This window comes from Microcebus murinus, chromosome 15 (genome assembly GCF_040939455.1).
Source record: "Microcebus murinus isolate Inina chromosome 15, M.murinus_Inina_mat1.0, whole genome shotgun sequence".
Taxonomy (NCBI): domain Eukaryota; kingdom Metazoa; phylum Chordata; class Mammalia; order Primates; family Cheirogaleidae; genus Microcebus; species Microcebus murinus.
Window position 1 is genome coordinate 25551020 of NC_134118.1, and position 70061 is coordinate 25621080.

Genomic DNA, 70061 nt, shown 5'->3' on the forward strand with positions numbered 1-70061 from the left:
CTGCCTCGGCCTCCCCTGTAGCTGGGACTACAGGCGCCCGCCACACACCGGCTAATTTTTCTATTTTTAGTAGAGACGGGTCTCGCTCTTGCTGAGGCTGGTCTTGAAATCCCGATCTCAAGGGATCGCCCTCCCTGCATCCCCCACACACCCCGTTTCGGCCTTCCTGGAATCTTAAAGCCAGAGAAACCAACAAATGTGACGACCGCTTCTGTCCAGTCTCGCCCAACCTAGTCCACACCTTTTTTGGTTCTCCTTTTCTTCACCCCCTCCCCAGTCTCCTCTCCCCTCTTTCTCCACGCTCTGCTCTGCTCTTGTCGCCCTAAAGTCTCCTACCTCCCATTTGCAGATTCAACCATTTCTCCACCTACGCTTCGGTCCTTTAATGAAGGTGGAACCACTCACTAGGTTAAGCACTGCCCCGCTCCTCAGTGATACGAGAAGAGCCCACATTTTACCTTATCCTAATCTATTTTCTAATTCCAGATTTTATTTTGAGCTCTATCCTGTTTAACCACTGGCAGTTAAAAGAGTTTCTCGGTCACAGTAGGTCACGATGTGTTACTGCAGAGAATTACTTCTGCGCAGATCCAATGTTGGGGAGGAAAATGTCACCCTAGCAGAGGATGGTTTCGATCCATCGACCTCTGGGTTATGGGCCCAGCACGCTTCCGCTGCGCCACTCTGCTGCGTGAGAAACCGCAGGTCCTTGTTAGTAATTTATACGTCTTTTAACACGGCTGTCTATCTCGGTCTTCCATCCTGAGTCTGCCCCATCTTTCTTTCTCAAAATTGTCGCCTACAAACAATCTCTAAAATATCTGCGTCTTCACAACTTACTCCAGAAAGCCGAAACTCTGAATCCTTTTCTCAGAAACTTGATATTCAACCTGTCAGGGTCTCACACGCTGATTTCTAGGGATGGATTTAGGACTCAGATCCCCTGGGCCCCGCGCCTTTCACACTGCACGTAGTCTGCAGTTGGAAAGCCTTGACTCCTCCGTGTCCTTGGGAAGACTGAGGACAGGGCGGGGGCTTTGTGTGGTCGTGTGGTCTTGTCCTCGGCCAGGCTGGAACCACCAAGGAAAAACTGAAGATATAGCTAGCAGAAGAGAAGAAGGAAAGGCAAACTTCTTAAAAAGCAAAATGAAGGGAGACGTGGAGATTACATGCTGACTCGGGTGGTTCGGTTCTCCATGCCTCTCACCACAATGAAACTTCTTTCACAAAGATTGCAATGGGTTTTCCTATTTACTAGGAAAATACTTGAATACTTGGTCTTTGGACGCTGGATCAGAAAACTGAGGCTCAGATCGCTTTCCAGTTACGACTGTGGACCCGTGTTTGTCAGCGAGGCTTGCTTCTTCCAGTCAAGAAAGCGCGCAAAGCCGTTTTAAAGCTTTTCCGTCTTGTCGTTTCTTAGGTAGCATCCGCTCTCTCTTCTTTCTCCCACTTTCCACGGATGCTCGTAGGCTCATCCTTTAAAAAGCCACTACCCCTTACTCACACGTATTTGAAGCCTCCTCCCATTTCGCATAGGACGGTTAAAGCCCGAGCACAAAGCCCGAGGAGCTACTGAAGAGGTGAAATTTTTACTGGAGTTTTGCAAAGACAGGTTATCAATACTCCAAAATGCTTAAGGAACCAGATTATTTTGTTTTTGAGGGCAGAGAGAATGCCAGTTTCTTGAGATGAATCTGGCCATCAATATTCCTGATCTAGAAGACTGATGATTTTTGATGCATGAAGTCCAAAAGTCCAACTTCTGGATATGTTGACTAATCCTTTTCTTTGTTTTAACACTGTAATCTCACTGTAACTTTGAACTTCTGGACTCTAGCGATCCTCCTGCCACCAGAGTAGCTTAAGTTTTTGTTGTTGTTGTTGTTTTTTCGGTGCGGGAGGGTCTCACTGTATTGCTCAGGCTAGTCTCAAATTCCTGGCCTCCAGCGATTCTCCCGTCTGGGGTTTCCAAAGGGCGCTTGAATTGCAGGGGTGAGGCGTCACTCCCCGGTCTGATCTCTTTTCTGAGCTGTTTTTCCTTCTCAATTTCCCCTCGAATTCTGCAGGCGATGGTACTACGGTTTCTTACCTCTGTTGCAGAAGCTGTAGACTTTGTTTTTACCTCCTAGGACAGAAGTCATGAGCGTCATCAATTCCCCAGCTGGTTTTACTCACAGTATCCTTCCCGCTGCATTAATAGAATAAAATTCCCACATTCCCAAAAGAGAATCGCTAGTCTCTGGTCTCCTAAGTCAGTAACTTTTAGTCCTAAGTGAGTGCTTCCCCCAAAAAACCTTAAGAGAAGCATTTGGAAATGTGATGAGGTACAGTTATGGGCCCCGTCTTTGCGTTATTAGTGGCACTCCATACAATTTCTTAAAACGTCAATGTAAATATTCTTATTCCAGCAAAACTAATCTGAGTCTTGTGGGTTGCTCCCTCCTTGTGGTTAGCTTTGATTTCCAGAGTATATGGCATTCCAGAGGTAATTTCATTTCTATCACTCACTCCTTACTGTCTCATCTTTAGCTTCAAAATTATCTTTCAATTTCTACCCGGCTGCCTAAGAGCTCCTATTTAGAAGCCCCATGTTGCAGTTGCAGTTCAGCCACAGCTTGTAGTTGCTAGAGGAACTGCTGATGACATTTTGCATCATCAGAGGTACCATGCCAGTATGTTCCCACGAGATTCTGAGTATGATTTAAGCTCCCCAACAGGGTAGGCTTTATGGGCCAAAGGTCTATGCAGTCGCACAGCTTACCAAAACCCCACCCCCACACACTCAGAAGGGCCCTGTCTTGGGGTTTAATGTTTGGCCATCGCTCTCTTGTAATCCTTAATAGCTTTATCTTTTAAACTTGTGTTTTGTAAGCGAAGTCCAATGGGACAATAGAGCATGCACAGGCGAGGCATTAGTTGAAGACTTGGCTCCTAAGAGTCAGGCCTCCCCAGTGGGTTTTCAGCAGCCAAATTGCCCTGCCCCTAATGCCCTGCCCCACTCTCCCTGCCACCCTCCGACTCCTCTACCTCACTTGCCTTCAGTAATAATCCCTGGAAAGCTGCAGTCCCCAACTCCCAGGCTGCAGCCCGGTACCTGGCTGTGACCTGTTAGGAATCCCGCCTTACATCACCTCCTGAGCTCCACCTCTCCCCTTCCTGTCACCCACCCCAAGTCATGTGCAAAATTGTCTTCCATGAAACTTGGGAACTAGGCCACAGCAGAGCCTGAGCGATGGTGAGCAGGCAACGTGTCATCTATATTTACAGCCACTCCCCATCATAGTCATCACTTCCTAAGCTCCACTTCCTGTCAGATCAGCGGAGGCATTAGATGCTTACAGGAGCATGAACTCTACTATAAACTGCAAGGGATCTAGGTTGATGGCTCCTTCTGAGAATCTTTGCCTGAGGATCTGAGGTGGAGCTGAGGCAGTGATGCTAGCGCTGGGGAGCGGCAGCAAATACAGATTATCATTAGCAGAGAGATTTGACTGCACAATAAATGAAATGTGCTTGAATCATCCTGAAACCACCCCTCCCACATCCGTGGAAAAATTGTCTTCCATGAAACTGGTCCCTGGTGCCAAAAAGGTTAGGGACCGCTGCTCTAGCCCACACCTATCAGTATATAGCCATAATTTTAAGAGCACTTTCTCCCTGTTTTTTAAACAAGTGCTCTCCCATTTTAATTTTTCACTGGGCCCCACAAATTACATAGCTGGTCCTGCTCCACAGATTCTGTTGGCGTTTGGTTCCCTTTCTTGGGCTCGGCCCTCCACGCACACACATTGTTTACTATGTTGCTCTCACCTTTGAAAAATCAGGCACTGGAATCTCAAAGGTGGAGCTTCGGGTCTTCAAAGGGAGAATTCAGAGCCCTTACTTTGATATCCCAATGCTTAATACTGCTATAAGTTTCTATTTTTACATTATCTAGATTTCATAAAATTCAAGTCAGCAAAGATGCCAATCCATTTAAATTATTAACACATTTACATAACATATCAACTAGGCTCTAATAGCTTCATTAGTTATCAGATTTTTTTTTTTTTGACCAATGACAAAGATTCTCTCCATGACACGACTCTAGTTATGTTCCTCCAAACTGTCTTCCTGAGTAAGCCCTGATTTTTGAGCTAACAAGTTTGTCTCTGCATTGCCCACTTTTAGCAAGAATGATGCTAGGTCAGTTTAGCAAGAATCCCCCTTTCTTTATATCTGATCATCCTAGATATCCAATCAGGTTCCTCATCCTTCACTATGCCCCACTGCGGATGTGATCACCCTGGCCTGCCTTCAAGAATCCTATCAGGTTCCTTTAGCCAGAATCCCCTTACTAGTGATTCCTTTTAGTAATTTTCCATCCATTGATCTCACCCCCACCTTCTCATGTGTAGCTATAAAATCTCACTTTCCCTTGTAGCATTTGGAGTTGAGCCTGCTCTCTGTCACCTATTGCAAAACCCCATTGTAGTATGCCCCCTTCTTGAATAAAGTCTTTCTTACCATCTTTAACAAGTGTCATGAATAATTTTTTCTTAATATCAACCTCACATGTTCTGCTTTCTGAATATGAATGACAGATAATTTAATAAATTTGAACTATGGAAGATGTCAATGAAAATATTCATATTTTTATAAGACCATTTTAAACCACACATTTTGGCAGTCCATAGTGACTACGTCATGTAGAAGAGAAACACAGTTATCTTAATTATTATTATAGGGAAGTGTTAAATATTTATGCTATATGATGATTTATGCTATATAAGATTTTCTTTACACTGTAAAAACTGATTTTGATTTTTTTCTATATCATGAAAAACTGTGAGCATGCAAGTAGCATAATTGGAGTAATCAATGACTCAAAAATGGCCTAGAGCAGTGGTTCTCAAACTTTGTACATTAGAATCACTTGAGGATCTTTACAAATACAGTTGTCCCTTGGTATCCATAGGGTATTGGTTCTAGGACCCCCCACGAATACCAGGGATGCTTAAGTCTCTCATATAAAATGATGTAGTATTTACATAGAACATATATATATATATACATCCTCCCTCATATTTTAAATCATCTCTAGATTACATAGAATACCTAAATATAATGTAAATGCTATATAAATAGTTGGTATACTGTATTGTTTAGGGAATAATAACAAGAAAATCAAAGTCTGTACATGTACAGATGCAACCATCCTTTTTTAAAAAAGACATTTTTGATGGGCAGTTGGGTTAATCAACAAACATGGAAACTGCAGATATGGAGGGCCAACTTACTAATTTTTGTAGGCTACCACCCTTCAGACAATCTGATTCAATTGGTATGGGGTGCCAATGAGCATCAGAGTTTTTAAAAGCTCCCCTGGTAATTCTAATGTGCAGCAAAATTCAGGAACCATTAAGAGCTTTCGATTCCAAGTGTGGTTCTTATATAAGCAACATCTGCATCACCAGAAAGCTTGTTAAAAGTACAGAATCTACAGATATTTCCCAGATCTACTGAAAGAGAATCTGCATTTTAGCAAAATACCCAGGTGATTCTGATGCACTTGAGAGTGTAAGAAGTGCTGGTTTAAAGCAGTATTACTCAAAGGATAGTTTTCTCATTAGCAGTATCAGCAGCACCCAGGAGACAACTAAAACTTCAATTTCTTGGGCCATATCCCAGACCTACTCAATTTGTATGTCTGGGGGGAGCCAGAAATCTGTGCTTTAACAATTGCTACAGGTGATTCTTATGCATGTTAGACATACTAAGAATCTGCATTTCAATCAAACTCCTATGTGATCTATAAGTACATTAAAGTGAGGGAAGCACTGGCCTAGAGAGCTTAAGAACTAAAGGAATGCTAGTGCTTCATAGTGCTTCAAGGAATAGAACTTAGACTTGAAGATACTAATTCCACATTATTTATTTCAGAAAGTACTCTCTTTCCAAGCCAATTTCTAATGACTTTGAGCAAGTAGAAATCACTTACAGAATAATTTTTATTACATTGACCTCTAGCTTATGAGATAATTATGTGACTTTTCTGTAAACAGCTGCCATCACAAACTACCTTCCTTATGTTCTAAGGGGTCTCTGTTCACATGCTCTTAGAACAACTTCTTTCAAGTGCATATATGTAGTTTGTGGAAAATCTATTGTTACTGTTCTCTACCCCAAAAGACATCTTTACAAATGAAAGCTTCAAAAAATTCCCTGAAGAGATTAATACACAGTTAGTTACTTCAATCAAATTATGTAGTCTTTCATGATCTTGGCTATATCTTTGGTGTGCCAGATCTTGATTCTCTCAACTGGCAGGCAAACTGTATTAAAATCAGGCATAAGAAACAAAAATAACATGCCTTCTTCAGACCTTGCTGACTTTTGGAACCCTTCACACTATATACATCTGACAGTTTAAGTAAAGATAATCAAGTAGGGAAGGATAGAAGAAAAATTGAGAACAAAAGTGAAATAATACATTTGTTTTTATTCATGTTGGAAACATAAGAAGAGTCTGTTAGAAAGAATGTAAACCAAGGAAAGCATAAAAGATTTTAAAATGTTTCACCTGACCACAGACTAAAATTAAATATATACAACCCCAATGTTATAAATGGGTACACTGAAGACCAGGGTCAGAACTAATTGACCTCATCCAACTTGACTCCATCTCTGTTAACATCCTCTCAAGTTTCCTTTTAAACAACTTATAAAAGGTATTATTTGTGTCAGGAAAAATTACCAAACACTTAAATATTGACAACATAAATTACTGGCTCTGTTCTTTCAGTGATATGCTGGGCATTGTCTGGCATATCCTCTAAAATTATCAGATTTTGCATGGTTAGACACTTTTAACTGAGTTTCTATTCACTAAACTGTTCTAGAACTCTGTGATAGTAGAAGAAACTTACAGAAAAGTGATAATAAGGCGAATAAATCTTGTCTGTATTGGTGCAAAGAATTTTGCTAAGTTGAGATACAATATCGCCCAATAGAAGAGATAACCCCATCAAGTTTTATTGTCCTATAGGATATAAACCAGTTTCGAATCTGTTAGCAAATTTAGCCTTTTCATTGTGTGTTGTCTGTTCTTCAAACTCACCTTTGAGCAATTTTCTCTGTTTACTCATTAATTGGTGAAACATATGAAGTCTTTGACACTGTATTCATGTTATATTTGTATGAAAGTCAGGTTTTCAGCTTCTCATGTGACTGATAACACCAATATGTTTGGGGAGTTCAAAAGAGGGAGAGAGAAGTCCTAACGGGGATGTTATGAGCTGAATGGTGGGTGGAGCACTCTGAAAGATTATAATTGTCAGGAAAGGACTCAGAATACTTTTTCTAAAGAGTTTGGAAGGTAGAACACCATAGTCCAGAAATAACAGAACAAGGAATTTGGGTTTTCACAAAACCATCCAAATGTCAGAGGCAGTAAATAGGCCTGTGAAGGTGAAAGGTCACTTGAACAACCTCTACTTATCAGGTGATTTGCTGAAAGCAAAGTATCTACATAAATTCTTTATAATCTTAACGAATCTTTAGATAGGATTTTTCCCCCTAAATTTATGAAGAAAATATGAAGGAAAGGTTCAGAGATGGTCAAAATAATATTAAACATCACACATTTCACTTCTGTCAGTGATGGAGTTTAAATTCAAGCACATATATCTGATTCAAGATTTCATGTTTTCTACTATTCTACATTGCCTTTAAAACAGAATTGAAGTTCTCTATTTAAAGACCAAAACAAACAAAACAAAACAAAACAACTCATACCTGATTGCCAGGCACACAAAATAGAATTTTGCAACAGCTATCTGCCAGTGCATGCCCATATGTTTAGATTGTCTTTGCAGGAAAGGAAACATTTCTGAAAGCTGTTAATTGGGAGTAGTGACTGAAAACGTTACCATGGGACAGAATGGAAAGTAAACATTGAATGAATACCTCTCACCTTCACCAAAGCAGAAGGGATTATTATTATTTTCTTTTAACTCAGCAGAGGTTTTTTTTTTTTTTTTTTGAGACAGAGTCTCACTTTGTTGCCCAGGCTAGAGTGAGTGCCGTGGCGTCAGCCTAGCTCACAGCAACCTCAAACTCCTGGGCTCCAGTGATCCTTCTGCCTCAGCCTCCCGGGTAGCTGGGACTACAGGCATGCGCCACCATGCCCGGCTCATTTTTTATATATATATCAGTTGGCCAATTAATTTCTTTCTATTTATAGTAGAGACGGGGTCTTGCTCTTGCTCAGGCTGGTTTTGAACTCCTGACCTTGAGCAATCCGCCCGCCTCGGCTTCCCAAGAACTAGGATTACAGGCGTGAGCCACAGCGCCCGGCCCATATTTCTCTTTTATATGTAGCATCATAATAAACCACGTCCTGTCTTCTTCATTTCACAGCCCGTCTCCCAAGGCCTGCAGGAAGAATTGAAAGAGTTAGATGAGCCAGGGAGAGGAAAAACAAGGAAACATGAGATTATAAGGTGAGAAGAGGGGGTGATAATGGGACCCTAGGGAAGCAAACCGGAGGATTGTGCAATAATAGTCAAGCCTGCCTCATGCCCTTGCAGGAACCGTTAAGATGCTGAATATACTTGTACAGGGAATAGTTAAGTCCCATTCACGGGCCCAGTCTCCACTAATAAAATTTCTTGAGATAAAATGGGGGCGGGAGATACCGTGAACATTAGGAAAAGCTCCTGAAAGACGGTAGTAGGTGCACAGTGGTGCGGATAAAAATCTGCATCCCACGTCCCCTACTCTTCAAGGTCGGTCGCGTAACTTGGTCAGCAGGAGCGGGCTCCGGCGAGGTCGGTAGGAGAAAAAGACCTCAGGCGGGTGGCGTGTGCTCCGGGTCTTCAGAGATATATTCATTCTGTCGCCCAGTGCGACTACCGGCTTCTCAGTAAAGCTCGTCCTTTCCTGCCGTTTGGTTTTGCTGATAGCGCCGAATAATTGCTTATTCTGGCAACTTCTAGAAAGAATTTTTTCTCTTTTTCCTGGATGGCACTGTCTTCAGTCTTTGACATGGTTGTTACCTTTTACAAACCTTGCGGGCAGAGTCAGGATGGTTGTGTAGTTGAAGGAGCCAAATTCAAGCCTTAACCTTCTGGGTTTTGGCTCTGTGGTCTCCGGAGGGGCACGGGTTCCATTCCCACTTGCGGCCTCAGCTACTTTTGTTCCTTCCATTCTCTAGCAAAATGTTCTCCTTGTGGTCTTCTCTAGTCCCCTCAACTCTCCTCCCGCTCTTGCAATTACAATCGCTCGCCCTGGCTCTGGCACTTCGTATTTTGATCCTTTTTGTCCCCCAAACGCCCTCCCACCCAGCCCGGTCCCAACCCTAAACTCGCCAGCGCCGGGAGAGCCTGAACTGCACCACAGCAAACACAGGCGTCTCTCGCACCTTCAACCGGGCACTTGGCAAATGCGAGTTCCCGATTAGAGCTCCTGTGGTGTTACCAGAGCCAACTGGACAAATTTAAATCCCGACGCTGCCATCGGCGACCCCTTCTCCCAGCGAGAGGGCGGCAGTGGGTTTCCATGAGAAGGATGGGCCTTGCTCCCACAGCCTTTGACTATAACGAACCCCGGAAACTTGCCTTAAAAACAAATAAAACAAAACAAAAAGACACACTAACCAGAAAGACACCAGCACCAGCACCACCACCACCACCCCTTTTCGAGGAGAAACCTCCAAGATTGCTGTGGACAGTAAGAAAACACGACGTTGCTGCCTCCCCGTTAGGAAATCAAACGCCAGTGTCTTGCATGACCGGCAGGGACACTTCAAGACTTTCTTTAGTGGTAGCTCACCTGAAGGGGCTTCCTCACATCTGTCCCGGGCTTTTCCAGTGGAGGAATTACTGGGAAATTCATTTCTCAATTGAATTGAAATAAACAAAATGAAAGCAATAACACAATTGCTCAAATAGATTTGCAGGCACTGTATATTTTTGTATTAATGAGAAAGATACACCATAGGAGAAAATACATGCATTTTCTACTTTTGCCTTTACATTAAAAAATGCCTTATGATGCCATCTTCCAAGTTAAGTAAGAAATTAAACAATGAGGACAGTAGCAAATACTCAGATCATTACTTCCTAAGTTTCTACCAAGCTCCATAACAGTTTCCTAGCTAGAGGGATGCTGGGAGCTCAGTACTCAGCTACCGGAGCAGGTACTGGGGGCTTTGTAGAGAGAAACAAACGTCGTAAAATGATTTTTTAAAATTTTACTTTTCAGGTTTACGCACTTAGCCCAAAATATACTCTGCATGCTTTGAAGCAGAAAATAAAGTCGGTAACAGAAAATTGAACAGTCCCGAATCAAAAGAATGGTTGTAAAAGAGGAAAGTAGAAAATGGAGACAAATAATTCAGAATTTTATTTCAAGGGGAATTTAGAGCAAGAAAGAGTGATAGTGCTTATGATGATGTAAGGGTGAAAAGGAGGGTAGAAAAATGGAATTAATCATGGGGGCAGAGAGGAAGGGGAGACTTTGGGTTCAAAGAGGTAAGTTAATCACGTTCAGCTGCCCATGTCTCAGTCTCTCTCTCTCTCTCTCTCTCTCTCTCTCTCTCTCCCTCTCTCCACCCCCCTTGTTACTGTTTCATTGTTTTTCTCTGTCATGCCTGGTACACAGCCCTTTTCTTTCTTCCAACACATATATAGATATCCTCTGTAAAGTATTTAAAATTATTCTTTAGGAAATAAACTATCCTTGAAAAATGTGTTGTTGATTTGTGTGGTTTTAATCTTGAATCTTTTCTTTTTCTTTTACTTAACACGATTTGACAAATCTACCGATCCTGCTACATTTGTACCTGGTTGGTTACTTGTGACTGCTGCATAGTATGAAAATAGCAAGCAGCCACTGCAATACACCTAATGAAGATTGCCTCTAACAATCTTCAACCTCAAAATGCCACAAGGACTGTACCAGTAAGGCCAACCATGGACCGGAGCTGGAATTTCACTGAGGTAGATTCCTAGGAGTGGAACTGCTGGGTAGTAATTTAAAAGCTACACAGGAAGAAAACTCATTTAATGCAAATCCTGCAAAAATCGAAGAGACCTTAAGACCAAGATTTCAGTCTATGTAGAACTTTATAGAATGCTATTTTCACCTCCAAATTAAGAGACAGAAAGGACATCCAAATCTCATAATTCTGAGAAGAAATCTCAGAGGGAGATTTTATTTATTAAAAATATTTTAACAACATGAGCATTTCTTTGCTATTAATGACTCAAATATGTTTTCAGTAGTGTCATAATCTCGAGGGGGCCTTTCCTTCTAGGGTTTAGAGGTAACATAGGAAACTTTTTGATAGAACTTTATAATATATTCTTTTCCATATGCAGAAAAGTAGTGAAAATTGTAGTAATTCCCTCCACAGTAAAAAAGCCAGTACTCGACCTGTGGATGACTGGTCAGTTGAATGACTAAGGATAGAAGAACAGGGTGTTAACAGTTTGTACAGCGGCAGGTGTTCGTGTGGATTGTTGGTTGGATTAATTCCCCTATCAAAGAGACGGATGATATTCAAACAATCAGGAAACTTTCTGAAGGGATTTCTCTGAGAACAGGGACTATTTTCTCGGTCTCTGAGAACGGAGACCTGCCTGCCTTCCTGCCCTTTTCCCCTTTATATCTGTTGGCTCACGGAGCAAGTGATGTAACCTTCTGATGGAAATCTACTGCTTGCTTTCTTCTGAGAGAAAGTGATCCCCGGTGGCGCTGAGGGCTGCGCCTAAACGACACTGAAACTACCCAGGCATTCTCTGAATCAGGAATTTTCGTTCGCCAGCTGGTTTGAGGTGCGAGAGATACCTCTTACCGTTTGTTTCAGGACGGCTAAGTTGTTGGAGTTGGGAAATCTTTGGGGTATAAAAGGCTGGACTATTATGAGTGCTTCGGAAAAAACAAATTATCAGGTTGTGTCAGAAGTGGGATTCGAACCCACGCCTCCATTTGGAGACCAGAAACCCCCAGCAAGGGAAGCCAAAGCTTGAGTCTGGCGCCTTAGACCACTCGGCCATCCTGACACGCACGTCACTGCCCTTGAAAGTGTTTACTGTAGGTTCTAATACATTGCAGATTAGCACTTACCTCAACCTAAACAACAGAAAAAATTATCTCTGGAATTTGACAAATTAAAAGGGAGCTCTGAATTCACAGAATGGAAAGATAGGAGAGCACAAGTGTAAACGCAGAACTGAATAATTCTTGCAGCCCTGGAGACCGGGGTTGCGGTGGGAGAGCAGGGTATTGAGGGACGCTCCCTCCTCGCCTCTCCCCTTCCCCCACCAACTCCAGGCCCAGTGCTTTGCCCTCCGCCCTGTCCTCTCCCTCTAACTCCGGCCTCCCGCCCCGCATAAATCTCGTCCTATGGCCCTGACCCTACCTACCACCCAGACCGGGGTCACTCTGGTCTTTGTTACTTAAGTCCTGATCCAGCAGTTCCAACTCGATGCTGCACCAGGGCCGGTGGAAATTTTCAGTGGCCATTCCTACTGGACAAGAGGTGGTGATAACAGGACAGTGGGGCTGTTCTTTACATGGATTTCTAGGCATTCGCCCTTATTCTCAACCTATCCAGACTTATTTCACCGCCAGAAGTCATTACTTACATCTTTCATTTCACTACATAATTCAGTAGACTTCACTATCTTTTACCCTGTAGCGTCGGTCACATGTGCTCTGTAGCTGTAATCTTGTCTCTCTTCTCTTCTAGAGCTCTCAGATGCTTTTCAGCAAATGTTACCCACCTTGGGTGGTAGTATTTTTTCAGTGGTTTTTCATCTCTGCTGAAAGATAATGTTTACCTTTTATGACTGAAAAATATGTTTCAATGACTGTGAAAATGAAATAGCAAAAAAAGGAAAGAATGAACTTTGTTGTAATGAATATTCTAGGATTAAACTGTTAAGGAGACAAATAATTTAAAATTCTGGTGGAGAGGAGCCCCATTGAGTTTCTATAATTACATTTTAAGGCCCTTAAATGTAAGGGTGAATGTAATTATAGAAACTTAAATTTGGAGTTTCTAAACTTAAATTTAGGAAATTAAATTTGGAGAGTTATCACTTTAAAATCTGTAATTTCTCATCTATTACTCTCAATTTAAATGGGAAACATCTGTTTTTAAAATTAGACTATTTGTAGATTTTATCTTTTTAATGCAACTATATTTTTCTATATACTAACAGTACAATTACAACCATATGCAAAATTAGCAGTGTATATTTTGATATATATTGAACGTTTGCACTAATAACTTCCTATACCTGTTGAAATCTATATTTATGTTTTCTGTAGAAATGAAAACCTCTGAATATGGGTTAAAAATACTTGGGATACCTTAACATGGGCATTATCAAAATGCAATGCGAACATAGAATTGCAACTGAAAAATATCTTAACTCTAGCTTTTATATTATAGATTGGCTCTTTTGGGGCACAGCACACTCAATATTTCATGATTCTGGGTAGTATATTTCCTAGACACTTCCTTAGTATTACTTTATTTTATTTTCTCAAATTTTTCTTTATAAGTTTGGGGGAAATTGGATAAATGGAATCTGAGGTAATAGAGGCTTCTGAGTGGTTAGAATTCAACCACAAAAAATGCCTGTGACAGACAGTATTTTCCAAAGATGGTCACACCAATATATTTTATCACATGTTCTCTTCTTTTAATATAATGTTGACACATTTCCTTCCAGAGGTGAGGGTCTATGTTCCCTCCCCTTGAATTGGCCTGTGATTAGGATGAAAGCCATACTCCAAGACTTCCAATGCTATGTCGTAAAAAGTAACAGAAGCTTCTACCAGTTTTCTCTCAAGACATTTGCCCACAGAATCCAGCCATCATGCTGTGAGGAAGCACAAACTAGGCCACAGGGACAGACCATATGGAGGAGAATTGAGGCCTCTAACTCATAGCCGGCAGCAACTGCCAGGCATGTGAGTTAATGAGTCTTCAGATAAATCAAGAAATTTGTGTGAGTCAATATATAATAATTGTTGTTTAAGTTAAGCCATTACATTTTAGTATGATTTGTTATGCAGGAATAGTTAGATGTGTTTCAGCCTTGGTCCAAACAGAAGAGAAATAACACAGTAATTTGAACAGGGAAAGTTTAATATGAAGCATTATTGTGCTGGGCGTGGTGGCTCACACCTGAAAATCCTAGCACTTTACAAGGCAGAGGCAGGAGGATCACTTAAGGCCAAGAGCTCAAGACCAGCTAGAGCAATATAATGAGACCTGTGTCTCTACAAAAAACCAGAAAAATTAGCTGGGCATGGTGGCACACACCTATAGTCTCAACTACTTGGGAGCCTGAGACAGGAGGATTGCTTGATCCCAGGAGTTTGAAGTTGCAGTGAGCTACAAAGACGCCTCTGCACTCTAGCCTGTGCAACAGAGCAAGACGCTGCCTCAAAAACCAAACAAAATAAACAAAAACAAGAACAAATGAAAGAATAATTAACTAAACAGGGTATTGCAAGAGTAAGGAATTGGCTAGTTAAAAAGTAAAGAGAATTCTAAAGAACACAGAAATAGCAGATATCAGGTGTAAGGAACAGTCACTACCCACGAGGGCTGAGCTAGAACACCAAAGGAAGTGACCTCACCCAGGGCTGATAGGAAGCACTGAAGGAAGAGCCCTCTTCCTCTCACCCCACCCCGATCAACACCCTTGTTGAAGAGGGCATGGCTGTGGCACACTTGGTCTGAATATCAGAAATGGCTGTGGTGTTGTGACAGCAGAACTTGCTTGAAATCTGCCCTGCTAGAACTTGCTGGAATGCTAGAAATCCACCTTCTAGGGTTTCTTGGAGGGGTCTTCATGAGGAGGCCTCTCGCTGAGGGGACTCTACTACAAAACACTCAAGGAAGTTGGCAGGGAAAATTAGTGGCTGCTGGGCTGCCGGAGCCCAATGCAGGGAAAAGCCATAGGCACTGGGGAAGCAGCCGGCCAAGTGATACATGGGAACCAGAAAACAAAACCCACTTCCTCCTGCAATGTCTCCTCAGCACCCTCTACTGACAAAGTTTTAGCGCCAACTAGCAAAAGAAAACCATTTAAGGACTCAGATCCATTTCCACAGAGAAGGCAAAAAGGGTGAATTTGGAGCTGAGAGGCAATAAATCTATAAGGGATACAAGCTAATGCAGATTTTGTTGCCTAAATAAGGATATTGCTGTAATAAATTCTCAATCGTGGCACTTTGGGACTGGGCAGCAGGTGGGAACTGGAAAGTACCTGAGGAGAACATGAGTAAAAAGAACTAAAGATAGTTTCTGCCTGTCACCCAGTCCCAAAGGCAGTGAGGCTTAAAGAAGAGTGTAGAATATGTTACTAGAAGCTGGAGGAGAGTGGACATTTGTTATCTAGTGGCAGGAAGTTTAGCAACACTGTTGCTGTGATAATGAAGAAAGTAGAAAATATACTTAATGAATTTGGTGATTTAGCTAAGGTTATTTTCAGGCAATGTGTTCGCCAGGTTCACCTGGCTTTTACTAGTTGGCTATCATAATCTCTGAGAGAAAAGAGATACACTAAAGAAAGAATAGTTAATTATGAAGGATCCAGAAATTGCTGGATATTAAAAAATAAAACTGTTTCTCATTACTAGCCTCTTGAAATGATGACAATGCTGCAATTAAGAAAAGGTTTCTGGGAAAACATCAGACCCAAGGTATTTTCAGGAAAACATGGTCTAAAGATGGAACCAAGGGCATGACTTTATTGCTCTATTCTGTTGTTCTGTATCTTTTCTTCTGAATGCACTGACAACTTTGGGTTCTGTATTGTTCTTCTGGAGCAGGGTGGGATATAAACCTGGGGTTTAGAGATCTATAGAAAGCAGAGATCTGGGCATACTTTCTTCCACCATAATCTTATGCAGGAGGCTCCATCAGCATTCTCTTTGCATGCTGGTGTACTTTTTTCCTTTTCTTTTCCTAAGTGAGTTATAAAGACAAACTCTTTCCCATAAAAGTGAGTTCCATGGCCTGATGAGTTCCTCAGTTCTGCCTCTTCTTGGAATTGGAATAAAATGGCTCATTTATAGAATCCCTGACATTCTTGCCAATGGAATTCCCTAACCCCTTACTTCTCAAACTCTGTGAGCCCAGTTCCAGTTACTTATGCCTGGCTAGCAATGTGTCTATGCCTTTTCAGCTCCTGCTACCTCCTTCCCATCCTACAAAGGAAGAGAGGCAATAACACTTATTTCATAAAGAATTACCTTTTAGATATTTCAAAGGCCAACATCAGCTAGGATCACAGCAGCCACATTGGGCATTAGCTTTAAGGAAAAATGCTACAAATTCCAGTTGAGCCCTGTTTATCAGGATCTTGTCTGCAAAAGAAAATATTACAAAACCAGAATCTTTTCTTTGCTTTCTATATAAACTTTAGTCCAACAGAACCAGCTAGCTACCTACTGATCCAAGATCATACCAATGTGTGTGGATGCCGTCAGTGGATACTTGGTTTTGGGGTAAATGACTATGAGGACATTAAACTGTGTAGTACACAGCCACTCAACGTGTGGTCTGCAGCCCAGTGCTAATTCCAAATGTTTGTTACAAGTCTGCTCTGTTTCGAAGTCTGGAGCTTGTGCTGAACGCAAATCAACCAAATCACTAACTTTCTTTAGTTCCATTGATTGATTGATTGTAGGAAGAGTTCCTCAGTGAAGGCAGCAGTGCATTTTATTATACTATGGTGCAAACTTCTCTCTTTGTAGGCTGTTTCCTGCCTGGAGACTTTGCACAGCATTAGTATTAGAGGGATATTCCAACACTCATGTATGGTCAGTATTATGTATTTTAAAAAGAGAATTCATTCCACTAGTATAATTAGAAAAGGAGTTATGAAACAGTATTTGTGTAGCTCTAAAGTTCTCAAGAGAAACAGACTGGGTGACCACTCCAGCAGAAATAATGGAGCCCGGAAATACCACGATAGCCTTGGCAGACTGCTTAGCATGAACCTATTGCCTGAAGCCAAAGCTCCATCACATTCTCCCCTGGGCCAGAAGCCTCCTCACACTTTTTTGGCAGAAGGTGTGCTTTCTACATACCAGTCTTACTGAGGTGCATCTGTTGGAAAGTATCTATACTTCACACCTGTGTCCTTGCTTCATAGTAGTTTATGGCAAACCTATTCATAATCCTCCTTGCAATGGCTGTGCTCCCATGTAAGAGAACAAAAAACATCTAGAGGTTTGATGTTATTGTATAGGTTTTTGTCTATGGTTCCTTGCTTATAACTTCCATTGCCCTTGTTAGAGTCTTTTGTTACAATGTTGGCTGCTTTTGGCCTCAGGAAACAGAATCTCTTTGGCCTTCTCCTGCCCTCCTTTCACCTGCCTCAAGGCAGGACTCTAATCTCCCAGGCCTTTCTGTTATGGGTCATAAGACCCTTATTTCAGAGAGAGTCCTGCCCTATGCCCTGAAGGAAGGATTGCTGTCATAATGAAGCTTTCCTAAAAACCCAAGAGGGCTGGGTTCAGGGAGCTTCTGGATAACTGTATTCATGGAGGTTCCTGGAGGGTGGGACACCCAGGGAGGGGATGGAAGCTCCACACTTCTTCCCTCATGTTTTGTTTGCCTTGTGCATTTCTGCATCTGTGTCCTTTGTAATTTCCTTTATATTATAATAAGCCAGTAAATGTAAATAAGTGTTTTTCTGAGTCCTGTGAGCTGTTCTAGCATATTAAGCAAACCCAAAGAGGGGGTTATGGGAACCTCAACTTGAAGCCAGTTGGTCAGAAGTTCCAGAGTCCTGGACTTGCAACTGGTGTCCAAAGAAGGGGGTGCAGTTTGGGGGACTGAGCCCTCAAATATCTCTAGGTATTTGCTCCAGCATTGATTGCTCACTTGGTGGTGGGGAGAAATCCCTCCCTACAACATGTGGTCACAGAAGTCTCCTGTGTTGATGATTATTGTGGGGTATGAAAAACAGTTTGAGTTTTTCTTAAATGAAAGGCAAGTACTATTTCTCATCAGCTCCTCAAGCTCCAACTTATCCTATCATCCTAGGTTGAAACCAGATAGAAATCCATGACGCAACCAATTTCCAGAGAGTATCACCATAATTACAACAATAGCAGTATGTTGATTATTCTCTATTTGCCCTTCCAGGTTTATTCTCTACCCTAATTTTTCCCTGGAAGGCTGCATCATTTGGGCTCCCTGGCCCCTGGCTCCTGTTTGCATTCAGCCAATGGAGGACACTGGTAGGAGACAAGATGGCAGGAAGACAGAGGCAGATGCATATGCAGTATTTCCTCCACTTTCTCCCTGTCAGGCTGTGTGTCTCTCATGGGCACAGCTCCCATGTTGTCATTCCTCTCCCATGGATGGAACTCTTGCCAGGTCCTGGCAACTCTGCCCTTTCCCCTTTTCTTTAATGACTAGGGATGGTAAAGACTCCCACTGTTCTGCTCCCTGAAGGTTTCCTCAAATCTTATTGGTTTCCTTAACTCTATAAAAAGGCCTTCTAATAATCTCTTGCCAATTCATCCTTGGAATGTGCTACCTGCTTCCTGCTGGGACACTGATGAATATACCCAAATTTAGCCAAGTACCACAATGGGGGGAGGTGCTTCAAGGATCAAGCCTACAAAAGCATCAGGGTCCATGGCATGAGCAGTAACTTCCCTACATTTGTGATTTCCCTCTCTTGAACATAACTCTAAACTTGGTGATCAATCCAATGAGTGTTCTGAAAACACTCATTAAAACAGATTACAATTAGACAAAGATTTCCTACAACAGAAGAAGGTAGGAATTAATAGCAATAAAAACAGTAGAAAAATTAATTGCCTAATTTAATGTCACAGATTCAAAGGGACAGACACTACATTTACTGAATCCTGATGAGTTGTTCAGCTTCTCAAATCACATTTATCAGAGGTAAGGTTAAACCAAATACAAAGAAACATTACTCTAACTCTTTAAATTTTTTAAAATTTAAAAAGTATTACAATCCAATTATAAAGGACTTAAAAAACAAATTCAGAAATCAACAATAACCATCAGTATGTTCATTTATTTCTTTCTAAGATTTTTCTATGAAAATATATTCAGAGTAAAATGGTGATCATTTATAAATGTTTGCATTCTGCTTTTTTCACTCAATGATATTTTGTGAAATTTTGTATTATTAAAAGTAAGCTTCAGGCCGGGCGCTGTGGCTCACGCCTGTAATCCTAGCTCTTGGGAGGCCGAGGCGGGCGGATTGCTCAAGGTCAGGAGTTCAAAACCAGCCTGAGCAAGAGCGAGACCCCGTCTCTACTATAAATAGAAAGAAATTAATTGGCCAACTGATATATATATAAAAAATTAGCCGGGCATGGTGGCGCATGCCTGTAGTCCCAGCTACCCGGGAGGCTGAGGCAGAAGGATCACTCAAGCCCAGGAGTTTGAGGTTGCTGTGAGCTAGGCTGACGCCATGGCACTCACTCTAGCCTGGGCAACAAAGCGAGACTCTGTCTCAAAAAAAAAAAAAAAAAAAAAAAGTAAGCTTCTTCTAAAAAATCTACAAGAGCTGCATGCCATTCCATACTCATATGTAGTACCCATATGTATACTATATACTATTAATATATGTACCTATACACACACACACACACACACACATATATATATATATATGCTTAGAGGACCTATATATGTAGTATATAGTATACAGTGTAGTGTTGTAAGTTGAAAGATGAACAATGACCTATTTTCTAAAATCCAGATTCACAACCAGAGACTTGAGTCTGGGAGATGGCAGTGGGGTCAGAGCATCTTGAGGAATATTGCCAACAGATTTGGTGGAGAAAATGTTGGGCATAAGAACAGGCTGCCTATCCACTCCTAATTCTTACCATTCAGTTCTCTCCCTTGCCATCTTCATTTTTTTTCATTCATTTTCCTGTTTTCTCACCACTGCACCCCCCCCCCCCAAATTAAGAGTCTTCTCTAATTCTGAAGGAGCCCAGGTTGAGAAAACTTTGTAAAGGAAGCCTTACCTCATTTTATCAAGAACTGAAGGTCTGTTCTATCTTTTTGCCCCAGACATCTTACATGTAAGTTTTTCAGTGCAAGACTCTGCTGACTTGTGGAGACCCAAGTGGGAAGAAAGAGGTATCAGGGAAGAAAAATAGTAGTCTTCCAGAATTTTTGTTCCTTATAGGCCCTCTCATAGCTGCCAAAGCAATTGTAATATAATTGTGTGTTTGTCGGATAAATATTGTATCATACATGCCTTGAATGCATGCCCTGCTTGCTCTTAACTACTGGGTAGAGAAGTGATGTTCATAGTATCAAGGCCATAATGATTGCTCATGCTTTAGTAAATACCTATATTGAATAAATACGTTTAAGATTAGAAGCCTTAATCTCAGCAGATAGGGGAAGAAAGAGAGCCCACTGAGATAGCTAAGAGCATTAAAGAATAAAACACATATACACAAAATTAGGTTCAAGTGATTCTTCTATGTCTGGCTTCATGATAGACATGTATTTCACTAATGTTATACATTTCTTTAAGTGCTAAAATAACAAGAGGTGAACAACGTACCTAAACGTAGGATGAAATTCTTAAAAACTGCTTTGCACAGGTTTGTTGGGACTTCATAACCCTTCTTGGATCTGTATCTCGCTCTTCTCTGGTACTCGGGTGATGACAAGGAGCTTCAGTAGAAAGTGTCCCTTCTGTCCAGGCAAGTTTAGGATTTTAGAGAATCTGAACAAACGAAACAACTGGTTCCTCCAGGAAGAGGACCTTTAATTCTAAGAAGCTTGGGAAGTGCTAAAATTGACTTTACATTCTTTCCACTCCCCTCACTCTTGGTCACATTAATATGCCCACTTCTTGTTTTGTTTTCCTGTCATTTCCATTTATGGCGCTTCAGGTCACATGGGTATTATTTTGCCTGTATATGACTTTGGTGAAGTCATATACAGGGGTGTGTGTGTGGAATGTGTGATTGTCTACCCTGTGAGACCTTTTCCAGAGCTAGCAGGAAAGAATAGAGATCACAGCCCTTCTGGAAGGTGGGAGAGCTGTATCCCATGGATGGGACAGACACACAGAGCCTGGATTCTCCATTTCCCAACCCAAGGCTCTTATTTTTCTGAGTTGTTTTAAAAGTTGCTTATATTCCTCAGCAATAGAGGATTTTTACTTAAAAATTAAGATCTATTGTTTCTTTATGAGCACAGGACCCCCAACTTGGGCCAGAGCACCTATGATTTGTGGTTTAGTTTTCTTTTTTACCCTGGCCTCCTTACATTACAGTCGTTGCTTGTCTGAGCCGAATGCCAAAATGGCTGTTTTGACGTGCCTTACAGCCCCTTCCTCCTGGGGAAGTTAAGAATTTTCTGATTTCTCTGCCACAACACCCTTAGAGGGAACTCTTCTATTTGGATTACAGTAGAGAATGAGAAACACAGCCTTGGGATTTACTCCTTGGATGGAGGATATGAAATAATTTTTCAACCTTAAAGACTGGGCTACAGCAGGCAGAGCCTCTCTTTGGCTTCTGTCCCCAGGAGATGCTCCATTTCCCCCTTCCAGATAGTCTCATTCTTACCCTCTTCTGTCAGTCTGGCTCTTATGATTTCTCATATAGGGGAATTTAAGACAGATTAAGGCAGTTTTTCCCCAAAGCCCTAAATACCGAAGTTTGGAATATTTGGGTGTTAACTAGTGTGAAAAGTACTGCAGAGCAGACAGTGTGGCTAAAAATCAACAAAAGCCAATTTGAAGAGATGTTAAAACCATGGAAAATGCAGGCATTTGTTTGACTACAGCCCAGAAAGTCGGAAAATGGATGAAAGTGGAACATCAAATTTTCTAGATGCCAATAAAAACAAACAAAAAAACTGAAAAAGAAAGAAATTCTAGGAGGACTTAATAAAGGGTATGTTTAATAAAGGTGTGGGCAGGAGGAGAGGACAAATGAGAGGTTAGTACCCCAGGTTACTGACAATAGAGTGGTCACCACCCCTAGGCCTGAAGAAGAGAGGAAAGAGCCATTACTGGAATTTGAAGGAAAGGTCTCCTTTGATGAATTAGCCAGTCAACCCACAAAAAGGAAGTCAGATAAATAAATACTCCAACTTTTCTGTCCTATGTCATTCTGATCTTGTGCTAGTGTTCCCACTTATGAAATTCAACTTGAAGCCAGAGGGCAGGGGAGCTGACTCCTGTAGTCCATACAGGACAGCCTTCCACTGCACAGTGGGTAGAAATCAGAAGATGGTCATTTTTTTTAAGCATCAACAACTCAAAACATTTAGCTTTCTGTCTACTTCTTTCTCCATGATCACAATTTTATGCTTATAAAGCCTATGTTGTATCACTGACCTGCCTTCCTGATGAAAGTCATTTAATATCCAGTGACATATGTGAGCCTTGTAAGTTTTCATCCCCTTAAGCGCAATAGTTCCTGAGTGTTGGCTCTTCTTACCTCGGCCAGGACTTGAAACACAGCACCATGAATATTGTGATGAGGTTTATGTAAACCACTTAGAACAGTGTCTGACCCATATGTCCTAGTCCATTAGGGCTACTGTAACAAAATGCCATAGACTGGGTAATCTATAAAGAACAGGAATTTCCTCCAGTTCTGGAGGCTGGGAAGTCCAAGATCAAGGCTCCAGCAGATTAGGTGTCCAATGACAGCTGCTCTGCTTCAAAGATGGTACTCATTTGCTGTGTCTTCACTCGGCAGAAAAGATGGGAAAGCCGAGCAGCTCTGAAGCCTCATTAATAAAGGCATTAATTCCATTCAGAAGGGCAGAGCCCTCACAAATTAATCACTTCCCAAAAGGCCCCACCTCTTTATGTCACAATAGGGATTAAGTTTTGATGTGAACTTTGAAGAAACACAAACATTCAAACCATAGCACCAAGGTAACTGTTAGGGGCTATTGTTACTAGATGGAGCAGTCTCCAGAGGTTCAAGCAGAGCCGGATCTCTTGCTCTGGGACTTTGTGGTAGAATATGGGAGATTCTCTGGTGAGGTGGTCCTCTACCAAAGAGCCTGTGTTGCTTCTCACTATTCCCCACTTTAAGGTGTTTTTCAAAACACATATAATGATCCCAAAACAGCAATGCAATAGACATGGAGATATGGAAGCAGTTCCTTCCACCCCTCCAGTGTGTCATGTGGTGTTTTTTTGTTTTTTTGTTTTTTCTTTTAAGCACAGAGAAATTTGGTCACTGGTCTATTACTCTTGGTCCTGTTTGCTAGGTGTTATGTGGTCAGGAATAGGTGGTCTATTCCTTTTACACAATTCTTCTTCTCATTGACAAAAATTATTTTAGAAAAGCCAAAAGACTTCGTATTTTTTGTGTATATGTACTGTGACAACTGTAGTTTTCCGAGACAGAAAACAAGCAAACAAAATTGGCCTTTATAATTAGAGGCCCTCTGGGTGGGCATATATCACAGAGGCAAACTATCTGCAATGAACTGATAAAGAAGGACAAGACAAGGGAAGGAGAGCTGGGGTGCACATCGCCTGTAACGCGCTGCACAAATAAGGAGTGGTTACTCTGTCAGTTTTCCCTGAAGAGGGGCCGGATCAGGTGGCTCTGTGACTTCGAATGGGGTTTTCAGGCAGGTTTGGGGAGGGTTTTAGGGAATGTGGACGGACAGTCCAGAGATGCCGCAATGCGAACGCGGGCGCCCGGAGGGCGAGGCCGGGTGTGTGGCCAGGGTCGCTGCCGGCGTCTGGAGACGCGCGGGGCTCGGCCTCCCAGCGTCCTACGTCTGGTAGTAAGGTCACAGGCCAGCAGGGTGGTGTGCGGTGAAGCCGCGATTCAGCCAAAGAGTTTGCATCGTCCACAAAATCGTTCTCTTTCTGGAGTGAAAGCGAGAAGCCGGAGCCTCTCCCGTTTCTCCTCAGCTTTTTCTCGGAGCCTCTGAAAGGTGCACCGCCACATCCCCGGAAATGCTGGCTTCCGGTGGCAAAGGGTGTGGATTATACACATGCTTCTAGGAGAGATGGAAATATCTTGATGAAAGCGTGTTTTACGCTCTGGGCGAGCCGAAGCGGAGGGCGGCGGGGAAAGTCCCTTGCAGCTCAGCGCGTTCCCGCTGCGGCGCGAGGCAGCGGTGGAAGCACGCGTCGCTCATGGCTCTGTAGAGTGCCTATGGCCGAGCCAGGGAAAGCATGCTCCAGTGGCGCAATCGGTTAGCGCGCGGTACTTATACAGCAGTATATGTGCGGGTGATGCCGAGGTTGTGAGTTCGAGCCTCACCTGGAGCATGTTTTCTTCCCTTTGTGATCTCAAGCTTATTCAGTGGGATGCCTTTTTCCCTTCACCTTAAGGAAAACGCTAAAATGGTTATATTTTCCAGGGTGAAACCACAGAGATTCCTTTGATTAAGGAGGACATTTTGTAGGTTTCAAACATGAGAAGAAAACGACAAACCAGAAGGAGACAAATTGAACTCACTCAGCAGATTCTTTTCTCTTTAATCAGGAGACCTCACAGCCAGGTAGTACAGCTCCAGAGACGCCTTACTTATCCTTCCTCCCAACCCTCCCATCCCTTTTAAAAAACGATTCTTGAGCTCTTTGAGGACTGAGCAAGGAAGCGGAAAAATTGGGTTATGCTCTGCGATTTCGTGCAGCTGTCGCTGGGGTTCAGGGATGTGCAGAAGCTGCTCCCAGGTATCTTAGCATTGACGTCCACAAGATTCGCACCGAGGTTGTTGCACTTCCACCTGTGAAACCTAAATGTGCTCTGAGTGCAGCTCTGCCGCCTACTTTACAAAAACGTGACTAGGAACAAGAAATGCCAATTTTCCTCCAGCAGTGAAACATGGGACATAGATATGTATTTCTTCCTACTTTCCTCAAAAAATAAACAGCCTGGTTTGGAAAAATGCATTCATCCTGACGCTTGTGTTTGAAATAAATGATTCCAGCTTGCTCTGTTTTTATTCAGTCTCTTCTGGATTTCATTTGGTCTTACCGGGCCTTTCGTCTCTTCTGAGATCTTTATACGCCTCCTGTTCCTTAAATATTAATATTCCTCACAGTTCTATCCTCAGTTTTCCTCTTATATAATGATAGTCTGTGATAGTCAGGGTTCTCTAGAGAAACAGAACTAATAGGATGGAGAGAGACAAATAAGAGGTGATTTATTATGAGAATTGGCTGCGATGATTATGGACATGAGAAATCCCATGATACACTATAGGAAAGCTGAAGAACCGGGAAAGCCAGTGGTGTGATTTAGGCCTGAGGAAGGGGTGAAAGGGGAGGAGGACTGCTGCTGATGTAAGTCCCAGATTCTGAAGTACTGAGAGAACCTGAAGCTCTGATATCCCAGGGCAAAGACACCACCTGTGCATTTTTCAAGTCCTTGATGGTGGCACTAATCTCTGTCATCCTTCCAGAAGTGCAATATTGCTTTTTTGAGACAGAGACTCACTCTGTTGCCCTGGGTAGAATGCAGTGGCATCATCATAGCTCACAGCAACCTCAAACTCCTGGGCTCAAGCAATCTTCTTGCCTCAGCCTCCCGAGTAGATGGGACTACAGGCGCTGCGCCACAACACCTGGTTAATTTTTCTATTTTTCATAGAAATGAGGGTCTCACTTTTCCTCGGGCTACAATATTGCTTTTGATTTACTGTTTTTCTAGGTAGAGATAGTTCTAATGGCTTCCATTGGGCCTTTCCCACCTTAATAGCCCTCATTCTATAGGTCAAGGAACCAATGCGAGGATCCTGTCAGATGCTAAGTATGTCTGTTCTAACAGTGCTTTCTGAAACTAGGGAAGTAACCACAGGATGGGTTCAAGCCCCTACTGGACTGCACTGTGAGTCATATGTAAGCTAAAATTTCACTGGTCACCTGACTCCTACAAGCCCCTACTCTGAAGTAACACAATAATGTCTCGGGTTTCCTGGAATTGACATCAATTCAGACCAGTAGTCCCCTCCCAAAGGTCTAATTAGTTCCTTTCTCCCAAAGCACAGTTACTCTGGTAAAAGGTAGTAGGTCCCTTTGAGGAAGGCTAGAAGAACGATTAATAGTATAAATTTCTGGTAGTGTACCAGAGTCCTTCCTCAATGGGACCTTGTTGACACTTCATGCAAAGGGTTCTGGGGCTGTAAACTGGCTCAAGCCTGAGAATTGATTGAGAAGCCATGACTTTGTTTTTATTGTCTGAGTTAGACTTTTGTTCACTTGACATGGAAGTTTTCTGCTTATACGGAGCAAGAAAAAATTTAATAGGCTTCCTATCTATTTTACTTCTGTAAACATCATGATTAACTAGCTGACACTATATGTCTGTGAGAGTCAGACTATTCTGATTGTTGCTTTGACTCTTCAATCTATTAGGGTAACTACAGTGATCTTTCTTTGGTAACTGAGTGTCACCACTTGGTCCCTGCCACCCTGAGATACAATTACTCCCATTGCATTTAAACTTTCTAATTGAGTGGTTGTGGTTTCTGCTGTATAGTCTCACATACAGAGAAGAACAGTCACAGAGTTCTTCATGGATGCTGGGGCTCCCCCCACAAATTTTTTTCTCAAAGTAATGATGAAAGGTATATCCTCTGGACTCTCCAAGTGTAGATAAGTAGGTTTTAAATGACAAATCCATACTGTAACATTCTAATCTCCCTAAAGCCTTTGAATCCTTTCCTCTACATTAAACCAAGGGAGATCCAGCATCTCCAGTTTGCTCACAGTGGACCATCTTTTGATCCATGTTTCAGCCAACCAATCGACCAAGCCATTAAAGCCCTTTCTAATCCCCTAGGGGCAACATTAAATGCAGAATCTCTGCTTAGTAAATCAATGTCAATAAATTCAGCCTGAACCAACTTTATGTTCCTTCCATCATTATTCCTTAATATCTAATCCCACACATGTTCACCAGATTTCTGCTTATATAAATTAGAAAACTCAAGGGATTCTTTAAAAGTTCTTTTGAAGTGTAATATACCTCCTCATGGGTCATAATTTATACCTCATCTCTAGGGGTCTGCTCAGATTTGAGTCTAGTTACAGGTCTAGACGCAAAGAGGTGGTGGGGGCAGGTCTTGAGAAGAATCAGTGTTGTCTTGTATGGAAACTGCCTCAGGGGAGGCCACTACTGCTGCCTCAGGCAGTGCAGAGTTAATCCCCTAAAACAGAGATGGAAAGGCTGACTGATACCACTAAGGTTAGGAAGGCCACTTAGACTATGGTTGGGAGGGAGACCTTTGATGGAGTTTGAGAGACCTCTTTAATTGGTGAAGAAGACTCATCAGAATCTGAGGGCTCAATGTCCCTACCTTCATCAGAGTCTTCCCATACATCCCCATTTCAACTTACAGAATCCCATTTTTTCCCCAATCAATGCCCTCACTTTAACAGGAGATGTCCTATGGGACTGAGTGTTCAAACTTGTGTTGTAATTCAGTGAATCAAAAGATGATTATTTGGGTTTGATTTTCAGCAATTTCAGCACCATCCTCCTCTGCCTCCAGCTATAAGAAATAAGACTCTCCCCCAGGGCACACCTAGAAACTCTTGGGTCCTTTATTGTGGTTCTTGAGCTGAAAATTTGAATCCCTGAGCTCATCCTTTTCTTTCACTATTTTGTCCAGAGACATTAGGAGCAACCAACCAATATCAAAATATTCCTTGTTTTTCCAAAAGTGTTTGAAAGTATAATATCATTCTTATACAGAATTACTGACCTCTTTGTCTCTTATAAGTGGTTAGTTAGGAGTATCCAATGCAGATAGTTGTGTATCTCTATAAATAGTTCACACCTTGGAATATTAGTGCTTTCTTTATAACTGGAAATAGAGTCCTTAGCATCTTTAAGTCTAATCAGATTAGAGAGCCAATTCCAGAAACCCTAAAACCAATTCAGAAAATTTATGCCCTAAAATTCTCTTCCTCTAGAATCACTCTTGGTACCAAAATCTATGCGGGTAATGGTTCTCCAGAGAAACAAACCAATATGATATATATATATATATATATATATATATATATATATATATATATATATAGAGAGAGAGAGAGAGAGAGAGAGAGAGAGAGAGAGAGAGAGAGAGAGATGAGATTTATTATGGGAATTGAATCACATGATTATGGAGGCCAAGAAATCCTATGATATACCATCTACACCATGAAGAACCAGAAAAGCCAGTGGTACAAGTCAGTATGAGTCCAAAGGCCTGAGACAGGAGCGAAGTGGCTGCTGGTGCAAGTCCCAAAGTCCAAAGGCCAGAGAACATGGAGCTCTATTATCTGAAGGCAAGAAAAGATGGATATCCCAGCTCCAGAAGGGAGAGAAAATTTTCCCTTTCCTCTGTCTTTTTGTTTTGTTTGAGGCCTTCAGTAGACTGAAGGATGCCTGCCCACATTGGTGAAGGTGGATCTTCTTTACTTAGTTTACTAATTTAGATGCTAATCTCTTTTGGAAACATCCTCATAGACCTACCCAGAAGTAATGTTTTCCCAGCTATCTGGGCATCCTTGAACCTTGTCAAGGTAACACATAAGATTAACCATCACACATTGTATTATATTTATTCTCTTAATTAGAACAACTTTATAAATACTGATGATTATAACATATTTCTCTTCCCAATGCTCCCATTTGAATACAGAGCCATGCATCCTGCTGACCATTGGACATTTCTGACTAGAAATTCTCACAGGTCTGCAACATCAATACATGGAAATATTATCAATTTCAAATCCACTCTTCTTCTTGTGCTCTTTATCTTAATGTAATCATTCAACAAATATGCAGTGCCTACTTTTTGCCATATCCAATTTAGGTGCTGAAGTTACAGTACTAAAAATAAAAATAGATGAAGCCCTCTGCTCTCTAAAACCTAAGTTAAAGTAGAAAAAGATTTAAAAAATGAGCAACTAAAAATAAATATATAATTAGACAAGGTGGGGATAAGTTCTATAAATAAAAATAAAAATAGGTCAAGAGGTATAGGGGATACCAGGGGATGTGTTGGGGGTCTATTTGATATAGAACTGTTATGTAAGCCCTCTCTAAGCAAGGAACATTTAAGCAGAGGTCTGAAGGAAATAAAGGAGAAAGTCTTGGATATATGTGGGAAAAGATAGGTCCAGGCAGAGGGAAAAGCAAATGCAAAGGCTTGGATGTTGGCATAGCCCCAAAAGCATAGCTGGGAAAAGATGAGAAAAAGAGGTTGCTTCAGAATATTTTCCAACAGAAGAGCCTCTTCAATAACTTTTTTAAAAGCTAATACCTTCCATGATGCTGTATATATTAGTTAAAATAGTGACCAAATGATATTTGAAGACACATTGTCAAAGTAAACTTGCCAGAGGCACAGATAAGTGTCTCCAGTGGTTATTTCTGTTTTTTGTATGCATCTCTGACCAATCAAGGACTATGGTTTTCAACACTAAGGTGCTCACATGAAAAACAAAAATAAAAATAAAAAAAAAAGTTAAAAAAATTATAAAACGAACAAAATAAAAGGACTATGGTTGTCCCTAGGTTCCATGGCTTTATTTAGAACCCTACAATGACTTGGATTATATCAATTTCTGTGTTGTTCAAAACAGAAAGCAGCAATGTGGTTTTCTGATGTTTCTTTTTTTTTCTTCTTCTTCTTCTTTCTTTTTTTTCTTGTTGAGACAGAGTCTCACTCTGTCGCCCTGGTAGAATGCAGCAGTGTCCTCATAGCTCCCTGCAAACTCAAACTCCTGGGCTCAAGGGATCCTCCTGCCTCAGCCTCCCAAGTAGCTGGGGCTATAGACTCAAGCCACCACACTTGGCTAATTTTTCTATTTTTAGTAGAGTGCAGTGGTGTCATCATATCTCACTGCAACCTCAAACTCTTGAGCTCAAGCAATCCTCTGATTCTCCTGCCTTCGCTTCCCTGAGTGTTAGGATTATAGGCATGAGCCACTCCGTCTGGCCTGATGTTTCTTTTTTATCAAGATTTTTATACATGATAAGTAAGATTCACCCATTTTAAGTACATAGTTTGATAAATTTTGGTAATTGTATTAGTTTCCTATTGCTGCTGTAATAAATTAGCAGCAATTTCAGAGCTTAAAAACTACATAAAATTGCCTCCCACTTCCCTCTTCCTCTTCCTCCCTCTCCCCATTCCTCCCTCTTCTCCCTCCAAAAAAAAAAAAAAAAAAGACATAAAATTATTGTCTTCCAGTTTTGCAGGTCAAGAGTCCAAAATGGCTCTCACTGAACTTAAATAAAGGTGTTGGCAGTACTGCATTTCTTCTGAATAGGGAAAAACTCATTTTCTTGCCTTTTTCAGCTTCTAAAGCCTGCCCATGTTTTTTGGCCCATGGCTTCCTTCCACCTTGAAAGCCAGGAACTGCATCACTTTGATCTCTGCTTTTGTTGTCACACCTCATCAGAAGTCCTCTGACTTCTTATGCCTCTCTCTTCCATGTTTTAAGGGTCCTTATGATTATACTGGACCCACCCAGATAATCCAGAGTAATCTCTCTATTTTAAGATTCTTAACTTAATCACATCTGCAAAGTCTCTTTTGCCATGAAAGGCAACATTCACAGGGATTATGCCATGGACATTTTGGGGAGACCCTTATTTTGCCTACCACAGTAATTGTATACCATTGTGTAAACACCAACACGTTCAAGATGTAGAACAGTTTCTTTGTCCTAAAAGGTTTCCTCCTGCTCGTTTGTAGTCCATCATCACCTCTCTCCACTCTAGTCTCTGCCGATCACTGATCTGCTTTCTGTCATTATAGTGTTGCTTTTTCTAGAATTTCATATAAATGAGGTTATACAGTTTATAGGCTTTTATGTCCAACTTCTTTTACTTGGCATAGGGTTGTGCTGATCTCTGTGAAAAGATTCATTTTTGATTCCTGGCTCTCATTATTGGGTCCTCTTGATTCAATTTACCTCCTTAACATCTCCCAATATTTCCCTGCTCCCAGTCCATGTTCCAAAAAGGCCTCTGTACCTTGGCAAATATTCCTCTTTTACTCTGACACTTCTCCTCCTCTTTCTTTGCCTCCATTTCTTCCACTAATGAATAGAAATTATTTATCCTTCATGGCATGGTGGGAGCTCCATCTCCAACAGTTTGGATCAAATGCACTTCTCCAGGCTTATCTGTCCTGTTAGGCACTTGCTACATTATTTCAGTCTTCTCTTTAATTTAACTCTCTTATGTACTGGATCATGAACTCCTTGGGAGAGACAAAGCTTTTGTTTCTTTAGCAGCCAGATCAATTTCTGACTCTGAATAAATTGTTACCTTCAAGCTGGGTGCAGTGGCTCATGCCTACAATCCTAGCACTCTGGGAGGCCAAGGCCACAGGATTGCTCAAGGTCAGGAGTTCAAAACCAGCCTGAGCAAGATTGAGACCCCATCTCTACTAAAAATAGAAAGAAATTAATTGGCCAACTAAAAATATATAGAAAAAATTAGCCGGGCATGGTGGCACATGCCTGTAGTCCCAGCTACTCAGGAGGCTGAGGCAGGAGGATTGCTTGAACCCAGGAGTTTGAAGTTGCTATGAGCTAGGCTGACACCACAGCACTGTAGCTCCGGGGAACAGAGTGAGACTTTGTCTCAAAAAAAAAAAAAAAAATATATATATATATATATAAATATATAATATAAAATAATATAAATATAAATATTTTTAAATATAAAAATATAAATATATATATATTTACCTTCAGTATTCTTTTTCTACCGGTGGTATCTTGGAGGTCTTTGCTCCCTTTACACTCTGTCTTTCCTCACTCTCACCCCTTGGGGTGAGAGTTAATTTTATTTCTTTATTTTAGCAAACTAAAGATTAAACTTAGGTTCTGAGAAATAAACATTAACAGAGAGTTTTCTCTGTCTTGCAAGTTCTCCTTAAAGAACGTGAAGATCAAAGATCAGAGAAGAGGCCAGTGTGGTAGCTCATGCCTTTAAGCCCGGCACTTTGGAAGGCCAAAGTGGAAGTATGGCTTCTGCCCAGAAATATCAGACCAGCCTGAGCAACATAGTGAGACTCCTATGTTTACAAAATATAAAATAGTAATAATTTTTTAAAAGGCCAGAGAAGAGACTTGGCCATGCAGATAAAAAAGTATTAGTTGTCACACACTCTCCAGCTCTTCTCTGAATACTTTTCTTCATCTTATCTACATGAAAGATTTCTACTCATTTTTCATGGCCTAGGGGAAAAACACCTGATGATTTCTTCCTCCTTACTATAACATACTTAATAATACTAAATTCACATTTATCTCATTGTAAGAAATATATATTTATATACACAACTGTCTTTCTGAACTAGTTTGCTTATCAAGGAGAGCTACTATGCATTTGTCTTTAAAATTTTTTTTCAACTAACTGGTCCAATGTATGATACTCAGTATGTTCCACAATTTATCACTACATCAATCAGGCTTCTGTGTACAGTGGATTATAGATAAACCAATTCAAGGCTCAAACTCTAATTAAGAAAGAGATTCTAGGAAAACCCCAAAGACAACAGAAGAGACAAAAACAAGGACAATAGAAGAAACTGTAGGCTCTGACACCTACAGCTACAGCAAATGTAAACACAGCCTAACTTTTAGCCAGATAAACAAAACCTCACAATGAAGACCTACTTATCTTAGTTCTTTTCATCCAATACATCATGTCTGTCTTTCAATAAAAAATTATAAGACATACTAAAAGGTAAGAAACAGTCTAAAGGCAAACCATACATCAGAACCAGACTCAGATATGGCAAAGATATTGAAATCATCACACTGACAAATTAAAATAACTACAATAATAAGCAAAGAGCACTAATGGAGAAAGTGGATAACATCCAAAAACAGAAAATGTCCCACCAATTTGCCGGTGAGTACATGTGGTGCTTGAGAATAAAATTTTTTAAAAAATCAAAAGAAAAATTGATTTATTGTTACTCTCTCTAGCCAAATGTCAGATAAGACTCACACCATTAAATAACTAAAACTTAAAATCATTTTTCTCTTTTTCCTCAATTCCAATAAATTCTACCACGAGCCCCACAAATCCAGTGCATAAAGGCGTCATTGCAACTCCAGGAAGGGTTGAGGACAGGGTTGTGAACCTGTGGCCTTGGGACCACAAGTGGCCTTCTGGATCCTTGAGTGTAGCCTTTTAACTGAATCCAAATTTTACAGAACAAATCCCTTTAATAAAGGATTCAATCCACTGCAGAAGAGCTTTCCAATTAGCACTGGACAGCTCCTGGCAGTGACAGCTCCTAACAGGACCTTATGGCTGGAACTCTGGATCTGACTCCAATACCCAGCCCAGTGGCCCAGAGAGACACAGGCCCACACTGACCCTGAGTAAAAATATGTCTGGAGCAGAAGACATGTAGATCAGCCCATGTAAGAACTAAGTCTCTGGAGGTCTTTGAGGGGATGGGGTTGGAGAGATGTAGGAAACTGAAAGAGAAGGTGGGGAGTGGTGGTCAGGAGTATCAGATTAAGCAGCCACTTCTGCAGGACAGATACTCCTGAATATCCTAAGGGCAGAAACCTTGTCTTACTATCTCCTTCATCTGCAACCCACCCCAAACCACATCTCCACCCCTAGATAAACACAACCTTCACAGAAGGATTTTGAAAAGATTTCTCACAAGAAAATAAAGTTGCCAGAGACTATTAAAGTTTTTTGTCCAGTAGTTGTTGCTGCTGGTTAAAACATACAAGTAAGCAAATTTTGTATTGATATCATAAGTTGTGTTCATTGGTCATTGACATATTCTATTTTGGAAGTGCCTGTTCAGTTCTTTTTCACTTACTCCTAAAAATGAAAGATAAATAATTAAGTTGCTAATGGGAAAAAAAAGCATAGAATATTTCTGTGACCTTGAGGAAACAAAGATTTCTTAGAGAGACATAAAAATAACTAAACATAAATTGGACTTCATGAAAATTAAGAATTTTTATCACAAGACACTATTAAGGTATTTTCTAGACACAAATAGGAAGAAGATATTTGCAATACAAATATCTGGAAAAGAACACTTAAGGTGATATAAAGTCAATAATCAAAAGACAAGGAGCTTAATAAAATGCGTGCCACTGTGATTCAAAGGGAGCTCTTTTTTGTTTCCTAAATCAGGAGAGCTTCACATCTGCCAGATTGTGAAGGGAGGCCAGGCCCACTGGGCAGGTGGGACATGTGCTGCAAATGGCGCCTCAGCCTACTAACCCTGGTCAGAAGCAGCACAGGTATAGAGACCAAAGTTACGGCCCCAGAGTGACACCCTGTTTGGGACAAGTTTCAGCATTGCCACCCTTGACTGTGGTTGAGTTTGGTGAAAAGAGGTAAACTGAGGTGAAGCTGAAGTAGAGAGAAAAGTAAAAACAATATTGACAAGAGGTATATCTGCCCACTTTTAGGCTGAGGGTATGGCAAATGTGAGAAATGTGAGAATCACTACACTATGGAAACTGCCGTGAACTCAAAAGTTATCTCTGAAAATTAAAATAGATGTTTCTTGGATGTCCTATGTTAAGTATTGCGAAATTTGTTTTTTCCTTTAGACCATTTTCATATTTTCAGTATATTTTTCCTTTCCTTATATTTTCCATTTATTAAAACCAACAATATCAAAACTCTGTGACTTAAGACCTAGGAAAGCTTTTGCCCGGTGATTCAAATTTTTCATAAACACTAGGGCAGGAAACTTCAGGCAGAATATGGAGAAAATTGATTTCAAAACTGCTGTAGAGACTATCCTATCAACGCACCCAGACATTCACCTCTTAATTACAAATAACAACGTTTTAGAAACCAATATCACAAAAAAGAACTTGAAGACCACCAGTATTTTGTGGCAGGGAAATGCTTGGCCAGAAGAGACTGTTACAGTGAGGCCAGGCGAGAGGACAGCCAATGATCACTTATCTTCCAGGCCAGCATGAGAGCAGAGAACAACAGCTGTATCCAGCTGTCTTCCAAGAGGTAAGCTTCAGATCACTTGATTCAGCTCCTTATCCTCACACAATTTCCCACGATTCAGTTGTCTTACTCAGTTGGTCATTCAGTTGTCTTACTCATCAGTTTTTTCCATATTTCTGTGTTTTAAATATTCCATATTTTTGCATTTTGATATTGTGCTGTAGATTTCATCTGTTTGTTAGAGTTTACTTGACATTGAAAAATCTACCCATCTTGATACATATGAATCTGCTTCATTAGTTGTGACTGCTGCATAGTATGAAGTTTATAGCCACTGCAGTGCTTAACCATTCCAGTGATAGACATGCAGGTTGCCTAAATTCTTTAATTCAAATTGCTATAATGACTAATCTGGGTGAAGCTACTACAGAGCTAAGCTGGAATTTCACTGAGGAACATTCCTAGAAACAGGATTGCTGTATACTACACAAAAAAGCAATACAGATATAAATAAATACTTGTTCAATGGCCATGCAGCAAGATCTAAGATCTTACCTGTATTCTATGTATAATACAAATGCATACCTATAAAATTTTTACCATGACAAATCAAAACACAGGAAGGACATTTAACTGACATTGGCCTAACAAAAAGTCTCAAGATAAGGTGACCTTTTAGGTATATCTAAAATAATGAGTAAACTTGTAATGAAGAAGGAAAGAAGGCATTTTGAGCAGAGAAAATTTTAAGGTGAATGACTTCTTTGTTATTAATAAATATTTTTTGGCTGGGCAGGTGGCTCACATCTGTAATCCCTGCACTTTGGAAGGCTGAGGCAGGAGGATCCCTTGAGGCCAGGAGTTCAAGACCCTGTCTCTAGTCTCTACCAAAAAAAAAAAAAAAAAAAAGGAGAAGGAGAAAGAAGAAGAAGAAGAAGAAGAAGAAGAAGAAGACGACAACTTACCTAGGCATGGCACCACATGCCTGTAGTCCAGCTATGTGGGAGTATCACACAGGAATAGTGCCTGAGACCAGGAGTTCAAGGCTACAGTGAGCTATTATCTTACCACTGCACTGGCAGCCTAGGCATCAGAGTGAGACCTTGTCTCAAAAAAGAAAACAAAAACCACAAACATTTTTTGCCTTTAATGACATAAAAATATTTTCAACAATGTCGTAACATTTTGTGTTGCTGTCATTTTTAGAGTTTCAGAGTAATGTAGGTAAAGCCATTTTGCATAATCTTATAACAAATTCTTCTGTATGTGCAGAAGATCAGTGAATTTCTCAGTAATTCTCTACCAAGAAAAAACCCAAGACACCAACAGTGGATGTCCCATTAATTGAGACTCTGCTTGTCATCAAGTCTTCCTTGTTAGTGTTAGTACAGTTTTAAATCAGTAGTCTTCTTACTGGTGGGGAATATGTTCTAAATCCCCCCAGTGGATGCCTGAGACCAAAGATATTACTAAACTCCATATATACTGTTTTTTTCCTAAACATCCATACCTATGATAAAGTTTCACTTATAAAATAGGCACAGAAAGTGATTAATGACCATAACTAATAATGAAATAGAACAATTATAACAATATACTGTAATAAAAGTTATGTGAATACCCACCTCCAAATATCTTATTAATATTATTTTCAGACCACAGTTCACTATGGGCAACTGAAACCATACAAAGGGAAAATGCAGATAAGGCAAGAATACTGTATCTTTTGTCTTCTGGGAGATCTGGGTACCTGACATAAGTGCAGAAGAGTCATATTTGCCTTAGGCATATGGCAATCTAGGTTGATCGAAGAGCTTTTTTGTTTGTATAGTGTGATCTTTCGATCCAGTTCATAGATTTTGGTCTGTTAATGGATTATATGCAAGTGATGGCCTTCTGATGAAAATTCAACATTCCAACATCACAAGAATTTCTTGCTGCTCATTCTTCTACCGTCTTCATGGATTGCCTGTTTTTTTTTTTCATAGTTGTAGCAAGGAATCTAGTATTTTGGAATTGTGATATTGAATGTGGCCAAAATCCTGTTCACTTGTGCTTACCTCAAAGAAATAAACTGCTCAGCTCCTACAGAAGGCAATTTGTCAGGACCTATCAACATTGCAAATGCATATATTCCTTGATGTGCATTTTCATAAGAATGCAAAGCATGCCTACACATGCAACAAATTATTATGTTCAAATTATTCACCGCAGCATTATTTGTAATAGAAAGCTTAGGAAAAGGTTATTTATTCTCAAAATACAATTTTGTTAAATTGTGGCACATCTACAAAATGAAATTGTGTAATATAATTAGAAGAACATAATGAGGATTTTTATGTACTTATTGTGCAGCTCTACAAAGATATTGTTAGGGGGAATGGGCATTTATTGAAACCTTAAAATCTATACCCCTATAATATGCTGAAATAAAAAAATTAAAAATAAAAAAATTAAAACAGATATTGTTAGGTGAAAAAAGCAAAGTGCAGAACAAATTGTCTAGGATGTCACCATGGGGGATGGGGTGAGAGAGAATATATATTTATATTAGATTGTATGCACACTTTAAAAAATGTCCAGAAAGAAAGCAGGAAATTCATGACAATAGTGACCTGTTCACAGTCTGATTCTGGCTCTTTAGGGAGCAGCTTTAATTAGCTGCAGGTCTTCCTAAGGGATGTGAAAGAAATTTCTCACCCTAGACATTCTCTGTGTATTATCTGGGCCAAATCTGGAGAAGTGAAACAACAGAAACTTCCTCCTTCAAGTCTAAGAATTCGGTTTTAAATATTGTTGATTTTTTCAGTCAGGGAGCTTGTCTCTCTTTTCATTTAGGCATAGGTACCAGGTGGGAGAGGACTTTTCCCCCTATTTTTCAAAAATATATAAGAATGAGCTCAGGCATTCTTCTTTATACCAAGTTTTCTTTACTCACGCAAAGTTTTTGTTTTTATTCTTTAGTATCATTGTTAAAGCAAGTAATTTACAACCGTTTGGTCAGACAGTTTACTGAAAAAAATGAGTGAGGTGCGACAGGTGGATTATGGAAGCAGATATAGAAAGTGAAAACTGTTTTGTGACAATGTTGGTTTAGCACACACTTAAGTTTAAAAGAGAAAAGAAATGATTAATAGTTTCTTGGTTACTCATCAGTTCAGTAGATTAGTGCATCATGCTAATAATTCAGATATCAAGGCCAGGATCTAATTTTTTTTAAACCCTTGACAGCTTCTAAGTTTTGGTCGACATACTCACATGAGATTGCCATTTACCTAGTTTGTGAGAATTTCTCTCTGTGCTTAGGAGTAAAGGTAAGACAATAGAATGTCCAGTTCCCCAGGGGGCTCAAAGCGGAACTCTATTCCCTCTCAGAAATCCCTGAAGAAACTCTTTTTGTGGAAAACCCATACATCTGGCTCTTAACGTTTCAAGGAAGCCAATCTTACCTGCGCGGCACAGGAAGGAACCTGCACCATAGTCTCCTGCCAGCTTGGCACCATCCAGGCCCCAGAGTACACAGGCCAGCGCAGAGCTTTAAATGGAACTTCTACGTGCTAGAGCGCCCAGAGGTGGCTCAAGACAAAGAAGGGAGAACATGACTTCCTGCAGCTTAGGTGTGTGAAGATACACAGATTCTATCTGGTTCAAATGGAGATTCGCAGAAATGCCGTTAAAACGTAACAGCATGTTTCCGCCTGGTTTCGAACCAGGGACCTTTCGCGTGTTAGGCGAATGTGATAACCACTACACTACGGAAACAGATGCCATTGGTGTCTATATCTGTATACTTTCTACTATTTTTGTTGTTGGTAGGCCTTTTGTATCTTTCCGACTTTCCATTTATTAACATACAAAGTACCACATCTGATAGTTGGTATTTGCTTAAAACAGATTAGTACCAAATTTCACCAAGTTTATGTTTACCAAATATATTTACTAGAATGACCAAACTATTCATAATACTAAAAGAAAAAACTGGAAACTTCCCAAGTACCCATCAACACTGCGGTGCCCAACACCCTGCTGCGGCCTGGTACCGTCAGTGGCCTGTTAGGAACCGGGCCGTGAGTCACCTCCTGAGCTCCCCACCCCTCTCCATCTCCTCCATCCGTGGAAAAAATTGTCTTCCATGAAACTTTAGGAACTTGGCGGCAGAGCAGGAGGTGAGCAGCGAGCGAGCGAGCGAGCATCACCGCCTGAGCTCCTCCTCCCAAACCCACCCTCAGTGGAAAAATTGTCTTCCATGAAACCCGCCAAAAATGTTGGGGACCGCTGCCAATAGATTCATTAATAAATTCGCATAAAATAATTTATTGCAACAAGAAAAAACAATCTATAAGTATATGGATGAATCTTACAGACATGTTGATGTTTACCAAAAGAAACCTGACACAAGGATGTACTCTGTGGCTCCACTTATTTAAATTTGATTTAAATTACATATTCCCTATTGTTGTTATAAGTCACAATATTTATTCCCTTTGGGGAGAGTGGGTAGGGACTGGAAAAGAAATGGGGATGCTCTTTGGTTTTCCGGGTGTGTGTATTTTGCATAGAACAATCAGGATAAATATGTGTGTGTGTGTGTGTGAGAGAGAGAGAGAGAGAGAGAGAGAACGGGAGGGAAGGAAAGACTGATTTATTGAAGTATTTGGCTTATGCAATTGTGGGCTTGGCTAGTAAGTGCCAAGGTAATCCACAGGGCAGGATGTCTTAGAAAAGGCAGGCAATATATTAACAGAAACAATATATGAATAGAAAATTAAGAAAGTCAAAAGTTTGTTCTTTAAAAGTTCAGCGACATTGACAAACATTTAGTTAGATTGACTAAGGAAAAGAAAAGAAAGGAAATTCAAAGGACTAAAATTAGAAATGAGTGGGGACATCACTACCAATTTTACAGAAATATAAAGGATTATAAGAGAATACTAACAATTATATGCCAGCAAATTGTATAACTTAGATGAAATGGAAAAAATCCTAGAAACACAATCTTCTAAGACTGAATCAATAATTAGAAATCTGAATAAACCTATAAGTAGCAATGATATTGAAGTAGCAATAAAAAAAACTGTCCAGAAAAGAAGCCCTGAACCAGATGGCCTCACTGTGAATTCCACCAAACATTTAAAGAATAATTATGCAATAAGGATTAAGTACACACTCGTTCAGAAAGCTGAACAGGAGGGAACAATTTCTAATTCATTCTATGAGGTCAGCATTACTATGATACTAAAACCAAAAGCCATTACAAGAAAAGAAAGCTTGAGCCACACAGACCAATATCTCTTATGAATATTGACACAAAATTTCTCAACAAAATACCAGCAAACTGGATTTGGCAACATAGTAAAAGGATTATACACATATGATTCAGCATATAAAAATCAGTTAATGTAATATACACCACATTAACTGAATGAAAGAAAAAACACATTAACCATTTGAGTTGATGCAAAAAAAATTTGACAAACTTCAACACTTTTTCATGATAAAAACACTTAGTAAACTGGAAATAGAAGAAAACTTCCTCAATCTGTTAAAGGCCATTTATGAAAATATTCAATAGTGAAAGACTGCAAGTTTTTTCTCTAAGATTAGGAACAAGACATGGATGCCTACTTTCACCATTCTACTTAGCATAATATTGTCAGTTCTATTAATAGCTACATCAAGAAAGCAAGAAAAAAATGTTAAAAAGCATCCAAATTGGAAAGGAAGAGGTAAAATTATCTCTGTCACAGATGACATGATCTTATATAAAAAAAATACTAAAGATTCTACAAAAGAAAAGTTACAGCCAATAAACAAATTCACCCAAATTGAAAGATACAAAACTTATTTTTGTCTCTATATCCTATCAATAAACAACCTGAAAAGAAAATTTTTTAAAAAGCCATTTACAATAGCATCAGTAACAAAAAATACTTAGGAATAAACTTAATCAAGGAGGAGGAAGACTGCCTAGCGTGGTGACTCACGCCTCTAATCCTAGCACTCTGGGAGGCCGAGGCAGGAGGATCGCTTAAGGTCAGGAGTTGGAAACCAGCCTGAGCAAGAGTGAGACCCCCATCTCTACTAAAAATAGAAAAAAATTAATTGGACAACTAAAAATATATAGAAAAAATTAGCCGGGCATGGTGGCGCATGCCTGTAGTTCCAGCTACTCAGGAGGATGAGGCAGGAGGATTGCCTGAACCCAGGAGTTCGAGGTTGCTGTGGGCTAGGCTGATGCCAAGGCACTCTAGCCCCGGGGAACAGAGTGAGACTGTCTCAAAAAAAAAAAAAAAAAAAAAAGGAGGCGGTAGACTTATACATTAAAAACTACAAAATGTCACTGAAAGAAATTAAAGATTGACACCAATAAATGAAAAGACATTAGTGTTCAGGTATACATTTAATGCCACCCAAAGCTATCTACAGATTCAGTGAAAACCTTATCAAAATCTCAATGATTTTTTTACAGAAATAGAAAAAACTATCTTAAAATTCATACTCAATCTCAAGGGATCCTAAGTAGCCAAGTTATTCTTGAAAAAGAACAAACTTGGAGGCTTCATACTGCCTGATCTCCAAATTTACCATAAAGTTATAGTAATCAAAATATTATGGTACTGGCATAAGGGAAGGCATATAGATCAATGGAATAGAATAGAGAGCCCAAAATAAACTCCTCCATATATGGTCAATTAAACTGTGACAAGGGTGTCAAGACCATTCAAATGGAGAAAGGACAGACTTTTGAACAAATGGTGCTGAAAAAACTGGATTCATGCAAAAGAATGAACTTGGATGTGTATCTTATGACACATATAAAAAATAACTCAAAATAGATCAAAGACCTAACTATAAGAGCTAAAACCATAAAACTACTAAAGGAAAATATTGGGGGAAATCTTTATGATATTAAATTTAGCAATGATTTCTTGAATATCACACCAAAAGCACAGACAACAACAACAAATATAGATGAATCAGACTTAAATTAAAAACTTGTATATATTCTAGGATACAGTCAAGAGAGTGAAAAGACAACCCATGGAATGGAAGAAAATATTTATAAAGCATATGTCTGATAAAGGATTCATATTCAGAATAAAAAAAGAACTTCTACAACTCAAAAATAAAACAACCCAATGTGAATTGGGCAAAACACTTGAATAGACATTATTCCGTAGAATATATATAAATAACCAACAAGCACATGAGAAAATGTGCAGCCATTTTTTGAACCACTAGAAAAATGCAAATCAAAACCATAATGAGATACCACTTCAGATCCCTTAGGATGGCTATTAGAAAAAAGAAAGAAAGAAAATGAAAAGCCAAATAAATATCTGGGAAGATATGAAAAATTAACATCCCTGTGCACTGTTGGTGGGAATATAAAATGGTGTAGTCACTGTAGAAAACAGTATGGCAGTTCCTGAAAAAATTAAACATATTGCCATATGATCTAGCAATTCCACTTCTAGGTGTTTACCCAAAAGAATTGAAAGCAGGGGCTCAAACAGATACCTGTATGCCAGTGTCCAGGGAGGATTATTCACAATACTCAAAAGATGGATTCAACATACAATGGAATATTTTTCAACCTTAGAAAGGAATGAAATTCTGATACATGCTACAATATGAATGAACCTGGAGAATATTATGGTAAGTAAAATAAGCCAAACAGGACAAATATTGTATGATCCATTTGTATTAGATATACAGAAAAGTAAAATTCATAGAGACAGAGAGTGGTTAACAATGGCCAAAGGGTCGGGGAGGGAAGTTGTTGTTTATTGGGTACAGAGTTTCAGTTTGGGATGTTAAAAAGTTTTGGAAGTAGATAATGGTGATGATTCCATAATGTGAATGTACTTAATTTTATTGAAATGTACTCTTAAAATTATTAAAATAGTAAATTTTCTATTATGTATATTTTACCACCATAAAAATACCATGGGGCATATATATAAGGATTTAAAGTATATGGTCTAGAAAAGTAAAAGGTATAGAAAAATATGAAACACAAAGGCTAACCATAAAAAAAGTTGGTGTGGCTATATTAACATAAAATTATACAGAATTTAATACATGGGGTATTAACATAGAGACACTTCATAACAATAAAAGAGGGGTATTCACAGTGATGAGACATTTTATAAAAGATACATAATAATTATAAATATATAAGCATCTAATAACATAGTTTCAAAATATATAAATCAAAAATGACATGAAAACTTATGTCCACACAAAAATATGTACAGAATTGTTCATAGCAACATTATCTGTAATGTCAAAACATTTTAAACTACAAAAATGTCTTTCAAAAGGTGAATGGCTAAATAAACTGGTATATCCATACCATGGAATACTACTTAATAGTAAAAAGGCAGGCACTATTAATATTACCCATTGCATGGATCTCAAGAGTACTAGGCTATGAAAAAGGCCCATTTTAAAAGGTCAACTACTGTATGATTCTATTTATATAACATTTTCAAAATGAAAAATTACAAGAGATTAAGAACACATTAGTAGTTGTCAAGGGGAGAGGAGAGTGGGTGTGACTAAGGAAGGAGTAGCAACCAGAGGGAGATTTTTGTGGTGATGGAATTATTTTGTATCTAGTTTCTATCGATAGTTACACAAATCTACACATGTAATGAAAATGACCTAGAACTGTACATATACCTTGTAGCAATGTCAAATTCCTTGCTTTGATAGTCTGATAGTATACTGTAGTTATATAAGAGCAATCATTGGGGAAACTGGATTAAGGGTACAGGGGACTTCTCTCTACTTTCTTTGTAACTCCTTGTAAATTTGTGATTACTTCAAAATTAAAAGTTAATAAAATCTGATGGATGGAACTAAAAATAGAGAAATCCACACTCGTGGCTATATGTTTTAACATACTCCCTTGAGTAACAGAACAAGCAGATAAATAATACATCAGTAAGGATAGAAAAGATTTTAACTATATTCTTAACCAAACAACTTGACCTCTTAGATTTGTATAAGACACAATACCAAACAACTGTCAAATACACTTTTAAGTGCACATAGAAAATTCACAAAAAATGGACAATTAAGAAAACCTCTCTAAATATCAAAGGACAAAAGTAATACAATTTTATCTAATCAATATAGAATTAAAATAGAAATCAGTAACAAAAACAAACGAGAATATCTCCAAATGTTGAGAGATTAACATCACATTCCTAAATAATCTATGGGTCAAAGACAAATTACAAGGGAAATTAGAACTAGTTTGAACTAAAAAATAATGAAGTACAACACATATCCAAATTTGTGGATAGGTGCTAAAACAGTTTTTGGAAAGACAATTATAGACTTAAATGCATTGATTATCTGATTCAGCATGTAAGAAGCTAGAAATGGCCTATCTCAAAAACAAGTAAAAAGCTCAACCAAAAAATCAACAACTCTTCTTACATCCATCAGAGAAGTGAAGTCACAGGGCAAATTACTTCTCCCAAAAGTGGAGAGACAGGCAAATACAGAGATACAAACAGACAGGCAAATTGTATACAGAGATACAATACAGACAGGCAAATCCCAACTTAGCAGACCAGGAACCCAGAGAGAAGCCTCCTTGTGAACCAGTTTTGGAGTAGAGAAACCTGAACTGTATTTAATTAATTGCTGGAGGCTTTCTGTGGACCAGTATGAGAGAAAAAAATCTCCAGGATCCAGTTATCTGGGCCCCACAATTTTGTGAATTTGACCTCAAGAACTCAACCTGATTCTCAAAGTGAATATGAGAGAAAAATCCCCTCTGCTTCTGGTAAGGGAGGGGGGAAAAAAGAATATTTTTTAAATATGCCAGAACATTCTATTTTTCTTAACAAGGTCTGTTTTTCTCCCTCAGGAGAAACTATTTAACCAGAGCCTAATCTGCTGGAGTTTTATCAGAGCCTGAATGACTTGGGGAAAGGGAAATAACCAACTCCAGCCTACTCTATCCATCTAGTCCCACTTAAAAGGGGGAAAAAACCTGAGAAGTATGTTTCAAGTTCACAGTGTAGAAGCATAGGGTTGTTGGGGGCTGATTCTGGTGTTATGCCTTATACTAATCATTCGCTATAGTCTGTAGTGTACGTGTGCTGCCTGACGCAGCAGTAGTCAGCATTTTTTTCAGACGCAGATGCTGCCTTGTGACTTTATAAGAGGCCTGAGTTGTTGCACACAAGCAAATGCTCCCAACTCCCACAGGGAGGGCCCCCGTGGTGGGAGTCTGGAGGGCATGAGACTAAGAACAAAAAGAACTCTCCCAAGAACCGGCCCTGATTGATGGTTGGTAGTCAATGACAGGTAAGACTCCCCATGGAGGGGGGCGACCTAAAACAGGCACAGCTATGGGGGCCAGGAAGGAGCTGATGTCTGGGATTGAGACCAAGAAACACTTTAAATGGCTGCATTGTTTTATGTTGCCTATCTCGGCCTTGGCTTTTGAGCTCTGTCCAGCACCTTAACTTTAGTAACCATTTTGAGGTCTGAGACCATGGGAAATTGTTCCCTTTTGAAACAACTACGGAATTGACTGATATCACTGCTATGCTCAGTTGTTCATGTACAAGGAACTAACTTTGGCTGTGAGGGGTATAAAAATAAAGCGACCGGTGCATTGGTCACTCGAGTCATTGTCATGTCCATGTGTGTCTGTGTCGTTATTTTATGTTCTGTGTCATTCCCTGTCCTGTAATCGGGTCATGTCATAGGGTCACTAAAATACTGAAACTTACTCATAGGACTGTAGAACACTTTTCTTTTCCCTACCCCTTACCACCATATTACTAAAGGCCTATTTATAATAGTCTCTTTTATCCAGTATAGCATGTTTGGCCATGAAGAAAAAAAAAATAGACATACTAAAAGGCAAAATACACAGTTTGAAGAAAGAGAACCAGACTCAGATATAGCAGGGATGTTGGAATTATTTGACCAGGAATTTGAAACAACTATGTGTAATAAGCTAAGGGCTCTAATGGATAAAGTAGACAGCATTCAAGAAGAAATGGGCAATGTAAGCAGAGAGATGAACTTTCTAAGAAGAACTAAAAAGAAATACTAGAGATTAAAAAAGAAAATCAAGAGAATGAAAAGACAAGCCACAGACTGAGACGATATTTGGAAGGGACATATCAGATAAAGTACTGTTATTCAGAATATACAAAGAACTCTTTAAAACTCAGCAGTAAGAACACAACCCAATCAAAAAATGTGCCAAAGACTTTAACAGTCACCTCATCAGAGAAGTTATACAGATGGAAAATAAGCATGTGGAATGATGTTTCACATCATATGTTCAGGGAAATGCAAATTAAAAACAGTGAAATACCACTACATACCCATTAGAATGGCCAAAATCGAGAACACTGACAACACCAAAGGCCAGAAAAGATGTGGACAACAGGAACTCTCATTAAAGACACTGGAGTGTTATGGAAATAATGATGAGTGTATGAATTGGAATTCCAGATAATGGGGAATCCTTCTGTAGTGAGCTGACAATCATTGGATTTTTGGTTCTGCTTTGTAATATACTGAGATTGGCTTGGCTCATGTAGAAGGACTACTGGAACAAAGAGCAAATCAGTAAGGACTTGGGTAAAGGAGCTGACATGACAGATTAGAAACTAGAGGAGCCCCAAATAAGATTAATTTTCCTGAGAGACAGTTGGTGGATTTGGGGACTATACATGGTACCTAGGGAGTTTGGCCTAAGGCTTCTAAAGATTGAATAAAATCTTACTGTGTTGGCCGGGCGCGGTGGCTCACGCCTGTAATCCTAGCACTCTGGGAGGCCGAGGCGGGAGGATTGCTCGAGCTCAGGAGTTTGAAACCAGCCTGAGCAAGAGCGAGACCCCATCTCTACTATAAATAGGAAGAAATTAATTGGCCAAGTAATACATATAGAAAAAATTAGCCGGGCATGGTGGCACATGCCTGTAGTCCCAGCTACTCGGGAGGCTGAGGCAGGAGGATTGCTTGAGCCCAGGAGTTTGAGGTTGCTGTGAGCTAGGCTGATGTCATGGCACTCACTCTAGCCAGGGCAACAGAGTGAGACGCTGTCTCAAAAAAAAAAAAATCTTACTGTGTTGAAATACAAAGTCCCAGTAGAGAAAGGCAGCTACCACATATACACAGCTGGTCTCACTTTCAAGTCATTTGCCTAATTTGAACTGTGGGAGACTGGAGACTAAAAAGCTCAAAATATTTGAGGGACAGAGCTGTATTCCCATGCTTCCAGAGCTGAAGAGACAGACATCTGGTAGGCTCTCAAAAAACAAAATGCTCAGGAAAATTCAAGAAACAGGAACAAACTAAAGATAATAAAGATGTGAAGATTTAAGCAGCATAATTAGTGAACCTGACCTAATTGAGATACCTGAAACAACACATAAAACAATGGCAAAATGTCAGCTATTTACAAATGCACATGAAACATGTATCAAGATAGACCATATGTTGAGCCATAAATCAAATTTCAACAGATTTCCAAAGGTTTAAATTATGTAGACTATACTCTCATATCATAATGCAATTAAATTATAAAGCAATGAAAATACTTATCCAGAAAAGCTCCAAATGTTTGGAAATTAAGCAGTGAACAGATTTCTAAGTAACCCTTAGTAAACAAATAAATAATCAAATGGAAAATGAAAATATGTAGAACTGAATGATAATGAAATTATGACACTAAAAGTTGTGGGATGTTGTTAAAACAATGCTGAGAGGAAAATTTATGTCTCTAAATGTGTATGTTAAAAAGAAAAGGCCTCGCCTGGTGTCTCACACCTGTAATCCTAGCAGTCTAGGAGGCTGAGGTGGGAGGATGATTTGAGCTCAGGAATTGGAGACCAGCCTGAGCAAGAGCGAGACCCCGTTTCTACTACAAAAAAAAAAAAAGGGAAATAAATTAGCTGGACAACTAAAATTATATATATAAAAAATTAGCCGGGCATGGTGGTACATGCCTGTAGTGCCAACTAGTCAGAAGACTGAGGCAGTAGGATCCCTTGAGCAGAGGAGTTTGAGGTTGCTGCTGTGTGCTAGGCCAGAGCACTCTAGCCAGGGCAACAGAGTGAGAGTCTGTTTCAAAAACAAAGCTTGAAAATCAAATATTTAACTTTCCATTTCAAGAAGCTAGATAAAGAAGAGCAAATTAATCCTAAGAAAGTAAAAGAAAGGAAATACTAAAAATAAGAGCAGAAATCCATTAAAATGAAAACAAATGTAAAATTGAAAAATCAATAAAACAAAAAAGTTCTCTGAAAGATGAATAGAATTAATAAATTATAAGTAAACAATAAAATGGAAAAATGTAAATTACCAATATTAGAACAAAAAAGGTAAGATTGTATTATTCACACTTTTATGGCAATGAAGTTAACAATTTAGATGAAATTTACATGAAAAACACAATTTGTCATAGCTGACACATGAAAAAATAGGAAATCTGATCTGTCTTATATTCATTCGTTAAAGATATGAAATCTCTAATTTTGACATTTTCCTACAAAGAAACTTTAGGTCTACATAGATTCCTTGGTGAATTCTTCCAAATATTTAAGAAAGAAATAGTACAAATTGTACACAAAGTCTTCCAGATAATATGAAAAGAAAGAAAGATTCTCAGGTGATTTAATGAAGTTAGTATGATACTGATATTAAAACCTGAGTAGGTCCATGCAAAGCTGGGGGCCTAAAACAAAAACAAATAAACAAAACCTGAGTATGACATTACAAAATAAGAAAACTACAGGTCAATATATCTCAGGAAAGTAGATGAAAAATCCTAAATAAGGTATTATCAAATGAAATAGAACCACATATTTTAAGAATAATCTATTATGACTACATGGAGATTATTCTATTAATATAAGATTGGTTTAATATATAAAAATTAGTATAGTTTACCACACTAAACACTAGAAAAGAAAAATTACATACATCTCAATAGATGCAGAAAATAATTTATTAAAGTTCAAATCCTATTTATAATTCCAGTTCATGCAAACTAGGGAAAAAATATATCTTCTTCCATCTAATAGAGGTTATCCAGAAAAAAACCTTACAGTTAATCTTATACTCAAGAGTGAAATATTGAAATCTTTTTTGTTGAGATTAGGAGCAAGACAGGGGTGTCCACTATCACAACCTCTATTCAGCACTGTGCTGAAGGGTCTAAACCGTGGAATGAGGCAAGAAAAGAAAGAGTGTAAAAACTAGAAAGAAAGAAGTAAAATCACCATTAACTACATATGACATGATTGCATATGTAAAAATCCAAATTATCAAAAACAATTAGCATTAATAAGTACATTTAATAAATGTACAGTAAAGTGGATATACAAAAATAAACAGCATGTCTACACTAACAATAACAATTAGAAAATTAGATTTAGAAAGAATTACCATTTACAAACATCAAATACAGAGAAGTTAATCTTTTCAGTTAACACTTTGACACTGAAAACTACCAAACATTGTTGAAAGAAATTAAAGAAGACCTACCTAAATGAATGAAAAAATGATCCTGGCAAGAATATTCAATCTTACTCATATGTCAGTTCTCCCCATATTGATCTATAGATTCCATGCAACTACAAACAAAATATTAGCAGGGATTTTTTTGGGGGGTGGCTAGAGATTGACAGTTGCTTCTAAAATTTATATGGAAACAGTAATTTTTAAAATTCCAGAATAGCCAAAGCAATCTGGAGTAAGAAAAATAATACTGAGGCCCTTTATTATCAGGTATTATTACTTATTTTAAAGCTATGGAAATTAAGTGTGGTATTGGTTTAAAGACAGACACATAGACCAATTGGACAGAATAGACTTTAGAAAAGAAAAAAAACCAACCACACACACATACCGTTTTATGACAAAGTAGACATTTTAGTTCAGTGGGGAAACAATTGACTTTTTAATAAATAATGCTGGGTCAATTGAAATCTTATGGGAAAAATGAATTAGATCTCCATCTCACATCATATATATATTCAAAAGGGAACATAGACTTAACTGTTAAAGTAAAACAATAAAGCTTCTAGAGAAAAACAGAAGAGAATGGCTTTATGCTCTTGGTTTAGGCAAATATTTCTGCAACAGAATACAGAAAACACTAACCATAAAGATTGATAAATTATGAGTTGGACTTTCATTAAAATTTAAAACCTCAAAGGATCTGAATAGACAGAAAGAAATACATACAGACATATAAATGGGCTACAGATATATGAAAAATGCTCAACATCAGAGAAACGCAAATCAAAACTACAATGAGATATCATCTCACCCCAGTTAAATGGCTTTTATCAAAAAGACAGGCAATAACAAATGCTGGCAAGGATGTGGAGAAAGGGGAACCCTTGTACACTGTTGGTGGGAATGTAAATTAGTGCAACCCCTATGGAGAACAGTGTGGGGCTCCTCAAAAAACTATAAATAGAACTATCACATGTCGCAGCAATCCTGCCGCTGCTAGGTATATATCCAAAAAAAAGGAAATCAGTATATAAAAAGATATCTGCACTCCCATTTTTATTGCAGCACTATTAACAATAGCCAAGATTCAGAATCAATCTCAGTGTCTATCAGAGGATGAATGGATAAAAAAATTGTGATACATACACACAATGAATATTATATATCCACAAACAAGAATGAAATCCTACCATTTGAAACAACATGGATGGCACTGTAGAAAATTATGTTAAGTCAAATGAGCCAAGCACAGAAAGGCAAATCTAGCATGTTCTCATTTATATGTGGAAGTTAAATATTAAAACAATTAATCTCATGGACACGGAGAGTTGAATGATGGTTACCAGAGGCTGGGAAGAGTGAGGGGGCAGATAAAGTGGAGATGGTTAATGGGTGCAAAAATATAGTTAGACAAATCAAATGAACAATATTTGATAGCACAATAAAGTGACTATAATCAACAAGTTAGGGTATACTTTAAAATAACTAAAAGAGTGGAATTGGAATGTTCCTAACACAAAGAAATAATAAATGCCTGAGGTGATGAAAAAAATTTTTAATTTCCAATTACAAAGTTAGGAGAACTAAAGGCATTCCATAAACTGGAAGAAGATATTTGTAATACACATATCTGACAAAGGACTATATTCACAATATCTAAGGAACTCCTACAAATCAATAAAGAGAGACTGGCAACCAACCCAATTTATTTATTTATAAGTTTTTTAAGACAGAGTTTTACTCTATTGCCAAGCTAGAGTCAGTGGTTCGATCATAGCTAACTGCAGCCTCAAACTCCTAGGCTCAAGTGATCCTCCTGTCTTAGCCTCCCAAGTAGCTGAAACTACAGGAACATGCCACCAACCTTTTTAAATATTTTGTTGAGACAAGATCTTACTATGTTGCCCAGACTGGCCTCAAATTCCTGGCCTCGAATAATCCTCCCTCCTCGCCCTGCCAAAGTTCTGGTATTATAGGCATTTAGCCACAGCACCTTGCCCAATCCAATTTTTTAAATGAAAAAAATATATATGGAAAGGTATAAAATATCATTAATCATCAAAAATGCAACTTAAAATCACAAAGAGCTATCACTACATCCTACACCAAATGGCTAAAATGAAAATGACTGACAATATCAAGTTCTTGCTAGGCTGTGAAGCAACCAGAAGGCCCATACATTGTTGTCAGTACTGTAAACTGGCACATTCATTTTGGAAAACTGTTTTGTAGTGTAAAATAAAGTTAAACATATATATATCCCATGACCCAGCAATTCCATCTATCCATCTATCTATGTATCTATCTATCTATCCATCCATCCGCTATCTGATAAATGAATGCTTATGTTCACCTAAATCCATGTACAAGAAGGTTCGGGTCAGTGCTTTTTATATTAATCCCCAATTTGAAACAGTTCAAATACCTACCAATACTAGAATGAATAAGTAAATTGTGGTATATCTGTAAAATATAAGCTGATAAAAAGGAACAAACTGCTTTTCCAGGTAAAAATATAGATGAATTTCAAAGACAATATTGAGCAAAAGAAGCCAGACATAAAAGTGAGATTCCATTTGAATCAATGTATATGAAGTGGGGAAAAAAAAAAAAGGCAATACTTACCTGAAAGAGTTCAGGACAGTGATTAACTTTAGAAGGGTGCAAACTGAAAGGGAGCAGGAGAGAGCTAATGATGTATTACCAAATAGGAATGTAAACTTGCAAAGTTCATCAAGCTGTACACTTAAGATTTATGTACTTTATGTAACTTACCGTACTTTAATAGAATAGAGGAGAACAATCGAAAGAATAAAAGATAGTTGAGCGCCAAGTTAGAAATCATCCCAGATGGTGTCTTGAATTCTAGGAAGTCTTCCCTTTCAGCAGGAAGCTTTGAACCACCAAATCCTTAAGCCTACCCAACTCATAGCCTTAGGAACCACATGTTTTCTTACTTTCTCTCAAATGCAACATCCAAAAAGGAAACTAGTTAGATTAAGACTATTCGGGCCGGCGCAGTGGCTCACGCCTGTAATCCTAGCACTCTGGGAGGCCGAGGCGGGAGGATTGCTCCAGCTCAGGAGTTAGAGACCAGCCGAGCAAGAGTGAGATCCCGTCTCTACCAAAAATAGAAATAAATTAGCCAAATTAAAGATAGAAAAAATTAGCGGGGCATGGTGGCGCGTGCTTGTAGTCCCAGTTACCCGGGAGGCTAAGACAGGGGGATCGCTTGAGCCAGAAGTTGGAGGTTGCTGTGAGCTAGGGGGACACCACGGCACTCTAGCCTGGCGAGAGAGTGAGACTCTGTCTCAAAAAACACTATTTGAGGGGAACTGACAAAAACCACATGGGCTGACACTGGCCGAAATAGCTCAGTTGGGAGAGCGTTAGACTGAAGATCTAAAGGTCCCTGGTTCAATCCCGGGTTTCGGCAGGTGCCTACTTCGCGTTTTGCACGAGTTCACTTCTTGGCTGTGTAAACCGAAATATAGATCCAGTACCAAATGTCTGTCATATGCAAGTATTTGAGTGCACAGTACCATTTATATGACAAGGGGCTATATGTACTTACCCTTATCATGAAATAGGATTCTGTAAATCTTTTCACAAAATACACTTCCACGTCTATACACTAAGTTCCTCTACAGCTTCCAGTAATTCCTTGAGGAAAAGAAATAAAACTTATTCACTGTCTTTTTTTAGTGTGTACTTAGATGTTATTAAATGCATATATAAGAATCAGGGCATAAGCATTTTCAATACTCCATTTAACTTCCTCTGTTTCTGAATTCACTTAGAATTTGGTCTGATACATCCTTATATTATTGTCAGCACTTTGAATCTTATAAGAAGTTTTGCTTATTTTATACAGCATTTTAGTCATTTTCAGTCCGTTGCAGGGACAGTTCCTGTGCCCGGCTTGTCATTTTACTGTGCAGAGAAGCAAAGAGATGGCATCTTAAAAATAAATCAAATTTAGTAGTATTAAGATTATATGTGATTACACACACTCACACACCCTAAACACATATATACTGTAAAATAAAATAAGCCAAGCAAAGTTTCACCCACCTGTAAGTCTCAGCTGCTCGAGAAACAGATGCCCGAGGATCACTTGAACTAAGGAGCTGGAGGCCAACCTGGCCAATTTTGTGAGATTACCTCTGTCTCCAATAACAGAAGGAAGGAAGGAAGGAAGGAAGGAAGGAAGGAAGGAAGGAAGGAAGGAAGGAAGGAAGGAAGGAAGGGAGGGAGGGAGGGAGGGAGGGAGGGAGGGAGGGAGGGAGGGAGGGAGGGAGGAGAAAAAAGAAAGAAGAAAGAAAGATCATTGTTAGTTAATATTAATTTGATATTTTATATTTTTTCCTGAGGCACTGTTAGATGATTAAAATAATCTAGTCTAGAATATAACAAATATTTTGAAATTATCTTACAAAGATATTGTGGCAGATGTTCTGTTGTGCACTGCCAACAATGGCTATATTGAAGAAATGCTTGATTGTGCATAGAATATTTTGGGTAAGATAAGATAAGAAAGTGAGAACTTCGGTAGTGTCCATGGAGGATATGGGGGTAGTTGGGATCTGAGATAGAGATTTGCTTATTTTATACCATTGTGTACCGTTAAGGAAGGACAAAAGAATTTTTATTGAGCCCTTCTTTTGGTCTGGAATTACTGCTGGTAACGTTGATACAAAATATTTCATTTAAGGCAGGGTAAAGAATAATACCGTTTTGGGATCCCGGACCTTCACTCTACCAGAACACACAATTCAAAGTGGGAGTGGGTTGAGGAGAATAAATCTAAATCTTAGGTTTTACCAGCAGGAAAGGTGCTGATTTTTCTAGTCTGGTGCAAGATTTCCCTCCATAGTGTTTGGTTTTGTTCACAAACGGAAGAGTCAGTGCTCAGGCGTGTCCTGTTGAAGAGCTCTACCTGCCCATAAACCTCAGAGCAGAGTTCAGGAAAGTCAGGGAGATTAGTCACCCTTTTGTCCGAAGAAGGAAAAAGGGTAATCCTTTCAGTGTTGAAGTCACATAAAACAAGCTCATTCTCTCGCAATGGCTTGACACGTGGACCTTAGGGGCCTATAAACACGTGTTGGAGCGTGCAAGAGGATCCTCAAAAGCCAGAATGTAGTTCTGGGAAGAGGACCGGTACCTGCAGAAGCCGTACTAGATAGTTTCCCTTTATGTGTTTTGAACAATTATAAGCCCTAGCTCTTGAAATCTAGGATACGAGTTCTTTACGACTAGAAGAATAAAACATCCAAGCACCTGTTGGTACTTGAGTCGGCAACCGTCGAATGCTTTTAGAGTACACTAGAATCCCAACACTTCTTCCTCGTGCCAGCGTCAGATGTAGAATTAACAAAATCATTACTTGTTGATTCATTTAACTGTTAAATGTATTAGGTGCCAGTCAGCAGGAAAATTCGAAAAACGCAAAGGAAATAATACAACCCAGGTACACGTAAAGGGAGGTTTCCCGAGGCTGCAGGAGATTCCTTTCAAGTTGCCTCCACGCGATAAAGCCAATAGCCCGACCAAGGACCAAGAAGCACATCTCACATTCTGGCCTCCCCTACCTGGTGCTGGAAACCTGCGGTTCGCAAGATGGACTTTGAGAGACACAGCACGTGCTATCAAGTGAGTGTTAATACGTAGTCGGGCGGCACCGTAATTTTGCCCTTCTGCAAAGCACTGTATCTCTGTTCTTCCACCCTCAAAAAACATGCCATATTTACTATGCAACTCCAGTGTTGCTGGGCTGCCCCAATTCCAACCCTGGATATCATCGCCTTACTTGTCAATGCTTATGTTTTCAACTACAGAGACGCCTAGAAGACGCGGCTCCTTTCCTCAATGCCACTTGCCTTCCTTTCGGCGCCTTCGTCTTGAACCAACTTGAAAATAATAGGTCATTAAGCTACAAGTCATTAAAGAGAAGTTTGCAGTTTGCCATCCAGTACACGAACATACCTCTAAAAACGAGAGCCACCTTTCACTCACAACTGAAAATCCTATTATAGTGCTTTCTCTACAGATAAGCTAGATTTAGCCTCTGCCAAAAGTTCTTCGTAGATTTTACTAGTCTCAATTCAGAGTTCAAATAGTTTAGATTCCCTCGTTAAAGCCTGTGAACATGGCTTAAAGGTCTTTTTTGAGTGCGATGAAAGGCGAAAAGAATTCCCTTTACTTTTGTTTAAAAAAATACGAACTTGTTAATGAACTTACTAATTATTTTCTTTAAAACAAATGGCACCTTATACAAGGCCGGTTAGCTCAGTTGGTTAGAGCGTGGTGCTAATAACGCCAAGGTCGCGGGTTCGATCCCCGTACGGGCCACTGTGGATGCCTTTTTAGGCAACTATTACTTAAATGGATATTTCTAATTCGAAAAACAGACTTTTTCAACTCAAACCACCATCAACGCCAAAGTTCTTACTTTCTTCGTCTCTTCATCAAATGAAAAGGCTTTTTTACTTTCATTTCGCTTTGTCTTTTCAAAATAAAAAGCAATACGCACTCTGTGGAAAGCAATATGGAGATACCTTAAAGCGATACAACTGAATCTACCATTTGATCCAGCAATCCCATTGCTGGGCATCTACCCAAATGATCCAGTGACACTCTACAAAAAAGACACCTGCACTCGAATGTTTATAGCAGCACAATTCATATTTGCAAGGCTGTGGAAACAGCCCAAGTGCCCATCAATCCAAGAATGGATTAATAAAATGTGGTATATGTATACCATGGAGTACTATTCAGCTCTAAGAAACAATGGTGATATAGCACATCTTATATTTTCCTGGTTAGAGCTGGAACCCATACTACTAAGTGAAGTATCCCAAGAATGGAAAAACAAGCACCAGATATATTCTCCAGCAAACTGGTATTAACTGAGTAGCACCTAAGTGGACACATAGGTGCTACAGTAATAGAGTATTGGGGAGGGGGGAGGGGGGAGGGGGGCGGGTATATACATACATAATGAGTGAGATGTGCACCATCTGGGGGATGGTCATGATGGAGACTCAGACTTTTGGGGGGAGGGGGGAAATGGGCATTTATTGAAACCTTAAAATCTGTACCCCCATAATATGCCAAAATAAAATAAAAAAAAAAAAGCAATACGCAAGTATTAAAACAAGTTATTGAAGAAAACAATTTATTGGAGCAAGGTTAATGTGTTTTAGGGAAGGGGGAATTAAGAGGAGGTACGAAATTTGCCTGCTAACTTTTTAGTGAAACTTCAGGAGACATTATTTTGGCACTTTAAACGAGTTTCAGTATAGAAAGTAAAGCAGACTCGGCATGGCCAGTGACTTAGCTGGAGAGCGCGAGGTACTACTACCGTGTTTCCCCGAAAATAACACGGGGTCTTATATTTATTTTTCCTCAAGAAGATACCCTAGGTACCTTTTCAGGGGATGTGTTATTTTTTTAAAGTACGGTACAACAATCTACATTTATTCAAATATAGTTAAGTCGTCTTCTTCTGGAACATCATCATAGTAAACTGGCAGCCACAGCTTTCCTGTTTCTCCCTGGGGACACACAATACTTAAAGCGGAGCGAGCGTCTGGCTCCTCACTTCTCTGAGGAGACTTTCCCCTGAAAGCCTCCTCTGGCAGCTCGCACAGGATGGCCGGGATCTGACAGGGGGAGTTGACCTTGTTGCTGGGGCTGCCCGCACCTTTCCGGTCACCTCTGGGGTAGTAGCTGTCACGATGGGGCAGATGAGAAGGGCTGCTCGTCTTCTTTACCGCTCCGCGACGAGATGCACGGGTTGTGCAGATATGCTGCGTAGCCTCGCCCATCCTAGGTCTTATTTTCGGGGTAGGGCTTATATTGCGCAAATGCTTAGAAATCCTGCTAGCGCTTATTTTATGGGTAGGTCTTATTTTTGGGGAAACACGGTAATAGTAGCAAGACATGGGGGGTTGTTCCCGGTAAGTCGGTGCTTCGTTCTTTTTTGTTATTCCAGGTAATTTAGAAGGCTCCATGTGAGGTCGCCACTAGTCTTTCACATAAAATCTCTCCGCTTTAGATGTAAAGAAAGAGCAGGGAAGTGAACGCAGCCAGCGCTGTAAGGATCGCCAGTTCTTTCTCTTTTCACAGCCCAGCAGACCGGGACTGCCAGGTCTGTGGTTTCACTGGTTTAAGCACAGCGCCCCTGTCCGCGCACACTGGTAACTTCAGCAAGCTTACATGCGATGCAGAGTGAGGATCCAAGTTACACATCCGGAAGTCAATTCACAAACTAAGATGCTCTTTTGGTTTAATCTGCAGAATTTTCCCCCGCTTGACAATGACAACGATTGCCTCCCAGCCTCTCTCCCCACGATGCCTCGTGGCTGAGAAAGAAGCCAGTCTGTTCAGAGACGTCGACAAAGCTGCCAATTCCCACGTCTTCCTTACACACTCAATTTCTGGGATGTTTACTTTTTTTTTTTTTCCCCAAGTGCTCCCCGTCCGTTCTGTTCTCCTGTTTCCCGAGAGCAGGTTTCTCAGCTCCTGCCACTCTCTCGAAGACGGCGGGGCCGAGGGATAAGGGTAGGGTCCCAGAGTTGGGGCAGAGGCCGGGCCGGGGGTGCGGGATGGACGTGGAGGTCTCCCAGGTTCAGGTTTGGGCTGTCTAGGGGGCCCAACTGAGGCAAAGAGCTGCTTGCATCCTGCATTTCCACAGCCGTGCCTTTCTTGGCCCAACAGTTCTTCAGGAGATGTCCCTTTTCTTTTGACAGTAGCCATGCCCAGGGAAAGAGCTGTGCCAGAGAGACACCATGAGTGAGAACTCTTCCCAATGGAAAAAAATACTGATGAAAATACGAGTGGAAAAAAATATTGTTTATTTTTCTTTAAAGCTTCTTTGATTTTATAGCCTTCCTTCTAATGAACTTTTTCAGCCACCTCCCTCCTCAAGTTGAGGAGGAAATGAAAGGTAGAAAGACAAAAATTTTATAGGACGGCCCCTTTCACGCTTCTGAAGTCTTTCTTAGTCTCAAATCTCTGCGTCACAGAAGGTGAACAATCAATTCTAGGAAAATACATGCGAAAGCTTGTTTCAGCACGACTTTGAGAAGGTACTCAGAAAAAAAAAAAAAAAAGGAGTACAGCGAGCCAGCCAGGAGTCGAACCTAGAATCTTCTGATCCGTAGTCAGACGCGTTATCCATTGCGCCACTGGCCCACACCCAACCATGCTGTCTAGGTATTAATGTTTTCATTATTGTACTTATTACACTGTTGAGGCCAGAACAAACGATTATTTATGGAGGGAATAAAACAAAAAACCACACTGATTCTAGGAAGGCCTTATTTATTTTGTGATTTGTTTGCATCATATACATTCAGGTAAAATATCTTTATTGAAAACAATGACCAATCCTTGTCTCGAGACATTATTTATGTGATTAAGATGAATGTTCTTCCTTCAAAGCAATATTTGTGTGTATATCTTCTATTTTGTGCCTAGTTTTGAGCTCTTCATTACTGTTTTCAGGCTAATCATCCTCCCTCACCCGAATTTCCTTTTTTATATACTTACATTGGGAACTGATGATGTATGTGGATCAGTAAATTTAGATAGTGCAAAAAAATAGTGTTTTGAAATGCATTTCTGGAGGCATTAATCATAGTCTTTCCCTCTTCTCATCCAAAAAGGAAAAAAAGAGTAATTACTCACTGTGGAGAAATTTAATGTAAAACGGTACTATATAACTTAGCGAAGCAGATAAAGGCACGCAACCAAAAAAACGTAATAATGAGTCAAGAATTCAATAGAAGCATACATACATTTTTACGAATCGCATTTGACATATAAATTTAAATACTAGGAACTTATTTATTAACAAACATAAACTGGCTTCAAATATGCTTAGCTGTTTGAAGTAGGCAAAATAGCTGAAAATGCAGAACTGTTTATAAAAGAGGGACTTTTCCGTTGAGGAGACAAAATTTCATATGGGTTTGAATAGGCAGTCTGAAGCCAAAATGTATCTTCTTTGTACCTAGATGTCCTCGTTTGTATAAAGCGCTTTGAAGAGCAACTGACACGTGCGATGAGTTATTATTATCCTAAATTTTTTGGTTCCCACCAGCCTGTGATGCCAGGACAAACATTAAAGCTTGCTGCCTGAGAATGCTTTAAGCTGTCAGCCATACTGCACTGCAATCTGAAAGGAAACTTGTATTCCCGATATTTTTAGTTCCTCCTGTCTCTCCTTACAGTTGTAGTTAGAGGTTCTCACAGAGTTAACAACCAGTATTCTTACACAGTGTTCCGTGTGGACAGTCGGTATGGCGGGAACTAGACTGAATTAGGAATTGACTAGCATGCGGTTCACGGATGCCCACGCAATGAAAGGGACTTGCCAGGACACTCATGAAAAATTCAGGATTTAAGTTGAAGCTGCTCGCTAATAATTTTTTTTCTGTACTGGCGCAGCGAATCGCGTAAAGCTGCAAACTGAAATCCGGGCGGAAAATGGGACGCTGTGAGCCGGATTTAAACGTACACGGGGATTCCCCATTGGATTATTGAGTCCAACACCTTAACCACTTGGCCATCGCAGCCACAGATGGAAGGTGCCCACGCTTTAGACTAAAGACAAACATATATTGTTTGCTATGCAGTGTAGAAGAAGAGATGGGACCATGTTCCACCCATAGGGCACTCTTTTCGAAGAAAAGGATCTCTTCAACACTTGACGCCTGACCTCACGCATCCCATGTAATGTATTTGGTCGTCCTGCTGTATGCTAGGCACTGTACTAGACACTGTGGATACAATGGTAGCAAACAAAAGAACCAAAAAAGGCATGATTCCTTCTATAATAAAACTCACAATGTAGTGGAAAATAAATACATTGTTTCCATCTGGAGATGTTTAAAGTTTTAGCTAGATATAATAACCATAGCATCGTGGACAATCACTTGAGAGAGTGTCCCTCTTTGTTAAGCTTCCTCTGTAGCATGCTAGTGCCAGCTTACCAGCTGCTTGGAGTCCCTTCTTCACAGATAGACAAGTGAAGATGTGAATGACAAGTGGTCTCCAATCAAGTGAATGTTACAGCAACCTTTCTTCATCTCCAAGAGTCTTTTCTTAAATTTCCTCTGTAATTCTGAGCCATATGGTGGCTCTTTGAGATTCTGCCCTTCTGTTTATAGGAGGCCTCATTAGGGTTTTTCTGCCTCTCTCCTTAAGGTTTCCAGAGTAGGTAATTGCTTCCATCTTTGTCACTTTTTGTATACTTGTTTCTCCATTTCAACCAGGAGCTCCTGGGAGACATGATAATGTCTTAATTTTTACTTACTCTCTGGCTTTCTATATGTTGGAAACTTGTTTGGTGCTTGGTAGCTGCTTTTGTTGCTTGCACAATTATCTCTTGCTTAGACAAATCTCTGTGGACTCAATTATCTGTTCCCTGTTCCTCACTCCCTTTCATGTCTTTTCTTCCCTCCTTGCCCAGCATATGTTAGAGTCACACCATTGCTACACTTCAACTCCCCTGCCTCTCTTACTTTATACTCCTTTGACAAATCCACAATCTGGGCAGCTGACCATGGCTAGAGAAAAACACACAATCAATTGACAGGTCTCACCTTAAATTCATGACAGTGAGTCTCAAGTAGGTCCCCAAGGCTGCCAGGCAATTGAACCATAAGGCATGAGATTAGTCCACCCCAACTCCTACTATTCTAAATCACTATTTCACACCTTCTCTCATCCCCAAACTCTAACAATTCTTCTCCAGTCCTCATATTCAACTGATGGCTTTGCTTTCTACTTCACTGAGAAAATTAAAGCAATCAAAAGAGACCTTCCACAAACATCTACCATCACATTTATTCATCGACCAGCCTCTATAGGACTGTTAGTGATTCTGTATTCTCTTGACAAGGTCACTAATGACCTTCACATGGTTAAAATCCTTTCCCAGTCCTCATCTTACTTTGTATGGCAGCAGCTTTTAATACATTCTCCTTCTTGCAACACTTTCTTCAATTGATATTAGGGTAAAAATCCTCCTGGTTGTCTTCTGCTTAATAATACACATTTAAGTTTTCTCCATGTCTTTGTATGTTTTCATAGCTCATTTCTTTTTAAGCACTGAATAATATTCCACTGTCCAGATGTACCATAACTTATTTATCCATTCACCTACTGAAGGACATAGTGGTTGCTTCCAACTTTTGGGAATTATAAATAAAGCTATGTGCAGGTTTTTGTGTAGACATGTTTTCAACTCCTTTGGATAGATGCCAAAGAGTGCAGATGCTGAATGGTATGGTAAAAATATGTTTGGTTTTGTAAGAAACCACCAAACTGTCTTCCAAAGTGGCTGTACCATTTTACATTCCTACCAGCAATGAAAGAGAGTTCCTGTTACTTCACATCTTCACTGGCATTTGGTGGTGTCAGTGTTCTGTTGTTGGCCATTCTAATGGGTATGTAGTGGTATCTCGTTGTTTTAGTACAAATGTTTAATTAAAAAATGCATTTCTCTGATGACGTATGATGGGGAACATCTTTTCATATGCTTATTTGCCATCTGTATATGTTCTTTACTTTGGCTCATTTTTTAATTGGGTTGTTTGCGTTCTTACTGTTGACTTTTAAGAGTTCTTTGTATATTTTGAATAACATTTCTTTATTAGATGTGTCTTTTTCAAATATTTTCTTTAGTCTGTGGCTTGTCTTCTTATTCTCTTGACATTGTCTTTGGCAGAGCAGAAGTTTTAAATTTGAATGAAGCTTATTATTTCTTTCATGGATTGTGCCTTTGGTGTTGTATCTAAAATGTCATTGCCATACCCATCAACTAGGTTTCTTCCTGTTATTTTCTAGGAGTTTTATAGTTTTGTGTTTTACATGTAGGTCTATGATCCATTTTGAGTTAGTTTTTGTGAAGGATACAAGGTCCATGTCTAAATTCACTTTTTTGCAATGTGGATGTCTAGTTGTTCCAGCACTATTTGTTGAAAAGACTGCCTTTGCTTCATTGTATTGCCTTTGCTCCTTTGTCAATGATCAGTCTATGACTATATGTGAGTCTGTTTTTAGGCTCTCTATTCTGTTCTGCTGATCTATTTGTCTATTTTTTCACCACTCATCGTCTTGCCAGTTCCATTCTTTTTAAAGGTCTTCTTTGCTGGCTCCTCCTGCTCTCCTCCATCCTTCTATCAGGATTTCCCAGAGCCTCATCTTTGATCTCCTTCTCTTCTACAATTATAGCCATAACCCGGTTAATGTCACCTAGTCTCATAGTTTAAATAACATGTATCTGCTGAAAACTTACTACTTTGTATTTTAATCCTGAATCTCTTCCCTAAATTCTAGACTGGCATATCCAACTTCCTGCTTAATATATCAAATTATGTATTTTAAAATAGACATTTCAAACTTAATATGTTAAGCTGATTCCTGAGTTTCCCAAAGAAAACCTACTCCACTCCCAGGCTTGTATATTTCAGGTAATGGCAATTTCAACTTTTCAGACTGTGAAAATTGCAGATACAGGGATGAAATCACTTTTGTGATACCCACACAAAATAGGGATGGGAAGGTCCAAAGGAGAGGAGGCTCATGCTTATAGGTCTGAGATAAGAGCTATTTCCAAGGACTTTCTAAAAACCCTTTCCCATCCTTCACACATCTCATTTTTTGATAAGGTTTGTCACTAGACATTCTTAAGGACTGCAGTAATTTGGAAAAACACTTGCCCAGTAACATCCTCTCCACCAAAGAATTGACAACTCTGGCTTTGAGTCTCTGGAATTAATGAACTGTTTCTAAGCAGATTCTGTAAATCCCTTTTGTTTGCTAATAAAAACTCTCCTTAACCTTCTCACATGGAATGCACTACTGGCTTACCATTTCATGTATTCTGGAATATAATCCTTATTTCTATTTCCTCAGTAAACTCAACATATTTAGAGTTCATTTACTCTAGTGTCTTTTATTACTTCTTTATTTGACAAGACATTTAGGTAAAAAATTTTGGCAACATTCTTAACTCCAATGATTCTCCCATTCTACATATATGAGAAAATTTTCTTTGTTCTAACTTCTGAATGTATCCAGATCTGACAAACTTCTCATCAACTTAACTGCTACCATTCTAGTCCAAGAGACGTTCATCTCTGACATAAAATATTGCAAAAACCTCTTAACAGAATTCCCTTCTTCCATGCTTTCCAGTCCTACAACATATTCTATGCTACGCAGTCAGAGAGATCTTTTTGAAACACGTTGTACCACTTTTTGGTACCAATTTGCTCAAAACTCAACATCTCATTTCATCATAGTATATCCTCACTGAACCTACAAGGTTGTCCATGGTCTCACTTCTCCAGCTGCACTCCTTGCTAACTCTGCTGCACTTACCACTGGCCTTCTTGTACTTCCTCATATATTTCAGGTACATCGTTGCCTTAGGGCCATTGCACTGACAGTTCCCTCTGCTAGAAATACTCTTGCTTGAATATATGTATGACACAGTCCCTTGTCTACTTCAGGTCTTTTCTCAGATATCACCTTTATCAACAAAGCACACCCTTAACATTATACATAAAACTATAAACCCACTTTATTTTAGCACTTTTCCTACTGATTATTTTTCTCCATATCATTTGTGATCATTTTTCAAACACACTACATAACTTATTTATTTTGTTTATTGTCTGTCTTCTGCATGAGAATACAGACTTTATGAGGGCAGGGACCTTTGTTTACTGCTAGATTCTTAGCATGTAGAAGAGAGTCTGGCATATGGTTGATAATAAATATTTATTGAAAATACATAAAATAGATTTCATTATTCCATTTTGCAGATAAAGAAATGAGGTCAAGGTCATTGAGTTTCACAGGATCACAACATAATAAAACCAAGATTGAAACCCAGGTATTCAGATTTCCTGCCCAAAGATCTTTCTACTCTTCCAGGGATGCCTTGGGGGAAGGGAGATTGAAGGGGAGGGCAAGGAGGCAAAGTTGGCTGAAGTGCAAAAGGAGAGAGGGCTCTAGGGGAAGTAGAATGTTTTTGCTACCAAACCAAATAGTTTCCACCAAAAAATCTGGCTATAAATTTTTTGATGTCCACATTCCAGAGCAGCAATATGTTTAATTTGCCTTAGGGAGCATTGCCTGGACATCATACCCATTCTCTTAAATGAAAAACATTGACCCTCCTTTTGTTATGAAATATTCGTTTCTCCATTTTCTCCAGGGGAGCAGTACTAATAACAAGCATGATGTTTGTGAGAGTTATCTCTGGTTACGCTCAATGTCCCCAGTCTCTGATACTGGGCTTTCTCTGCCTCTTCTTATAGTATTGAAATGACTTTCTTATTGTATGCTAAGTTTCACTCTCTTTAAGATCAGTGTCTTTCCGCAGAACCTTTCTTCTTCCAGAAAACTATAATAGTGAGGAACACTTCAACCTCAGACACACATGGATATAAATACTGACTCCAAATTCTACGATTTCTGTGAACTTGAGCAAGTTATTTATGTTATTTAACCTCTCCACTCCTCAGCTTCTACATTTATAAAACAGATAAATAGCAATAGCACCTACCCCTTAGGCTTGTTTTGGTAATATATATAAGAAAATTCATTATACACTTGGTTTAATAGCTGGTAGTAAATGGTAACTATTACTACTGTTTTAGTAATTTCTTTTGCATTATTGGTTTCAACAAAATGATACGGAAATTGCAAGGATTGAGGCTTTGGGAATTTGAAAAAAATATATACCCACATCCAATAGGATATTAAAGAATGAGCAAGTACTTACTGTAAAGCCAGGAATATCCAAGTTTGAACCATAACTCACATAGTAGCTCCACACTTAGGCAAGATAGGTAATCGCTGCAAGCCTCAGTGTCTCAACTTAAAATTAGGAAACTAACACTCTCCTCAGATAATCCATGGCAAGGGTCTAGTCTTACATTAAGTGGTAACCATTGAGTGCCTATTATGTAGTAGGTACTGTGCAAGGCAGTGTGAATTCGTTGAGGATGAGCAAGAACAGACACTACTCCTGCCCTCATGCAACTTACATTCCACGAAGACAGTCATTAATCTAATTATTACACTGATAAATGTAAAATGTGCAAGCAAAGAGAGGTCATGGTGGTATGAGGAATATGGGACTTTCACTTAGGGAGTTTCTTTCCTAAAGAAATAATAATTTGAGATCTAATCACAAGCAAGCGATAACTAGGCAAAGGCAAGCTCAAGGCTTTTCGGCTTTCAGCTGGAGGGGACCTCAGGTGCACAGTCCACTGTTGGGAGAGAGACTGATTGTACAGACAGACTCCAAGTATGGAGCACAGACTGCAAGAGAGAGCTGTGACTTGCGAGTGAAGTACTTAAGGGCTGCATATGCAGGACATTTCAGGTAGTTATATATAATGAGTGCTGTAGAAGATAACATCTATAAAATGTGTAGTATATATCAGACTCTTTAAAGGCTAGTTTCTGCCTCCTCTTCCTTTAATCCTGTCAAAATACCCAGAATCTGAGATCTAGTGTGACTTAACCTATAAGGAAATCAATTAAATTGCCTCCAGTAAGTTTGAAAGAATTCATATTATCAGAACGATCTTGAGAATTATCTTAGTTCACTGGGGGTAAGGGGTGGCGTGATCTTAGCAAATTCTGAGCTCTGGCTCCCCATTCGGAGATCCCAGTCTCTGCCACCTCCGGTGGTCCCTTAGTGCAGGCTTGAATGTTAACTGGGTTTACCACTAGGAGGCAAAACGATGAAATAATTTCCCTGAATGAGGGGTAGGAAAGTGGAAGCACGTTCCTTCTAGTGTATGTTTATTCCAGAAGAAAAACTGTCTTCCTGAAATTTATGATTTTTAGCAAAATATGAGAGGAAACACACAAACAAGTAGCTAAACTTTTAAACTCTTTCCTCTTTTCCATTCTTATTTCCAAGAAACTCCGCAAACGGCTCCAACACTAAACTGATTGCGGAGATGGTCAGGTTCCCTCCTTTCACTCTGAATGCTCTTCGCCGCTGGGAGCCCGCGGAGCAGAGCCGAACGCGGGCCGCCGGGTCCGGGGAGAATGTCGCGATGTTGCCTCGAGGCCCCCGCAGCGCGCGGGCCGGAGTCCGCCCGTGCCCACAGAGGCGCTCGCCGGGTTCCCCCGCGGCAGGAACGCACTCGTCTTGCAGTCTGACAGCAAGTCCGCTGAGAATCAAGCCCCAGAGGGTTTCCCCGAGGACGGTGGGAACGAGGAAGGAAAGGCGGTCACGAAATCAAGGTAAGGGTCTCCTATGCCCCTACAGATATCCAGGAATATCCCTCCACCCTTCTCCGCTCACAACTTTTCCTTCCCGTCCTCGCCGGAGGATTTCCAGAAATACTGTGTGGTACTAATAGTAATAATAGTACTGCTACTAGTAATTGCCAGAGACGTCTGCTATCCTTGAACTCTGTCCCAGACCGCCGGCTGCAGACCGGTATCGGTCCGTGGCCTGTCCGGGACCCGGCCGCCAAGCTCCGCTGCCGTCCCCTTCCCGTCCGTGGATAAATTTAAAAAACTAAAATAAACTTCCATAAAACTTAAAAAACGGGGGTTGGGGCGGGGGCGCACACAGCAGGAGGCGAGCGGCGAGCGCAGCTTCGTGCGCGTTTACAGCCGCCCTCATCGCCGGCGTCACCCCGAGCTCCTCCTCCCCAACCCCTTCCGTGGGAACGCTGTCTTCCATGAAACCGGTCCCTGGTGCCGAGAAAGTTGGGGACCGCTGGGTGACACTCGGTGGCAGTGAACCGAAAAGGTTGGGGCCCCCTGCTTGAACGGTGGCGGTCGCTGCTAAATTCCGAAATCAGAGCTCTTTTCTTTCCTAGAAGTTCATGAGAAAGTCACTGCGGAGAACCCGCACGTCGTGCTCTCAGAATTCCCAGGAAGCCAGTCTCACCAGTGTGGCATAGGCCGAGTACTGGGCCACGGGCGACTCTTGGGATTGACACCTACTGGGGCTCTGAAGCCCAGAAGAAAGAAAAGGGTGGGGGACTTGCTGGGCGGGAGAAACAGCAAAAGACACCTCTGTTGTTTCCGCCCGGTTTCGAACCGGGGACCTTTCGCGTGTTAGGCGAACGTGATAACCACTACACTACGGAAACCTGGTGCTATGGCTTTCTTCCCTCTGAAAATAGAAGTAAATATTCCTTGACTCCCTAGGTTTAAAAATTTTCAATTTGTCTTTTCCTTGTAGAGAATTTTCTGGTCGCACTGCTGCTGTTCCTCTCACATTTTCCATTTATTGAAATCAACAATATCACATACCGATGACGGATATTTACCAGCAGAAATACATTAACAAAATACATCTACTATAATGTTTGGGGAGTTCAGAGTAGCCTGTTCAAATAGCCAAAAAATTGGAAACTACACCGGTGCCCATCAAGGAAGACTTCCTAGAGAAAATGACACCAGATTTAAGACTTGGTAGATGAAAAGAAATATGACAGTTGTAGAGAGGTTAGAAACGGAGATTTTTGTCATTAGGAACTGGATGGAGTGGTTGTGGTCATTGGGAGGAAATCCAGAGATTTGAAGCAGGGCATGGAAAGAAATCAGACTAAATAGGAATATTTGGGCTGGATCAGAGAAGAAGGGATGTGTCCTCTAAAGAGAGGAAGGTATATTTTAGTCTGAATGTGATGAGAGAGATCAAAGAAATTGTAGAGTAACCTTTAATTTTTGGAATGTAGATGTCATCCAGTAAAGAGGTTTTTTTTTTGTTGTTGTTTGTTTTAATCAGGGTGTAACTTACATACATTAAAATACACAAATGTTAAGTGTTCTGATCAAGGAACAAAATATATGTGACATCAGCTCAGATTCAATTGCTTCAGCAAATGCCAACCAAGATTATGTTGAAATGGAAATGGTTGAAACAAAAAATAATGGAAAAACCTTAAAAGCAGCTGGAAAGAAAAATATTACATTTTAGGTTAAACAAAAGTTAAATTGAATAATAGGCATTAATTCAAAGGAAAGCAGAAAAGGAAGAACAAAAGAACAAGGAACAGATAAAAAATAAAAAATAAATAAAATGATGACAGACTTAAATCCTATCATGGATGTAAATGGGATAAAGAATTAAAAGGCAGAGATTGTCAGGCTAGCTAGTAAAATAGTCAATTGTATCTTGCTTACAAGAGACACACTTTAAAAATAAGAACACAGACAAGTTGAAAGTAAAGCAGTAGGGAGAGAGGTATTATGAAAACATCAACCATTAGAAAGGGGGTGTGAATATCAATATCAGAAAGAGTAGATGTCAAAGTAAAAAGTAAGGCCAAAGATAAGAGGAATGTCACATAATGACAAACTGTTAAATTCATGAGGAAGACATTTTAATTCTTATATGAAGCAAATTAAGAAAACTCAAACAAGAAAACAGAAAAATCACAATTGTGGTTAGCAATTTTAAAGACACTTCTGCCTAACTGATGAGAAATTGAAAGAAAAGAGGGAAAAAGAAGTAGGAATATAGAAACCTTAAACTATGATTATTATCCAATTTACTATAAGACACCACACCCAAATACTGCAGAATACACATTATTTTCAAGTCTACACAAAAAATTCACTGAAGTTAGGCCATAAATCAAATTTCAATAGATTTTAAATAATTAAAGTCATTTTTAAAATATGGTTTCTGAGGACAACAGAAATAAAGTGGAAATCAATAACAAAAAGATAACTAGAAAATTCCCAGATGTTGGAAAACATAAGCACTACACTTCTAAATAAGCCCCAAGTTAAAGAAAAGTGCAATGGAAACTAAAGAATATTTTTGCACTAAAAGAATGAAAATACAACATGAAATTAAAGCAGTTCTTTGAGGGATATTTATAGGTTTAAATGTATATATTAGTAAGAGAAGAAGGAAAAGTTTTTAAAAAAGAAGTATTTTATATTTTAAACCAAAATTTCTTTGGTCTGTTAAGAATGAATGTAGACCGCCAATCAGGAAGACAGGGAGAGCAAAAGGTTGTTGTAGATTGTGGTAAAGAAGAGAGATTGAGGGCCCAAATAGGGACCAACAGAGGGCAAAAATGCCTCACATATATTTCTATTTTCTTTTTCTAAGCTTTTTTCTTTTTTAAAAAAATTTGTTTATATTTTTCCTCATGCTACCTTGGTCTAAGAAACGCCTCATATATGTTGAAGGTAAAATCAGCAGGACTTTGTCATGATTTGATGGTGGGGCAAACGTATGGGAGTAGTTAAGTTTAACCCAGCATTGTTAACAGGATTGTTGATAAGTTTAGTTTGTGGTGTGCTAGTGGTACCTGTATGAAATCCAGGTGGAAATATAAGTTTGAAGCTTGGGAGAAACTTCATTTAGACATAGATATTTGGGGATGATCAGCTCTAGGCAGGCAGCCAAGGTCCCTACAGTGAACAAAGAAATTCTGAGAGATGCAGGAACAACTGACTCCAGACTCCACAATCAAGTTCACATGTAAATGTCAGTCCTGGAAAGCACCAAGGTGCTTGAGATTTTTCCAAGTGTGATAATGGTTTAGGTGTGAGGATCAGAGAACATAAAACTTAAC

At 39.6% G+C, this 70061-nt stretch overlaps 8 non-coding genes across 8 annotated transcripts; 3 read left to right on the plus strand and 5 right to left on the minus strand.

Moving 5' to 3' along the window:
• Positions 1-617: 617 nt before the first annotated feature.
• TRNAM-CAU (transfer RNA methionine (anticodon CAU)) lies at positions 618-689 on the minus strand. The gene has a single exon. It is a non-coding gene; the product is annotated as a tRNA-Met (tRNA).
• An 11254-nt stretch (positions 690-11943) lies between these two features.
• On the minus strand, positions 11944-12050 carry TRNAL-CAA (transfer RNA leucine (anticodon CAA)). Its single transcript has 2 exons — positions 12013-12050; positions 11944-11989 (listed from the first exon to the last, which is right to left on the minus strand). It is a non-coding gene; the product is annotated as a tRNA-Leu (tRNA).
• A 12155-nt stretch (positions 12051-24205) lies between these two features.
• TRNAI-UAU (transfer RNA isoleucine (anticodon UAU)) lies at positions 24206-24299 on the plus strand. Its single transcript has 2 exons — positions 24206-24243; positions 24264-24299. It is a non-coding gene; the product is annotated as a tRNA-Ile (tRNA).
• A 14337-nt stretch (positions 24300-38636) lies between these two features.
• Positions 38637-38709, minus strand: TRNAV-AAC (transfer RNA valine (anticodon AAC)). Its single transcript has one exon. It is a non-coding gene; the product is annotated as a tRNA-Val (tRNA).
• A 14115-nt stretch (positions 38710-52824) lies between these two features.
• TRNAF-GAA (transfer RNA phenylalanine (anticodon GAA)) lies at positions 52825-52897 on the plus strand. The gene has a single exon. It is a non-coding gene; the product is annotated as a tRNA-Phe (tRNA).
• Positions 52898-55738: 2841 nt separating this feature from the next.
• TRNAI-AAU (transfer RNA isoleucine (anticodon AAU)) lies at positions 55739-55812 on the plus strand. Its single transcript has one exon. It is a non-coding gene; the product is annotated as a tRNA-Ile (tRNA).
• A 2774-nt stretch (positions 55813-58586) lies between these two features.
• On the minus strand, positions 58587-58659 carry TRNAR-ACG (transfer RNA arginine (anticodon ACG)). The gene has a single exon. It is a non-coding gene; the product is annotated as a tRNA-Arg (tRNA).
• An 8881-nt stretch (positions 58660-67540) lies between these two features.
• On the minus strand, positions 67541-67613 carry TRNAV-AAC (transfer RNA valine (anticodon AAC)). Its single transcript has one exon. It is a non-coding gene; the product is annotated as a tRNA-Val (tRNA).
• Positions 67614-70061: the final 2448 nt, after the last annotated feature.